General features: G+C 32.1%; 8 protein-coding genes, 2 long non-coding RNA genes and 1 pseudogene across 15 annotated transcripts; 6 read left to right on the top strand and 5 right to left on the bottom strand.

The window, feature by feature from the left end:
• Nucleotides 1-7628: 7628 nt before the first annotated feature.
• On the top strand, nucleotides 7629-20160 carry fne (ELAV like RNA binding protein found in neurons). Of its 2 annotated transcripts, none has more exons than XM_015927571.3 (4): nucleotides 7629-8086; nucleotides 9957-10110; nucleotides 10275-10488; nucleotides 12117-20160. In XM_015927571.3, the coding sequence occupies exons 1-4, from the start codon at nucleotides 7754-7756 to the stop codon at nucleotides 12436-12438; spliced, it is 1023 nt and encodes a 340-aa protein (XP_015783057.1). In that variant the 5' UTR covers nucleotides 7629-7753; the 3' UTR covers nucleotides 12439-20160. The 2 variants fall into 2 exon arrangements, with proteins under 2 accessions (XP_015783057.1, XP_015783056.1); XM_015927570.3 differs by having other exon boundaries at nucleotides 10275-10515.
• Nucleotides 19191-25439, bottom strand: LOC107360528 (uncharacterized). The gene is made up of 4 exons (XM_015927201.3): nucleotides 24937-25439; nucleotides 22354-23061; nucleotides 21760-21849; nucleotides 19191-20930 (listed from the first exon to the last, which is right to left on the bottom strand). Exons 1-4 carry the CDS (start codon nucleotides 25297-25299, stop codon nucleotides 20802-20804), a joined length of 1290 nt encoding a protein of 429 aa, XP_015782687.1. The 5' UTR covers nucleotides 25300-25439; the 3' UTR covers nucleotides 19191-20801.
• LOC149094180 (uncharacterized) lies at nucleotides 24914-26122 on the top strand. 2 transcript variants are annotated; one of them, XR_016199091.1, is made up of 4 exons: nucleotides 24914-25047; nucleotides 25472-25552; nucleotides 25854-25911; nucleotides 25985-26122. It is a non-coding gene; the product is annotated as an uncharacterized LOC149094180 (long non-coding RNA). The 2 variants fall into 2 exon arrangements; XR_016199090.1 differs by lacking the exon at nucleotides 24914-25047 and having other exon boundaries at nucleotides 25418-25552.
• A 278-nt stretch (nucleotides 26123-26400) lies between these two features.
• Nucleotides 26401-31443, top strand: LOC107360529 (uncharacterized). Its single transcript, XR_003081868.2, has 6 exons — nucleotides 26401-26540; nucleotides 26780-26844; nucleotides 26961-27335; nucleotides 27463-27576; nucleotides 29471-29550; nucleotides 29616-31443. It is a non-coding gene; the product is annotated as an uncharacterized LOC107360529 (long non-coding RNA).
• A 1202-nt stretch (nucleotides 31444-32645) lies between these two features.
• On the top strand, nucleotides 32646-33445 carry LOC107360784 (mitochondrial fission 1 protein pseudogene; annotated as a pseudogene). The gene is made up of 2 exons (XR_003081934.2): nucleotides 32646-32789; nucleotides 32864-33445. The product of XR_003081934.2 is annotated as a mitochondrial fission 1 protein pseudogene (transcript).
• A 225-nt stretch (nucleotides 33446-33670) lies between these two features.
• On the bottom strand, nucleotides 33671-34633 carry Prosalpha7 (proteasome alpha7 subunit). The gene has a single exon (XM_015927503.3). The coding sequence runs from the start codon at nucleotides 34528-34530 to the stop codon at nucleotides 33736-33738; it is 795 nt and encodes a 264-aa protein (XP_015782989.1). The 5' UTR covers nucleotides 34531-34633; the 3' UTR covers nucleotides 33671-33735.
• A 336-nt stretch (nucleotides 34634-34969) lies between these two features.
• Nucleotides 34970-36293, bottom strand: LOC107360730 (23 kDa integral membrane protein). Its single transcript, XM_015927448.3, has one exon. The coding sequence runs from the start codon at nucleotides 36162-36164 to the stop codon at nucleotides 35427-35429; it is 738 nt and encodes a 245-aa protein (XP_015782934.2). The 5' UTR covers nucleotides 36165-36293; the 3' UTR covers nucleotides 34970-35426.
• A 749-nt stretch (nucleotides 36294-37042) lies between these two features.
• Chchd3 (Coiled-coil-helix-coiled-coil-helix domain containing 3) lies at nucleotides 37043-38245 on the bottom strand. Its single transcript, XM_015927449.3, has 3 exons — nucleotides 38107-38245; nucleotides 37677-37802; nucleotides 37043-37582 (listed from the first exon to the last, which is right to left on the bottom strand). Exons 1-3 carry the CDS (start codon nucleotides 38167-38169, stop codon nucleotides 37226-37228), a joined length of 546 nt encoding a protein of 181 aa, XP_015782935.2. The 5' UTR covers nucleotides 38170-38245; the 3' UTR covers nucleotides 37043-37225.
• An 85-nt stretch (nucleotides 38246-38330) lies between these two features.
• On the top strand, nucleotides 38331-39245 carry LOC107360732 (transport and Golgi organization protein 11). 2 transcript variants are annotated; one of them, XM_015927451.3, is made up of 2 exons: nucleotides 38331-38897; nucleotides 38996-39245. In XM_015927451.3, exons 1-2 carry the CDS (start codon nucleotides 38548-38550, stop codon nucleotides 39186-39188), a joined length of 543 nt encoding a protein of 180 aa, XP_015782937.2. In that variant the 5' UTR covers nucleotides 38331-38547; the 3' UTR covers nucleotides 39189-39245. The 2 variants fall into 2 exon arrangements, with proteins under 2 accessions (XP_015782937.2, XP_015782936.2); XM_015927450.3 differs by having other exon boundaries at nucleotides 38993-39245.
• Nucleotides 39246-39601: 356 nt separating this feature from the next.
• On the bottom strand, nucleotides 39602-41706 carry LOC107360860 (uncharacterized). The gene is made up of 3 exons (XM_015927584.3): nucleotides 41419-41706; nucleotides 40665-41333; nucleotides 39602-40140 (listed from the first exon to the last, which is right to left on the bottom strand). The coding sequence occupies exons 1-3, from the start codon at nucleotides 41525-41527 to the stop codon at nucleotides 39941-39943; spliced, it is 978 nt and encodes a 325-aa protein (XP_015783070.1). The 5' UTR covers nucleotides 41528-41706; the 3' UTR covers nucleotides 39602-39940.
• A 1432-nt stretch (nucleotides 41707-43138) lies between these two features.
• Nucleotides 43139-44058, top strand: LOC107360891 (transport and Golgi organization protein 11-like). 2 transcript variants are annotated; one of them, XM_015927614.3, is made up of 2 exons: nucleotides 43139-43549; nucleotides 43634-44058. In XM_015927614.3, the coding sequence occupies exons 1-2, from the start codon at nucleotides 43200-43202 to the stop codon at nucleotides 43824-43826; spliced, it is 543 nt and encodes a 180-aa protein (XP_015783100.2). In that variant the 5' UTR covers nucleotides 43139-43199; the 3' UTR covers nucleotides 43827-44058. The 2 variants fall into 2 exon arrangements, with proteins under 2 accessions (XP_015783100.2, XP_015783098.2); XM_015927612.3 differs by having other exon boundaries at nucleotides 43631-44058.
• The last annotated feature ends 20111 nt before the right edge of the window (nucleotides 44059-64169 follow it).

Below are 64169 nucleotides of genomic sequence, written 5' to 3'. Positions count from 1 at the left end.
ATAGTGTCAAACCTTTGGTAAATATCATTAGAAAGGTCAGAAAAGATTGAATCTGCAAGAGAACCAGAAAACTATGGTCAAACAAAGTTCTGGTTGAAAGAAAATCGTAAAATTGTTTTAAATCAAAGTTGCAATTTGGTCTTAAAATAGCAACGATAAGCCCAAATATTGAACTTTGATTTTCAACTCAATATCAAATGTTTATTGAAAATTCATTAGCACTTGAGATTTAGCTGGTAAAGATTGAAACTTTGTAACATTTGCTATTGAAGTTGCTTATTTATGACTGAATCAATGCATTTTGAATATTGTTAAATTGCAAATTGATGTTTAACCAGAAAAGTTTTTTTCCCTTGAATCTGTTGAAGTGTCGAGTTAATGAAATGATAAATTTAATGATAAATGGTGAATAAATCATCTTTACGTTTAAATTGACAGTTTGAGACAAACTATTTCACTAATTGCTTTACATTAACTACCTTAATGGAGCCAATTGCAAATAAATTAGCTTTGCTAGATTGACACGAATAATTGATTGAATTATCGAGATTAATGATCACCATTAATCAACATTTCAATAATGAGTATTTGTTGGATGAAAAGGCTACAATTAATTATAAAAAAAAGTTACTTAACCAGGTTTGGGGATAATTGAATGAACCAAATGATGAGTTAATTGAATGTGACTTTGGTGCAACAAGGAAGCAAGGAAACGCACACAAGTTTGCAAAAAACGCAACAAAAGACACTTCTAGTGATCATAACTTTCAATCGATAGCAACTCTAAGGAATCAATTTGAATAGACTTTGATATTAATTTAATGGTAAATCAATAATGAACTGATCGAGATGAACAATTGTTGAAAATTGCTTTTCTTATTTAAATTTACATTCAAAGTGTGAAGTGATCTTTGATTTAAATGATCATTTATTGTTAACAATTGCAATTTGTTGACATTTTTTCATTCAATTTGATCAGAAATTCTTGTCTGGAGTAAATTTCTTTCTCTCTTCTTGTTGATCAATTGAAGTCTCGTAATGATTACATGAGTCCAATTGACAACTTTACATTTACTGTTCATTATTATTCTGAAGATGGCGAGTAGTTGAACAAAGAGAAGAACTGGTCAAGAATGAATCAAGTAAAAATTGAATGACTGACCGGAAACTGGTTGACAAGTGGACCAACTTTCATTTCTATTTACATCATCTTGTCAACATGATGGTCATGGTGTAACACTCGACTCAAACTACTTCATCATCGGTATTACATGGGAAGAAGCTTAACAAAGAAGCAGAACAGAAGAAGAAGAAAAGAGACAAAAAAAGGAGAAATCCTCTTATTCGCCTTTCGTTCAACTCTTTTTATGAGATTGATGAAGAGGAAAAATGAGACTGAACCAGGGTAAATCAAAGAATCAATGCCCATGAGGATGAACCAACTAATGATTTTTGTCCAGTAAAAAGAAGAAGATGAATTCGCTTTTTGTTAATCTTCATTGGAAACCATTTTTCTTTTCACCATCAGCATCATGAAAACTCTTTCTTCCCTTTAACATCTTTATGTGTTTAACCCTAACATGACAACAAATGAATCGTCATTTCAATTGACGATAATTCAATGGGCTTCATTGTCTAACTGATTACAGACTCTTTTTTTTTTGTTTAACTTTCATTCAACGCTTTGTTACTCGATCCAATTGTTTTAATCTGTTGAAGCACAAATTGGATCCATTTGGATTGCCCATTAAAATGCATATTTATCATTTGTTATTAGCCAAAAGTTGAAATGATAAATGATATAAACTGTTCAAAATACAGTGTTTCCATTGTGATTTAGTTGAACACCAATTTTGGTAAAACGTTTAACAACCCAAAAAATGTAACGATAATCAAATGTTATACAGAAAAAAAAGAAGCTGATAAATGTTGAGCTTAATGTTAATAACAACAATGATGAAAAATAATAATTCATTGTTGGTTAATTTATTAAACAGTAAAATCTGATGATCATTAAAGTAAATGTAATCCATTTTCAAGTCGAAACACTTTTCATTTGCAAAACAAAACATTCACCAAAAACAATTGGATTGCTTTGAAATTGATTAAACTTTAATCGTGAATGAAGAAGGCAAAAAATGGATAAAAGTTGGACTGGGAATTAATAAGGATAAAGATGATGATGATGATGATGCTGTTGATGAAGGCAATGAATTTGCTCTGTAAATTGCTCTTTTGGGTACCATTTGGTTTCGATATGAAGTGAAAAATGATGATCCAGTCAATTCCGACTTATTTTGGCAGAAAAAATGAGCGCCACCTAGATGACAATCAGTTGGCAACTGTGAGATTTGTTGCCGAATCTTTTATCTTTTTTTATCGATGATAATTGTTTGAGCTTCCACTCAAGAGAGGATCAACTAATCATAATCACAATTAGAAAATTATTTGATAAGTTCGCTGATCATTTCAGCTTGAAATGCGAACTGTAAAACTGCCAGATGGCGCTCATTTTTTTCATGTTCAAATAAGTTGCAATAGACTGAAGCAAATGTTGAGACAAAGTAGCCAAAGTAAACTTAAAAAAGCTAAAGGATAAGTCAAGAGTGAAGATTGAGGTTCACTTGAACTCCTTTACTTTGCCTATTAATTTATTTCTTGATGAGGAGAAGAGATGAAAGTGTTCAACTTTGGATAAAGAATAATCAGTCGACTTTTCACCAAGAATATGAATTGAAACTTGAAACACCTTTCATCATTTGTTTTTTGCTTTTTTTTATCATCGTCTTTACAGCAGCGTCTTGCAACTTTCCGTTTATCATAAGCTTTTTGCAAAGACAAAAGCCAATCAGCTTTGATTCTTGTTTCCATCTGATTAACTCTCAAGTGTGAATGAAAGAAGGCAAAAAATCCCTGAAATTGTTCAAGAAACATCAATCCATATTAAAGTAGATTTTCCTTATTTTCTCAGCCTTTTCTTTTCTCTTCCAATCACTTTGATTCCCTTTTTAATAATAACACTATTAACATTGAGCTTTTATTAACAAGAAACACTTGTTTTTTACGTTCAACGTTTAGTTTACTTTTCAAGCTTATCCACAGTTGAAAGGCTGAACAATTTATAATACAGTTAATGGCAACTCGTTACGATAATTTCATCTAAATCATCATTTTCATCATTCCATTGTTGCCTTTTGTTTTCTTGCCTTTTTATCCGCTTCTTTATCAACAAACCTTTTACCATTCCTTTCATTTGCTTGATTCATTTGGAAACTCATTTATTCCATCAACTTTTTTTTCGTTCCCAACTTGAATCCATTTTTCAAATTTTGCTCACTTTTTCATTCCATTTTCTGTTTCATCTTCAGGTAACGTGATGATTGAAGATGAAATTTGACTTTAAATTTTTCGCATTTTTCCAATTTCATTTTCAGGTTCTGCTCTGATAACTTTCCTATCATGTCTATAAGTTTTCCTGAATTATTCCAAAGTATAGCAAACTCTTTCTTCTTCGTCTTCCTTTGTGATGATCATGATGACGATGAATATGAGCAAGATGATGTTGTTGGTGTTGATGATGGTGTGTTGCATTGTTGTTCAGTGAAATGTACAAAAGTAAGTAAAGGTAAGATCCTAATCTGCAAATAATGGACTCCAATGGCGAGGTTATTTTATGTCAAGGGGAGAAGAAAAAAGAATACAGAAAAGAAGTGAATTTATCTCTTGGTTAAAGTGAAAAATTCATTTTTTATCTTCATATTTCATCAGGAAAGTTGAACAAATAGACAAAATGTAAGGAAGGTTGTAAAGGAAAGAGAAGAGAAGAAGAAAATGAAAGAAAAAGTAATTTTATTTGGAAAGTTTCAAGATTTGATTTTGAAACATTTTTTCTTCAAATTTTGGTTTACTTTGCTTGGTGGTTAGGGTTTACAAAAGATTCAAGTTACAATTCAACTTGAAAATTCAATTGGCATTGCAAATGGTAAATCTATTAATGAATTGAATTTTTGGAGAATAGCAAATCCATTGCAAGACTTTGGTCATTTGGGATAATTTTCAATGGTCAAGTAAAATTTAAATCTTTATTGCTGTCAAGTACATTAGACTTGAAAAGCTTTTCTCATTTTTACTTTAATATTTATGGTTTTTAGGTGAACTTTGTTGCAAATGCTTTCTGACCAAACTTCAAGGTAAAGAGCAAACTGAATCTAGACAATTAATGGTTAAAATTAATCAAGATGCATTAAGATGATTAATGAATTCGAGACGAAAAGAACAACTTTTTCGAGTAAACAACTTGCAACTAAAAGACTCTTGATCAGTAAAAACAAAAAGAATCAGTAATTAAAAATTTCTAGAACAAAATTGTATGCTTTTCTATGAAATTTGTTACGTTTAAAACGCAAATCTTTCGGCAAATTGCAACTTGTTTATTACAGAATCAATTTTAAACTAATTTATAATACAAATGAATTTGCCTTTAAACTAAACAAACTTTTTACTGCTCGATAGTTTACCAGTTGATTTCATTACATTTGATGGTCATCTGTTTAGCTGAATGGAAATGGGTCAATGATAGTGTCTAGTGCGTCTCCTTAGCATCCAGATCACGATTAGTTCACACTGACTGCTCATTGTAAAGTGGCTCAACTATGAAGAGTCTGTTGATAGCAAACGGCCAATGGAAGCACAACGGTTAACCTAACGTTTACACAGACCAATGACTACACCAAGTCACGTCTTGGTCAATGAGCTGACAAAAGACGGACGCTATTCATGTGGATAACTTCTGGTCAAGTTTAAATTGAAAGTTTAAAGGAAATATTTGACATTAGTAGACAATCAAATCAATTGTGGAAGCAAAGGTTTGCAAAAGGAACGAATGGAAAAGATAATCAAAACTTTTCTGCATTTCCTCAAATTCCAAGTCATGTTTTCTGCATCCATTTGAAAACCTTTTCCTGACACCTTTTCAAGTTTTATATTCAAATTTTTGACATGATACAGTCAAGTTGCCAGTCAAGTGAGTGGGAAAAAAGAAACAGAAAATAGTCGAAAACTTTTCACTTTTTTTCTCTCTTCCCTGAAACCAATACATTCTCAAGTTTCAATAAATCAGAACCAGATTTTTTGTCTACATCGAGAGCTGCAAAAAAGGTATAATCAGTTGAAAGCTGAAAAAAGGAAAAGAATGAAAGAAAAGGAGAAAAGTTGAGGTTGAAAAAATTGCTAAAAAAAGTGCAACTTGAGGTTTGATTTGATGAATAATGTACAAGAAAGAGGAAGAAAAAAAGAAGTAAACGATGATGAAGAAAGTAGACCGGCAAGAAGAGTAAAGAAGCTTTGATGACAGAAAATTATGAGTTGGTTGAATAGCGAATAAAGTTGATCCATGAAAAGGCCAGAAGCAGAGAAGAAAAAAGACCTTTTTTAGACCAAAAAAGGCGAAAGTAACAGCAAAAAAGAGTTGAGTTTACTTTTGTAGTTTTTTTTGTAGAGTCAATTGAAAATAACAAAGTCTTCTTTTGCTTTCTCTCTTCCACACAATTTCATATGACAAACGATGAAAACTTGGTGATGATTCCCTTTTCTCATCATTTTATCTACTTTATATCTTACAATTTATCTAATAACGGAGTATGAAAAGAGAGAAAAGAAGAGAAAATGAATGGAACAAATTCAGGGTGAAAATAGAACGGAATTTATCCGGAAACTTTACTACTTAATGAGCATGTTGACTGTTGACAATCGATAAGCAAAAGACGCAAAGTTGCCTGGAAATCGAACGCTTTTTGGAGTTGCAAATGACCCCATGTTTAGTTCATAACGAAACAAAGATTATCCTGAAGAATGGATTGGGTTGATTCATTGTTCGTCTATTGGATGCAAGTGACTTGATTGTTGCTGATCAAAGCTATAATCAACTTTCATCTTCTCAAGAATAATGGTTAACACCATGATAAGTGAGACAGTAATCAAGAAGAACCAGAAATTTTGGACAGAAGAAGAAGAGAAATGTTTCGATGAAAAAAAGTGCAAAATTGTACCAACTCATTTCAAGCTTTATTAACCTTTTCACTTTTTTGGTTCAGTGTTACACTTTTTTCCCTCCCTTCGATTACTATTATCATTATTGTTATTATCAATGAAGTTATCAATGAAGTTATCAATGAGAATGATGGTCATCATGAGATAATAATCATTATGGTCAAGTTTAGAGTGAGACCGATCTTTGCTTTACCAACCTTTTACAACATTGGTTAACCAATTGGTTTGCTTGACTTGAGTTATTCAACATTTAGTCACTTTTTTCATAAAACTTTCAATTCCAACCATTTTCTTCAACTTCTTTTTTCTCAGCTTGTCTTTTTGCTTGGAGTTTATTGTTGCTCTTGAAATTGATAACTTGTTTAGCAATTGGCAGTTTCTAATAACTGGTAATAAAAAAGCGAACCAACAATGAAAATGGTTCAATGGAAAAGGTCAAAGCTTATTAACTGATTAACCTGGCGATGTTTCCCTTTCCCTTTAGTTTTTTAACATTTCCTCCCTCTAAAACGTTGTGATATAATCATCATGACAAATTCAATTAGATTCAGTAAAGTGAATCAATTCATCGTCATTCGTCCCTCACTTTATAATCTCTTTTGGCCTTTTTACTAGCTATCCTCGGTTACTTGGAGAACTTCTCTCTCTCTCCATTTTATTGACTTTATCAACTTTTGATTGTTTTTCAATCCTTTTCTTCACTTCTTCAATATCCACTTCTGTCATTAGTTTATAATCAATATTGAACTGTAAATTATTTTGCTGGGTAAACAGCAAACAATTGGTTTTGTCAAGACTTCACTGACCTGTGATAATCTCAATTACATGAAGAGAGTAAATTCGAAGAGAACGAAAAGCTGAAAATTTATTTTTTAAATAACCTTCTATTCTTGTAATGTAATCGATAAATTATTATACTCTTTACTCCGTGAGAAACAGTCAAATGATAGTGCCAAAGCTTTGGTAAATACAACATAGAAAATAGAGTTTTACCTTGTTTTTGGTATCTTTGCGCATTAAAAGCTGCTTTGATTAAAAAAATACAGTCGTTTATGAAAGATTATGAAAGGTATCACAAAAAATAATGAGTGTTGGATGAAAAAAATCCTTATCCTACTGATGATGCTGGTCAATTTGATTGTGATACCTTTCAACATCTTTAATATAAACGACTGTATTTTTTGAATTAAAGTTACTTCTAATGCGCAAAGATACCAAAAACATAACTTTATTTTGTGTGCTTTATTATTAGAATGGGAAAAAGGCTGTTGAAGACCCAAAAGAAGCAGTTAACTGGGAGTTGAACAGGGAGTTAATGAAGGTAAAGATGATGGGAATGATTGAGGGGTAAAAGTGGCACGCGATTTTGGATGATGCTGGGCAACTATGGAAACGCGAATAAAGAAATGTCGAGTTTGCGTCAAGAGAAGCTCGAGATTTTGTTGGTTTCCTTGGAAATGAACAGTTTAGTGGTTGCGATAATAGTGTACATGTTAATGTTTAACAAAAGGTTCGAGTTTGCGTCGAGTTGAGCTTCGCTGATTTATTGTACACACACACACACACACATACATACACATTTGACTCTCTCTATTTCTCTCTGAGTTTCTTCTTTTTTTTACCTGGTTTCGGTTCTTCTCTTTTTACTCAAGTCCGGTTTATTTAGTTTATTGCCTTTTGAAAGCCACGCGATCAGTTTTTAGTTATGAACGAAATGGATTCCTCTTCAGTTTCATCTTTATCCCAACAAAATGGCAACTCAATGCACAATGATCCAGCCTCATCGCCAGGTTCTCAGGATGGCTCGGAAGATTCAAAGACAAACCTGATTGTCAACTATCTACCTCAAACAATGACCCAAGAAGATATTAGAGGTCTATTTGCTTCCATCGGTGAAGTTGAATCATGTAAATTGATTCGAGATAAAGTTACTGGTCAATCACTAGGCTATGGGTTTGTCAATTATGTTAGATCGGATGACGCGGAAAAGGCCATCAACACTCTTAACGGACTAAGGCTTCAAAATAAGACAATAAAGGTAAGTCAAAAGAAACCAATTAAACTAGAAAATTCAATTTTAAAATCAACTGACAATCCAAAAGCCGAAATCCCTCAAACAGCAAAACCTTCCTTTCAACATTTTTCCCTGTCTTTTCACCATTCTTTCCCAATCCAAATTAACATTAAACATTCATTGACATTTACCAACTCGCTTGACAATATTATCGCAAGAGTAGTTCAGACTTTTCAGAAAATCTTTTTCTTTCATTTCAACAATCATCACAATTAACAACTGACTGATTAACCCACGGCAAAATAGAGTTGACTGTTTAATATCTTGCTTTAGCTTGAAGCCAATCCAAATAAGTGACAATAATTGTAATGTTAATTTGAACCTTTGTTTTGGTTTGTATCCATTTTGATTGATGAAATTGCATTTAAAGTGATAATTAAAATGGGATAAAAATGAATCACAATGAATGCAATGCAACAAAAAAAAACTCAAACTGTAATATTCAAAGAAAAGGTGCAAATAATACATTTTTCATTTCTTTTGTTCGCTTTCTTTGTATACTTTCTCGTTGTCGACCATTTTCATGCTCATGTCATTTCTCGAGAAAACGCGTGTCAAACTGCGCATTACACTCTTTCATCTTCCTTATCTTCCCAATCTTCCCAAAATGTTATCTTCACTTTTGTATTGCACGTAAAATTTACAATAAACTTTCTCTCTCACTCACCCATTTTACATCCCTTGTTCAAGTTAGACATACAAAAAACATAACAAAGTTACGGTCAACACGAGCTGCTTTCATCAACACACTCTTTTTAATACTTGCCAATCGATTTAAACAGTTGAAAAGGCTTCCCCACCAAAGACGTACTTTTGATCGCACTCTTTATCCTCCTTCTCCTCCTCCTCCTCCTAATCATCTTTCACTTTTCTTCAATCAATACAGTCTATGATCCAACAAAACAGATTTACAATTTTATGTATCCTTTCCATCACTTCTTTCATCCTCTTTCTTCCTCTACTTGTTGGTTATCTTTTTTTTGGGTTAAACTGTAAATTCAATTGTTCATCTTGCAAAGCTTTACCAACTTTTACCCCTAAAATGCTTCTTCACTGTTTAATCTTTAAACACTCAAACTTGAATTTCAAAAATTGTAAAGATTGTAAATCGGTTATAAAGGGTAAACATTGTGTATTGAAAAGGAACGAGGTGAAATGGTTATTCAGATTCAATGTCACCCTATCAACAGGGAAAATGCGAGTTTACCATTTTTATAGACAATAATTTTTTGGTTAATCAGGAATACAAAAAAAACATTTGATTTTGCCTTCAAATCAATACAGCTTGAAAGGCAATCTATAAAATTAGTTTTCAACTGTTGGGATGAAAAAATTGATTGTTTCAATTAAAGTGATCAAGTTATGAAAAAGAGTTGCCAAGCAAACGTTTTTTCAATTTCATTTTCATTTTCAATTTTTTGTGGGGAAAAAAACATTTTCTGATTGTAATGTCAATTTTGAATCACAGGTTGATTTTTAGTTGCATGGTTGCCTTTTAATTTCACAATGCAATTGAATTATGTAAATTTCAAAGCACAATTTTAACACACTACACCAGACTCAGGTTTCAAAGTTGATTTTAAAATTGAATATTTGAATCAAATTGTAAATTGTTGCTTGGTTATCAGAGAACAACAATAAATGTTCTTGATGAGATTATTTTCATTTGTTGCCTGCTTTTCAAAAATAAAAAACGCATTTTGTTGCTTTATTGCGAATATGTACAAAGAGCATTCGCATTGTACTGCATTTGTTAACATGTTTTCCTTGCCGTTCTCTCATGATAATGGATAAAATTTCAATTTTTGTTTCCATTTTTTCCCAATTTTATCAGGTTTCCTTTGCCAGACCAAGCAGTGAAGCCATAAAAGGAGCCAATCTCTATGTTAGCGGTTTACCTAAAGCCATGACACAACAGGAATTAGAACAACTATTTGCACCGCATGGACGAATAATAACATCACGAATACTCTGTGACAATATTACAGGTAACATGGCGAATAAATGATAACTTGGCGACCGACTGGCAACAGTGAAAATTGGTGGACTAACTTTGATTTCTCTTTTGTTTTTTTTTCTTTAATATTATCCGTTGACCATTGGAATAACCATCACCATGTTGACGTTGCAAACAAATTGAAATGTACCAAAGGAGTTGGTTTCGTGCGATTTGACCAAAGAATAGAAGCTGAGAGAGCCATTAAGCATCTCCATAATACCATTCCAGAAGGAAGCAGCGAACCGATAACTGTTAAATTTGCCAATAATCCAAGCAATAATGCCAAGGCCCTTGCTCCTCTGGCTGCATATCTTTCACCTCAACGGCGCTTTGGTGGCCCCATTCACCATCCAGCAAACCGGTTCAGGTACATTCCTCTGTCACCAATCTCCAGGTATGCGGTAAAAATCCAAATTTCATTCAACAAAACAAACAAAGTGATACGCAAACATTATGACATTCATGGATAAGAATCTCGACCCCAATGGGCCTCGCTTCTTAACCATGAATATCTCCAATAAAGTGTCTCTATTATCATTATATTATCATTGTTATATCAATATTTTAGTATCAATATTGTTTCTTTCATTTTTCCATTGTAATAGATTGAACTTAAGGTGGATCCGGTTAAAAACAAAATAAGATAATCTTGAGTTCTTAGTTGAAACTTGATTTAATCTTACGCATTTTCAACATCATCTAAAACAATATCTAATGTTAATCGTATAAAACCGTAATCTCAGGTAATCATGTAAAATTGGGCTTTTCATCATCAGGGCTTTTCTTTTCCAAGAAACGAATAATCTTGATTTGAAATGACTTGCTGCAAAATGAAAAGGCCAGATGATGATCAATATTTCATAAGTTTAAATTTCAACTTATTAACCGGATTCACCTTTGATCAAAAATATTATTAATGAATTTTGGTTTTTTACTCATTATGACCAGCATCAAAAACATTTGTGTTTCACACACAACCCTTTTCTTTTCATCAACATGACATTCTGGTGATGGGTGACATCTTTTTTTTCTTCTTCTTCCTTTTAATTTAATTTTCCATGTCCCTGATTTATTTTAACCTGCTGCTTAAAATTAACTTGCTAATCAAATTTAGCAGCAAAAAATGACCCAAAATTAACAAGATAAACCAAGACCATTTGTATTATTTATAGTGTATATATTTGGTTTTGTTTGTTACAATTTAGTTTTGTTTCAGTTGCCTTTGTCTTCCCTTTTGTTTGGTTATCATTGTTTTTGGTTAATTTAGTTAGTTGAGTTAATTAAACAACAAACCTAAACATCTCTCAACCACCCAAATGTTCAAAATACAGCTGCGAAAATGGAGTTAGACCTGGATATCATATCTTTGATAACGCATCGTTTGTTATCCAAGCACATCGAAAGTCATTTTTTTGGGATAAATTACGCACGATTCATGCCTCATAACCAATGAGTCTTGATATGTTGATTAGGAAAAAACAATTATCTAAAAAATTGACCATCGATATGCTTGGGTACCAAACGGTACGTCAAAGATAGGGTATCGAGGTGTAACTCCATTTTTGCAGCTGTATGGCCCATTATATCAATTATGTTTAAACGCATATGAAAACTATGTTTTTACATGAAAGTCAGTGTTGAAAAGACAATGTTAAAATAGCAAACAAAAAGGCAAAGATTTGAAGTAATTAGATCGATGGAAGACTCCAGGCAATCTGGTTCTATTATTGATTATTTCAAGAAATTAAGATTTATTAGCTCTTAGAGTAGATTTAACAAGTTAACAGTAACAAGAGATGCTAATAAATCAGCCTGAAAAACCAAATATATCATATAACTCTGCAGCTTACACTCTCACTATCCCATCTTAATTGCAATGAACCACTCAAATTGATCTTTAGTAACCAATAATTAACTCTGTCCATTTCTTGTTGACCTCTCTTCCTCTCTCTCTCTCTCTCTCTCTTTTTACTTGAATTTGATTATATTTAATAGATATTCCCCGTTAGCTGGAGATCTTCTTGCAAACCCACTTTTAGCCACAAACGCCGTTAATGGAACTGGTTGGTGTTTATTTGTATACAATCTTGCTCCCGATACCGAGGAGAACCTCTTATGGCAATTATTTGGTCCTTTCGGTGCTGTCCAAAGTGTTAAAGTAATTCGTGATCTTCAAACAAACAAATGTAAAGGTTTTGGCTTTGTCACCATGACAAATTACGATGAAGCCTTGGTTGCCATTCAAAGCCTCAACGGTTATACTTTGGGCAATAGAGTACTCCAAGTCTCGTTTAAGACAAGCAAAAGTAAATGTTAAGTTTACGGATTTAATAGGAGATATCATGGAAGGAGGAAAGAATGAAGAAGAAGAAGAAGAAGAAGAAGAGAAAAGGAAAAACAAATGAAAGAAAGAAGCTAAATAATAGAATGGAGAAGAAAATGAAAATTATTGCAACCAAATAACAAAACAAAATAGAGATATAAAAAAGAGAATTTTTTTATGATAAAAGAAAGAAAAAAAAAGATAAAACTAATCGGAAATTGATAATATTGAGACAAAGCATGAGAAGATTAAAGATGGAAACAGGAGAGAGAAATGAGAACAGATTGGAAAGCCCATCCGAATGATAAGGATGCTTCACGTTAAATAGTCTTTCATGGAAGCAGAATTATATTTCGTCTAGTCTTGAATTTGGTATTTCCTTAATTATGTAAAGACTCATTGCCTCCACCAAACCTAATCCAATCAACCTTCACTTTTCTCCCCAAAACTTCAACCCATCATGTTTCATAAGCAAACTCTTAAGGAAAAACAGAGGAAAAACAATCGGAAACAGGAAATTGGACAAACACACACAAAAAAAAACAAAAACGATTCATGTTATCATTCTGTGTATTCAAAGTGAACTTCGTGTTTCATCTTACGATACATCTGCATCAGTAACTCAACTGAATGGTGCCAACTCTGTTAATGGGAAGACAATGTTTTTTTTACCTTACATCTCTAATAGTTAACTCTTCATTTATCATTCCTGACAAATCATCAATTCCCTCTCATCGACATCAACTTTCATCAGTTTCTGTTTTTTAATCCTCCAAATGTCACTCGTTTTGGTCAAAATCTTAGCCGCTTGTAGAGAAACAAAATTTAGAGACAATTTCATCTATCGTTTGCGCCAAGTTTACCTCTCAAACTATCAACATTTTGCTTGGCTAAATGTGTCTTCAAAAGGTTAACAAGATAAAGAGTGAAATTACAAGCCAACAAAAGAGTTAAAAACTCATCTCAGTCTGGATTGTTGTTAAAATGTTGTGAACTTGAACCAGCATTTGCAATGGAAAGAGAAAGCTAATTGATATTCATTCCAGGATTTCATGTTAAACCTGATTCTCGGATTTACAGTGACAACTCATCAAAAGTTGGAGTAAAACAAGAGACGGAACCAAGAAGGAATTAAGATGCAGATAATGTTGAAGCAAGAAATGTTTGCATTTTTCAATCTATTCAACCTAAAATTCCAGATATTTACATCACTTATTGTTATTACAAATTGCCATCTTCCTTTGTTGAATCTTCAATCTTCTTGTTCTATCATCGAGCCTTCATGGTGCTTGCCTTTTCCTCCAACAAACCCGAGGAGAAAAGAGAGAAACAAAAAAAAAGATAAAAAGCAAAAGCAAGGAAAAACAACAAAAGAGGCGAAAAAAAACTAACATCTGCCAGAGGAACAGTTGACTATCAAATAAATTTGATTATAAGCCACTTTTACTTTCATCTTCACGATGATGATGTTACTCAGGTTTTACAGTCTCTACTCGCTACCAGTGTGTTATATGTGTTAACAGGAAAGGATCCAGAAGATCAAGAAGCCTACTCTTGAGAGGAATCATGAAAGCAAAAACATTATATTGAACCATCTCACAAACATGAAAAAAAGTAACATCATCTACAGGAGAAAGAAACTGAGGATGAAAAGGCAAGACTGACCAAGGGAAATAAGAGAAAATTGGTAACCATAGAGATATCATTTTCCATTATAACTTTCATCATCATCATCATCATCTTTATCCCCATTTTTACCTTTGCTTACGCATCCTCTTTCACCCGTATCCCTCTTCATCTTCCCTTTCACCTTCCCTTCCTCTTCCCTACTTTTATGAAGTTACCCTTATTTGCCTGTGAATCACGTCCATGAACAAAAAAAAAGATAATTCATGGACGTGAATACCTTTTTACTCTTTTTTTTTGTCTGTCATTCTTTGTCCTCTTTCCTCCTTCCATCTCTTATCTTTCCTTCAATGATGATGCCAGTTATCCTTACCTTTCTCTAGTTCATAAAGAAGATGGTGAAGGATGATGAGCATGAAAATATCATGAACACACTGAGCAAATCACTTGATCATCAACCTTTTCCAGATGATAAAAGAGGTAGAAATATTTTCCCTGTAAAAATGAGACAAATCTAGGAAGATGGCTAAAGATTTGGTGAGAAACAGTAAAACCATCCAAGAGAAAGAATGAAAATGATGATGATATGATGATGATAGGAGGAGGTGAAGGAAGATGAAAGGCAATATCAAATATTATATCAAATATTATATCAAGTATTATAGTAATATATAAATAGAGTGGATGATCAATGTTACTAATTGAGCCTTTAAGGCATCTTTATGAAAAATACATTGAAACTGTATCCATCATTGTGATTGTAAAATGATTGTGTTGGCAAAGGAAAACAAAAGCAAAATGGAAACACAACAAAAACTTGTTGAATCAGTATTGATATAATTTTATCCTTTGCCTTTAATGATATTCATTCAATTGATACTGTCAACCATTCTCCCAATCATTTTACTATTTACATTTACTGTTTACTGGGTAAAATGCAAGCAAATCCATTCACAAAGGATATCATTTTACGACTTGATTTCATCCCTTTCTTTTCCAACCTCATCATCATGCAACCAGAAATCTGTTTCACTAAATCTGATGGGAATCATTGTCATCACCCCTCTTCCTGGTGATAAAAGCTCAAACTTGTTCAACTATTATCAATAGTTAAACATATTTCATTTGCACTTGCAAAGACAGCTTGATCCTTAGCAATTTCAATTCAAGACACATTTTTGTCTGAATTGCGTGTTAAAGGATCAACTTGATAGTTACATTTTTCACAAAATTCATTTCTAATCAACATTCTATTAACCATTTCAATCCTTCCCAATGTATCAGCTTGATCACAATTTGGTTGATTAAGAAGCCAAGTATACTGTTAACAGTATATTGAAACAACACTAACCTCAACCCATTAATATGAATCTAGATCTAGTCAGCAACTCTACGATTGTATGTAAATACAGGTTAGTTTTAATCAAGATACAAGCTAACTCAATTTATCCAATTTACATCTAATGAGTGTTTGCATAAAAAGGTGGAAATCACAGTCAATAACACTTTAGTCCATTTGGGTTGGCATTTCCTAGTTGAACCTAATTTTTAGGTAAAGTTATCTGTTTTAAGAAGACTGTTTCAAGCCAATTATGCTTGTATTAATAAGCATAATAGACTTGGAGTTATTTTGCATTAAATTGTTGAGACTTGACTCGCAATTTCACTTACAGTTGATCAAATTATGATAAATTTTTGTTCCATTTTTACTGCAACATTTGAAAGGACATTTATAGCCATTCAAACTGATGAAGACTTGAAAATTTAACGACGACGTCCAACAAAAAGGTCAATGTTCAGTTTTCAAGTTGCCATGAAATTTTCAACTCATTTTCAGCATCATTGAAAGTTGCTAGTTTCAAATTGCAATTAACAACTTAATCTTTTTACCTTTGCTAAAATTGTACCAATTTTTTCCTTCCTACTAAAGCTCATTGTCTTCCTGTTCAATTCAAGAGTAATCATTGTTAATTTACCTGTTTGTAATACAATTTGAATTGAAATACAATCAGGAACACAAATTGAACCGAGTAATCTTTACATTGAGAAAGGTTGAACAAGCAAACAACAATGTAATTAACATTAAAAAATCAGTATATTTTGTTAATTTGTGTGCTTGTGAGATGCTATTCTCATAACATGTAATTAAACATAATTAGCATCAATTTTGTTGCAAGAAAAAAATTGATTAACATCTTTGATCAATTGAAAGGCAAGAAACCCAAGAAAAGAGGAGGATAAAAATCAGCAAATCTAGTAATTAAGTTGAAAGGTTATTTAATAATCTTGCCTTTTACTCTGAATTTTGCTTTAATTACAGCATAATCCAGATTAAATCAATTAAACAAAATAGCATGATTGATTGAACACATAACAAAAACATTGGTTTGCAGTGAAACTTGAATGTAATTTGATTTACAAAATCAACTTCAAGTGAAACTTCAAATTCAAAGGCCATTCACAAAGGTGCTAATCTCATTGATTAAGGTTAATTTTTTTCTTCAATCGACATTTATCAGCATCATTTTCATTCTGAAAATTACTTTTGATTAACTCATTACTAGATTATTGTCTCTATTATTACATGTATCATCATCATTCTCATCATCAACATCATTCAGTTTTTACACCACGATTCAGTTTCTCAGTTTATCTCTTGGATTTTCTTGTTTCTCTCAAATGTCAACTCAACATTTAACATTATAAATGTCAATAGGAATGATTTGTCATCTTCATCATCTTCTTCTTCCTCTTCCTTTCAACCCAAAAATTTAAACTCTAAATCAATTTTTAGTTTAATTTTCCCTCTCTTCCCATTTGATTGGCAGCCATTGGTTGCTAAGCCAACAAGCAGTTACAATGAAAGTGAATCAATCCTTCGATTAACCATTATTTATAATAATATCTTCAATCAATTGCTGGTGAATCCTTATTTTTTATTTAACAGTTCTGTTCAGCAACATCAATAACAACCAACATCATCGTCTACAACATCATCATCATTACCATCAACAACAACATCAATTTAATCATAGATGATACAAAAATTGCCAGCAAAATGAAACACAAGAAAGTGAAAATTGAAGACACACCAAAAGAATGGCAACTCAGAATTGAACCGTTTCGATGTTTTTCCTTTGTTTTTCCTTTACCATTCCAACTCTTCTCATCATTTCCATTCTTCGTACATCATCATCATCTTCATCATCCTCACTTCCCTTTCCTCAACCCTCTTTCCCTTCTTAAATAAGCTTTCCATTTTATCGATTAATCGATTTCGATTGGTTTTGAGTGGATTTTTGTCTTTTTATCTTCTACACAAACTCACACAACTCAACAACATCAGCAAACCTTGAGCATCCTTTTCACTGCTTATCCTTTTTCATCCTCATTTCTTCCTTCTTACATCGTCAGAAAACAAAAAAATATCAATTGTGTTTCTTCAATTTTACTCCTTTTGTTTCTCCTTTTACCAAAAAACAACAACCAAGCCAAACAAACGTCTTAAGAAGATATTTATCTCTTAATTTAATTCATTCTAGTCCTTTTTTCCCCCCTCTCTTCACATAATATTATTACTTATATCTTATTATGATTATGATTATATTTCGTCTTATTATTATTAGTATATCATTCTTTGATCACTTTTTATCCCAATCCTTTTCATCCAATAACCAAATGTTTGCTTTTTACTCAACTCATCATTTCAACTTTTTTTCCCAAATGTTATTGATATTTGAGTGCGTAACAACAACCAACAACACAATGTAATACCCATTTTTTCCGTATTTCAGTTAATCAACAATTATCAATTCCTCTTGTTTATCAATAATTTTAATTTAACATTTTATTTGTCTTGCTATTATGATTATTATTCATTCCTAATTATATTATGATTATTATATGTTTCATTTGAAAGTGGAAAACAAATTTAACCCAAAAAAAACACAAATACATATGTTCGTATTTAAAAACAATTGGTATTATGAGTATTATTATTATTATTATTATGATTATTATTATTGAGTATTGATCAGTTTGACGATTATCTTGATTGGGGCCAAGACGAAGATGCACATTCTTATGTTATCCTTTCCTCTCTTCCTCCATCTTCTGAACATTTTCTCTCTATCATGATGAACTTCAATACAGGGTGTTAAGGAAACTCATGTGAGGGAAAAAATCATTTCCCTTGCGCATTAAACCCATTTTCTGATGTTATGGTAAGCCGCTATTCCTAAGCGCATTTTGATACTCTGCCTCACACGAACTTGACACCCTGTACAGTGAAGTACCAGTAATTGCGACTAAATTTATATAAGACCATAGGTTGTTCAATATTTGAATAAATGTGATCATGTCTCGGCGTTTTTTTAACATAAAATTCAAAAAATTAGAAACTCTTTCAATTGTTGACCACAAAATCTGGTCAAAAGAAGATTTTGAACAAAACTATTTAGATTTGTTGAAATTAATTTTACTAATTAGAAAACATTTGCACGTAAAATAGCTTCTCTGCTATTTAAAGAGAGTCACAATTACTGTACCTGACTGTAATGAAATAACACACAAAATACTGGCTCAAAAGGCGTACTGTTAACCAAAAGTCAACCCAACAGTTAACAGTGAAACCAGAAAATTTGAAAATGTAAAAGAAACGCCAAAGCAAACCCAAAAAAAGATCAAACGGTTTACCAGAAAAGGCAAAATCTGGTAAACATCTTTTCGGCTTTTAACCCAATACATCTTGACAGATGACAACCAATGTTATAAAGACGATAATTATGGTGATGATGATTTGATTGAAATTATTATTAATCTAGAGAATCTAACACACATGAATTGGTAAATGGATGAAGATGAAGAGGAATAATGAAGGAGATAAAAAAAAGTGAATTTTATTCTTCTTTTTACCAGAAAACTTTTGTTTCCTTTCAAAAGGCAAAATTAACATTTCAACCCTTTCTTTTCGTCTTCAGTCTTCAGTTTTTTTTTCTTCTTCTACTTCAACATTTCATCTACATTGTCATTTTAATGGTTAATACAATTAGGTTGGCTTCTTCCTAATTCTTATTAGACACACACACACAAAAAAACGAGAAAACATTTTTCAACCCAAAAAAATTAACATTATACTTAAAAAACGTAATTTAATTATATTATGATTATTATTATTCACTTTTCTTTTGCTAAGCCAATTTGCTTGATTACTTTATATATAAAAGCACACAAAACCTGCAAAGCAAGCAAAAAGGATGCCAACAGCTTGACTAACTTGTTAACAGCGTTTACAATTTACTTGGGATTTTACTTGCTACTTCGTCTTATTATTATCATTACGTATTATTATCATTCCTGATCATTATTCTGATTATCATTCTTATGGTTCTATTATTCCTTAAGCGAAACTCAATATTTTAAAATATTTACTAAATTTTTTGCTTGTGTGTGACGTTTTGACTTGATTTTTTCGTAAACAAGAAACTTATAATTTGCTTCAACCACCCGCAAACAACCCACCAAAAAGACCATCGATTAAGAAAACAAAATCTTTCTAACGATTGCCATTGTAATGGTCATCCTTGTCGTCATTCATCATCATCAACATAATCATCGTTAATGTTAACGGCAATGTGTAATGTATGGATCTCGCAACTTGGATGTAAAAAATTTTCCAGAAAAAAAACGATTCCATTCGGATTCCCTTTCCATCTTGATATGCCACTTTGATTACCCTTAGTAAAATTTGAACCATCTTTTTTGTATCCGTAATTGTATATCGAGGTAATCAGAATATTTCTGGAATCAGACAAAAAAAAGAATGAAAATTATTATAAAAATTGATACAAAAAATAGAGATTTAAAAAACGAGAAAAGAACATCAAAAGTAAAAATATAAATAAAGCAAAATTTGACTAATAAATTGTAATAATGAATACTTGTGTTGTCAATGTGAAATTGAAACATTGAACTCCTTTTCACAGCAAATTTGAAACAATTTGAAAAGGCCTAATGAAAAAATATACACAAATTATTGTAAATAACCTGGGGGGTTGGTAACAAGTAAAGGCCAATGTTTTAAATGATAAACTAAATTGTGTCCAATCATTTAACTTTCGCGTCCAATCCTTGAACAATTGATTAAGGCAAACAGCGAGAATATATTATTGATTGAAACCTTTCTTTTTTTATATACCATAAGATTTGATAAATCTTCAATTTGAACAACAATTAGTACAGAATTGGAAATCGATTAAAGGGATTTATCGAGTGAGAGAGCACAATTAATGATTGTGGCTCAGGGATTGGCAAAGGAAAATTGTACCTATCCGATCAATATAATAGATTGCATGTGAGTTTCAATTGATTTGAGGTGATATAAATAGTGAAAAGTTAAATGGATATTGTTTAGATACATCAACAATAAAGTATTGTAACAATAACAGTTTAAAGGCATATTAAGACGGTAGTTAGTTGTTCAAATTTTGCTTTCTGCTTTTGTGGACCTTTGTGGGTTGATTTGTAGTCATTTTGGGTTAGTTGGGTGAATTATTTACAAAAATTGGACTGTCAGCTTAATTTAGGTATTGGGTTTGAACAGCAGATAATTAAAATAACATAGCAACTTAATAAGTTGGTGGTGAGTTTTGTTTTCAACTGCTATCCTTTGAGTCAATATTTTTTTGTGGTGTTCATGGTTGTGTTCAGGAATTGTGGTTATTCTGGTACAATTAGCCAGCCATGTTACCCAGTGCTGCTGCTCGTGCAGCTCGTTCAATGGCAATTTGTTCCCGAGCTTGCTTCTGTGAGACCACAAAATCAATAATAAGGAAAAAGTTCTGTCCCATATGAACCAATGCCTGTGAAAAAGGGAAAAAAGCAAAATTGTTAATTAGAGGTAACACAATAAAAGGTAAAGGGTAGGTATGGGGGAAAGAGGGTTATTCAAGGGAATAAGGTGTTCTAATGATTGCCAGTTATTATTTAAGTTGTAAATGTTTGATCGACCAGTAGTTAAATCGTTTGAAGAGATGTGCTATTTTTAATTAATAAATGTGTTCGTTAATAATGGAGCAACAATATATTGGAAAGGGAGGCAAGACTGTTGACCGAAATGCATGGATGAAATGCTGGATAAATTAACTGAACCTTGAATTAATTAGATTAGTAATGATATTTTGTTCTTCCATAGAATAAAATATTATTTTTAGACAATAAGAGCAATAAAAAGGAGAGACTGATCAATGTTTCACTTGGCTTATTCAACTTGCTGTTTTGATACAAAAGCTTTGAGAGCATCTTTTGTTGTTGTCTCTCCTCTCTTTTCATAGGAAAAAAGCAAACGAACGCAAAAAATATTTCCACCAATAATAATAATAAAAATATATTACTATCAATTTTGTCAACCAAGAATCTCTTCTTGATAGCCTGAAACTAAAAATAAAAAGAGTAATCAGCAAGAAGATAGAGAGGGTTAGAGGTTAACCTTTCCCTGACTTTATAATTAAACAGAGAGTATAAAAGTCCTTTTATGGGTAAAGGATTGGTGAAAACAAATAACCCAAAACTGACAAACACAGAAATTATTAATCTAAATGTACAATAAAAATGGGTTGAAATGGGACCAGTTTATCTCAAGTCAAATCGTGATCCTGAGTTGGTGGAAGGTTAAAGGTTTTCTTTACTTACATGGTAAAAGGAATGTCGACTTAGACCAAACAAATCATAACAATAAAAACCTATGGTGGCTCCGGATATCCTTTGGATAAATATGCGAATCTGATTAGGAAAAGAGAATATTTGAGAAAATGATTTCAAAATGGAGTAACTGGATAATATTGTTGCATGAGATTCAGTGTTAAGGAAAGGGGATGGCCATTGGAATAGTCTGGTACATGAGGGTATTTTCATTCAAGATTATCTACAATGGATAAAATATAAACTTGTAAGTCTAGTCAAAATAAGTTGCAGCTAAAATCGATACACATATTATAAATGTTGTACCAGAAAAAAATATTTTACATCATTTTTATAAGTAAGTAGACAGATTAAAGAGTTTAAAAGATCTAAATTTGACCATTCAATATCAGATAAATGATGCAAAGAGCAAATTTAAAATGGACTAGACTTTTTAGGATAAAAAAGTCTAGTCCATGGTGATTCCAACTTGCAAAGATGAATGAAAATTTTTAGCATCAGATTTAGTTTTGTCCATTTTCACTCAAAAAAATGAGAATGTATTACAAGATTAAAGGGATTGGAATTAGAAAAAAGGTTTTTTACCTGAAGTCTAAGATCGAGAGGATATTTAGCAAAAGATGCTCTCACAGCCCGAAGATATATGTGGTGAACTTCATCTGAAAGTGCGACTCCAATGAGAAACATTCGGGTAAATAGATAGGCAGATTCGAGGTTGAGGGCCCACAGAAGGCCAAGAGCACCCCAGGTTTGCCACATGAAGCAAATTTCGTACATTGTGTAGACGAATATTGTGGGTTGGACAAAAAATGTTATCATCACAATAAGACACCAGTAGCGATTGTAGTGATCTAGTTTCCAGCACAGCGAATCGTGTTCAATCAATATTTGTCTCATCAGTTCAACTACTTTGACATTAGATGTGGGCGACTCACGAGCAGTGATGATGCTCTCTATGTCTTGATTAACTTTATGGAAACGAAGCTGAAAATAGTATCCAAGAATGTCAAACAGATTGATGGTCACATAGATTACACCAGAACAGATGAAAACAAATAGAGTCAATAAAACTCCCCATGCAACAGAGTAATAATCAACTTCTTCGATTCCTCCAGATTTTAACAATGGTGTGTTGTCAAGGTAGATTGAGGCGAATACGATTGATCCGATAACCGTTCGGACGCCAATTATGTATCGACAGCTTGCCATCTTTGAGTGGGCATAACGAGAAAGTGATTCAACAATTTTAATATTGGTTCCAATTTCTTGGGGTAATTTAGTTCCATTAAGCACCTAATTGGAGAGTAACAGTTTTTTGAAAAAAGTAACATTAGTAGATAATACAACAAATGAAACTAAAGAAATTAAAAGACTTGGAGAAACAAATAAATCTGGATTAACAGGAGAAGACAAAAAATTAAACCTGATTTAATGAACAACATAAAGATTTAGATAAACACTAAATAATGACATCAACGGTTGTTTTACTAAAGGGTTTACAAAGGAACCAGTGAAAGTGGTTAAAATGCTTTCACTGTTTTAAGGCACTGTTTTCACTGACAATAAGAAGCAATCAGATTTTAACGCTATTGTCAATCAAAGTTTCAACTTGACTATGACTTATTTTTTCCCAACATAAAGGGTGTCAAGAAAGTAGGGTCTCAGTTTTTAAAGAGCTTCATTTGTTTTCTCGGATTGAAATTTAAGAGGTTTTTTGCACTAATCTGTTTAACTAGATTCTGAGCTTTAGTTTGATACAAATTTTTCCCATTTTGACCTGAAAAATGGCTGAAAAACGTAAAAAAAACGAACTTTTCTATTCTCGTGTTTGCCATTTTTATGTGAAAAGTGGGAAAAATCGCTCAACAACCGCCGCGCATTTTGTATCTGAGGGAATTTCTAGACGATCGATTAACCGAATGATAGTGCGATATGAAAGGACGGGAAGTGACGAATATTGTAAGCTGCCAGGAAGGCCGAGAAGTGCTCTAGAACCTAAGATATTGGAAAAAATCGAAAAATTATTGGATTCAAACCCCAAAATTTCAACTCGAACTGGAGGTAAGAAGCTCAGAATTTCTCATGAATCGTTTTCGAAAGGTAAAAAACAGCTAGGTTTTAAATCATTTGTTAGGCAAAAGGCTCCTAATTATAAAAAAGATCAGAGTAAAAGGTGTAAAAGTGGAGCAAGAAAATTATATAATGAAATGCTTTCAAACAAGATCATTGTGATGGATGATGAGACATATGTTTTTGTAGATCCTGAGCAAATTCCTGGTAAAAAGTTTTATTCGGCTAGAAACAGAGTTTCAGTAACTGATGAAGTAAGATTTAATCCGAAAGAAAAATTTTCTAGTAAATATTTAGTTTGGCAAGCCATAGATAGCTTAGGTAATGTTTCTGACCCTTACATAACTACAGGAACTATTAGGGGAGAAAATTATCTAACAATCCTGAAAGATTATCTTATACCATTTATTAAAAAACACCATAGAATTGAAGATGTAATTTTCTGGCCTGATTTAGCTAGCGCTCATTATCAAAAAGATGTGGTTAAATATTTAGAAAATGAGAAAATAAATTTCGTAGACAAGAAAAGCAATACTCCAAATTTACCTCAAGCGCGACCAATCGAGAAATTCTGGGCTATCTGTAAATCTGAATATGCCAAACGTTCATCAACACCAAAAAGACAATGTGATTTTACCAAAATTTGGAAAAATATAGCAATTAAGGTTGCTCAAAACTCAGGCAAAAACCTAATGGAGAACCTCAAGAAAAAATTACGTAAGGTCTCTCGTGATGGTCCACTTTCTGTATTGAAATGAAAATCTGAATATTTAATAAATAAACTATGTATGTTGAAAAATTGGTCATGATATCTTTTCTTGGAATCAAGTTATGAACAATTTAAATTTGGGACTCTACTTTCTTGACACCCTTTATTTTTGAACAGTGATCCATTAGTCAACAGTTGAATGGTGCCTATCAGTCTAGCCTAACTGTCCGCAACATAAAAAACATTAGGAGACATACTTTACTATCCTTTTAACCAGTTTAATCATTTGAGCTTCTTTATATTGAGTTTCGCTCTTTTAACCCTTCTCCGTGTGTCAATGTAAATCGTTAAAAGTGTCAAAAATGTACAAATAATTGAACTTAATTTACCTTGAAAATTTCAACAAATTCCATATTGTAGGTGTTATTTTTACAAGATCGAGCTCCAACATATAAGATGGCATAAGTGTAAGTCAAATAAAATATAACAACCCAATCAAGGTAAGGATAAGCTTTGTAGCTGTAACCAAGTAGCTTGCGAAAATAATCGTCTTCATACCAGAGGACAAACAAACTGCGAATCAACATGTGTAAAATGAATGCTTTAATTAACATGTGATATATTTTAGCAAATCCGCTTGACTGTTTGCGCTTTTCAACATTGTAGTCATCAAAGTTGAGCGGGAACAAAGCAAAGGGTTTTATAGTTGTCTCAACGTTTATCTTTTCATCAGAAGAAAGTGATTCCGCCATCTTGTTGTTTTTTACTTAAACTTGTTAAATCTGATTATTTTGTCTCTTCTCACAATTTACTTTTTTTTAACCGTCACCAAAAGACAAAACAGACTTACAACAGCTATTGAAGATGATTCAAGAGTTTAAAATCAATTAATCCAACTTTGCAAGTGTCAATGTTTCTTCACAGTGTTGTTACTCCAGACAGTCTTGTCTCTTCCTTGTGCCTTTTTCACCACTTTATTCAACTTTTAGTAATCAACGGTTAAAGGTAAGACGCAAAAGATTAACCTTATTTTCTATTGAAAAATGTAAATTCACTTTTTTCACATTTACTTTGTTTAATCAGTGGAAATTATTGATCAAATGGGTTCTATGCTCATCTATCTTTCTCTTTTTTCACCATTATCTTCATGATTGTCGTCATCGTTTTTTTGTCTCTATCGTATGCAAACTCACGCGATCAAACTATTGTTTCAATGATTGAGAGGGTTGGTTACCTTTCTTATGCCAATATGCTAATTCTAATTTTTTGTTTCTACTTTTTTCTTTTCATTTCAATTTCTTTATAGTTTATTGATTTCATCGAACTTGGTACTTGAGCAATTATTAAAATCTGGATGATGAAAGGTAAGGGCTGAATTGTTTTTAAAAGTCAAAGGAATAAAACCATTGAAATGTTTCCCTGTTTGCTTTCTTATAGGAAATGGTGTAAGAAAAAGGACCTTGGTTTCCATGCTTGTCAATCAATAGTTTCAATCAACATTCAACCTTCTTCCATGGGCAAATTTGTATCAATAAGATGACATGCAGAGACAAATTTTAGACTCAACCACTAACCTCGAAGGCATCATTAAGACTAACTTTCAACTGGATCATGTAATATACGGATCTTTTGTTGCTATTGATGACATTATCGTTTGATTGAGTTGTTCTGAGTGAATTCCTTTCCTTCATCTTTATCAGTTCAAACTGATTTCCTGGACTTTGAGTAGAAGGAAAGAAAAAACGTTACATTTTTTCTCCTTCATGTAAAACTAAGTCTCAAATAAGTGATTCTGTTTATCGAGAATTAAATGAAAAAGGATTGTGAAGGCATAATGCAAGTAATGCTACATCAATGAACCAGTAAAGTATCATTTATGAAATTATGAACCAGATAAAAATGAAGGAAGGATAAAAATGGCCATAATCTTATAAATGAGGGGAGGTATCCATCATGAAAGAGATGAACGTTTTACAAAAAGAGTTAATGATTGGTAAGTTTGAATCAGTGAATAATAACTAGTAATACCACTTTATTTACCAGTTACACGCATCAACCATGATTTGATAATGATAGCTTGACAAATCATGATTGAAATGTGAAATAATTTGATCATCTGATCAGTGAATAAAATGGTTATATCCATTGATTATAAATTGTAAGAAAAAAATGTTACAACTTGACTGGTGTAAAACGTTGATGTAATATTTTTGAAATATCTGTGTAAATTAGAGGGGGAAAATATCATCAAAACTCCCTTGGTTGGATGAAAGAGTCTCCATGAAGATGATTCTAAGGTAACAATTTTTTTTTGTAAACCTTGTGTTCACAATAATATATTTACCTTTAGAGTCAAAATAAGTCTTCTTTCTTTGTTTAATCTAAATTTTTATTGATCAATTTTATCGACCAGGTTTCACTATCCAATGTAAGATATAATTGAAGCTTTTGATGGCGTTGGCTTTGGAGTAATGTTTCATCCAACCGAATAAAACAAATATCAAACAAGCAAGAAATAAAGGAGAGACTGGGAAGGAGAGGAAGAAAACTAAACAGTCTAATTGACTTGAATCCAAAATAGTATGCAGTAAAAGGATGCTCAATGATGTCTCGCCTTACCATCAAAAAATCCAGTTGAGAATGATGTTGACTGGAAATAACAATGGTAAATACTGGAAATCATCATTATTTAATCATTCCATTGATTTGTAGAGAAACCTGAACAGCCGAGAGAGAAGCTTATTGTTTTTAATGGGAAAACAATTTTCACAGTTTGGACCCCAAAATTGTATGTAATTAGTTAGCCATCTACTTGAGCGGAAAATGTATATAAATAATTTTTTCTCTCCCTTGTTATTTATGGAATCGCTAATGAACCGTTAAACAATGGATGCCGATAAATCTAAATTAATCAGATAATAGATTATTTATATCTTTATTTTTGATATGGAAGGAGACGAAAATTGGAAAAATCTGAAACAAAGTTGAAAACTTGGAGAAAAGGATTCAAAATTAATACCAGTGATCAGGTAATACCAATGATATTGTCATTTATCAGAAATTTCAGGGTTCCAATAAGAAGACTCAAAAAAAGAAAGGCTTGAAGAAAGTTTCATTTACGTCAAAGAATTGTTGATTGAGCATTCAAGCTCATTAGATACTTTCAGTATTTCAGATTAAATCATCATCAACATCACCATCAATCCCAAAATCGTGCAATTTGTTTTACGGTCTATTGCGTTCTTGATCATTGTCATTTTTACTTTCATATTAACAGCTTGTACCACTATTAATTATTTGCTATGTTACATTCCCAAATTGTTGTTGTTATCCCTCTATTCGTAGGCCTTTCCTTCAATCAATTAATGACTTAGTTGACTATCTTTCATGATCTATTCATTCTTTCCATAATAATAACCAGATAACATGGTTTTGTTTCACTTTTTCCGTTCCATTGTTTCCATCTCTCTCTCTCTCTCTAATCTGACAAACCCAATTCTGGTTCCTCTTTTTTACCCTTCATCATCTTTCTTTTCCTTGATATTTCCAGCTTCCTTACTTGAATCGCCAGAAAAAAAGACTCGCTTTGTTTTCACTTTGATTACAATGCATTTTAACATTTAGAAATGATATAACTACTTCCTTGAGCTAAAATAATCAATGGTAAGGAATGAAAAACACCTTGAAATATATTGTTCTCACTGAAACAAAAAACTAGAAATACAGGGTTGTCAATATTTATTTGAACAGTTTAAAAATTAAATATCTTAACGAATATTTTGTTAAGTTGCTTAATTTTTTACCCACTTATGAATTGAAATATGGAGATTAAGATAAGCATGAATTTGAGTCTAAAATTCCATTTTTTCGCTGATTAATCATTGATTAAGTAAGGTTAGATTTTTGCATAATTTCGCTACCAGTCAAATTGAGTTAATTAATAATTCAAATTTTTTTTTGAACCTGGTGAAAATTATGGTTGTGTTTACAAATTATGTACCGTCGAAAAGCAAAAATTCCGTCGACAGTGTCAGGATATCTGAACTCAACACTTTCATTGAACCATATTTTAGAACTATCAGTTCATCTGAGTCGAGAAGAGTTATGGACAGAATGAACAAACGCGCTGAATCTTGCTTAGCGCAAGGTGATTCGCATTTTGACTGAGCACCTAATTAATCTCCTGATCACAGGCTTCATTTTGATATAATACTGATGTCTGTATGTGAATTAATTATTGATTTATAACTAATTTGAACTGTTCAAATAAATATTGACAACCCTGTAGGAAACATTATTGTGTGAATAAACAGATTAGCTTTCTTTATAAAGATGTGTATTGCTAAAGTTATGATGATGTTGGTGAAAAACAATAATAATATGCTGAACATAGCGTGATTCTCACAGAATACTTTCTCATACCATTCTGACTCTTTTCATCATCAACATCTTTCTTTCTCATCTTTTGCCTGTTACCTTCAAATTAAGTTACCAGGGAAGCAAAATTTATATTTAATCTGTTCTCATTAAGGTGACAGAAGGAAGAAGATGAATAAATAAATTATATGAAAAAAAAGGAACCAGAATAAGCAAGAAAAACCAAAGCACAAATAGGTTTGGGTGTGTTTTGTTGTCTATGCCATCTTAATGAAAAGTAATTTCATGATAATACCCCCAAAAAAGACGGCGAAAATGAAAAATAAAAACAAAAATTTATTCAAAACAATAAACTTTTGTACTTGTTAGTGTTTAATTTACAGTTTGGGTTTATCAAAAAATCAATACAATCATTTCTCGGCTCAATTCATTGTTATTTCAATTTGCTTTTCAGCCTTTCTTTGTCAAATTGTCTCTACGTCATTAATTTATTTTTATAAAGCATGTCAAACTGAGAAATTAATTTCTTTCTTCTAAATCTTATAGCCTCACAATATATTATTAATGTTCAGTCTTGGTGACTCTGGAATCGTTCATTTGACTCATCGATTTTTAATACTTGAATGGTAATCACATGTGCATTTTAACCTAAAATCTTGCTAATAATTGTTTCTTCTTCTTCTTTTCGCAGGTAAATTTGTAGCTTTGTGTAACTGCAACTTGAACAATTGAATTGGAGTTATTGGTCTGACCACATATTTTCACTGGAATAAAATTTTCTGGATCAATCTAACATGAGAAAGTTTGGTTTGAAGGCAACATAAAACAAGTTATGATCAAATCTTTGGGAATGGTTGAAGGTTGTCTGATAAATCACTTGGAAATCAATCCATGGAATAGTTTTCTGAGTAATTTAATTATTCCACAAAATGTTATCAATATTTAAAATGTTGATCGTTTGAAGGGAAATGTCTTAAATTAATCAAGATTCTAAGAATTCACAAATCAAATAATTGATGGCTGGAAAATGGAAGAATGGATAAAATAGTTTGCAGGCAAAGAATCAGAAGTAAATTGTTTGGAATGTATAGAAACATTTACATCAATTTACTATACTTTTCCCCTTCTCTTCTCTCTTTACTCACCAAACTAAAGTCATCAGGAATCATCAGGAATTACAAGAAAAAAAAGATAGAGAGAAAAGGAAATGTGTATAGATATAAATGAACATTATTATGATTATTACCATTATCATTTTATACAGTTTAGTTAAAGGTAATGATTAGATGAGGAGAAAAGTCAGTGAAATGATTAAATTGTAGAGTAACAACATAAACGTTGCTCATTCAATGGATTAATGTAAACACATCTAACCATCTATGTTTGTATTTGGCATTATAAATGTAAATTGAAGGAGTTTTAGGGAAGATTTAAACGGAAAGAAAGAGGTGAAAAGAGAAAATTTGATACACGAAGAAGAAGAGAGGAGAAGGAAGCAGTTGATGACTGTTCATCTAATGCACATTAACGTTCATTTATCCAGATTAATAATATTCAAAATTCAGAGAAATACAAGAACGTAGAAAGATTTGTTTTGTAGATTTTTTTCTCTCTTCTCTCCTCATTCAGCCTCGCTCTATCTCTCTTTAACCGTCGTCATTATCATCGATCCAATGTTCATCAAACTCACCCCATTCCCTTCTATCGTTGTACAATGATCATTCCATCCTACATGATTTTACTTACAAAGAGTTTCTTTTTGCCTCTTCTCTTTACCTGACTTTTTCTTCTTCTTCTTCTCCTTCTCATGTTCATCTTCCCTGATGCTTCCAACTACTTTGCTCAGGATAAATCATCAGAGATTTTATAGAAATGGTCTTCTCTCTTAGTCTCTCATATTCATCAAAATCATCACCATCACCAGTGTATTCATCATTTACATTAACAATTCCTCCAGCTTTTCTCTTCTTCTTCTTGTATTTTCCCTTTTACTTTTCAAATCATTAACTGAACATGATCATTCCTCTATCGAGTTGCTGATAGATTTGTCATCATGTTAGTTATGAAGATAACAAGGTAAATGAATTGGCAGGGTAAATTAGTTTACATGAGCGTATCATCTTCGTAACAATTTATTAGCAATGGAAACCAATGACCAGCTTCTTGCCTCTGCATTGTGACCAGAAGGAAAGCCATTTAATCAACGTTACAATGTAACTAAATTGTTTATTGGCCCATATCATTGCATATATCAATTAACCTTGATTATTGACCCTCGTTTTCAATAATATCATATTTGAGGAGAAACTTTCTTCATAATATTAATTATTAACAAGTTTCAAGTTTGCTGCTCAAACTCAACTCACCAGAAAAGGCAAATCAAATTATCATTCCAAGTTTTAGATACAATACAATAAATATTTGTATCTGAGCATGAATCGAGTTATATTTTGATAGGAAAGAAATCAATTAAATTTTATAAGCAATAAAATTTATCGGTTAATATTAAACTTTAATATCGTATCCACTAAATGATTCACTTATATTTTTTTCAATTCAATTTATGTCAAGTGCACAAATATAATAATTTTATCTTCATGATTGGAAGTGTATGAAAGAATCGATTAAAGCAATTCAAATGATAGAATCGGAATGTAAATAATCCTAATCAATATATTAATCAAAGACATATCGACAGAAAACTGGAATAATTTGAAGCAATCTAAATTATGTTTCTGGGATAAAAAGTTCTTAGATTTTGCCATGAAATCTGAGTCTTTAATTCAGGAGATGTTCTTCAGAGCTATTCTCGAGACCAAGTCAATGATATGAAATAATAAATGATCAGTATTTTTCTGGCTTCTATCTGAATTGACTTGAACATAAAAACGATGAAAATTTAAAGATTGAATGAAATCGATGAATGTGCAAGATATTTAAATGATAACAAAATACGATTGATTTAATGAAAATTAAACTTGAAAATAGCTGCAAATAGTTAAACTTGCAAAAATAGTAACACGGAAAAGCTAGTTCCATCTTACTGTGGAAAACTAAACTACAGGTTACAACAATATGTTCATCCTTTGGGAGTTTGACCAGAAATCATCTTAAGAAACGTATATTCTTAATGGTCATTTCGGACCTTATCAAAATTTGCGAAGGACCAAGTTTGATTGTATGCGCCAAGTTGAATTATTTTCTTTGACTGTATTTTGGTTAGTGAATTGCGTTTATTGGTCCATTTTTATCTTGGATGGTATGCTGTAGTGACTGGACGGGATTTGCCGTTCCATGCTTAGGAATGCTTGATTCAGGAGGACGAGGAAAATTAGATTATCAACACGCTAGTTATTTGTTAATTCAATATTTTTCTGTTTTTCTAATATGATAACTTCGTTATTTTCATTGTCCGTTAACTTTGTATGACTGTATGGCAACCGCTCTCACCAGTCTCTATGACTAATTTCAAATGGTTTATGGTAGCTTTATGTTCATAATTGCACCAATGTAGCTAAAAACGCATTTAATCCTTTCTTATCTGGAACTTGAATTATCAAACTTGCCAGACTGTCCAAACAGCTTTCTTCAATCTTTTTATCCTTTATAATCTTCAAGACTTGAAGTTCAAGTTTCACTTGTGGGCATGTGTAAGGTTTAGATTTTTTTTATTAGGATTTCATTTGAAATAAACAAAGACATTTCTTGTTTACTACAATTTTGTTCATCATACGCATCAAAACAATCAATCATCTCGACTCTTTTTCAAGTTTATTAATTATCTACCAGATCTTTGTTTAAACTAATTGGTTCTACTTTATTTCTGTTGAAAGTTTATTCCTCTATATTAAATCAAAACTGAAAGGTAAGTTATTTTATTTACTTGTATACTTGTACATTCGTTTGTCTTATTGTCAATGTTTTGTTATTTATGCTTAGAATGGCCTCCATACTGAAAGATTATTCCGACTCTAATGAATTGAGAATGTTCAGAGGAAATTTTTACGAGTGCCAAAAAAATGGAACCTTGACGCCTCAGGTCCAATTTGAATATGCTGTGTGCCTAATCAGAAGTAGGAATCGACCTGAGATCAAAGAAGGAATCACTTTGATGGAAGAATTGTATAAAAACAAACTTGGTGGTGAACTACATTGTTACCTTTTGTACCTTGCCGCAGGTTATGCAAAGGTTGGTGAATATCGGTCAGCCTTGGTTCATATTAAAAAGTTTCTTTCATCACAACCTAATAATATACAAGGCAAGGAGTTGAAGAAAAAAATTATGAGCCAGCTTAAGGATGATGGCATGAAAGCAGCCGCGGTTGGCGGAACAGCAGCTTTAGTCATTGGAGGTCTTGTTGGACTTGGTATGGCTTTGATGAAAAAATAACTTCATCTTGTCACATGAACCAATCTCTGAACTTTGTACTTTTTATAATCTCATTTTTCACCGAAGGTTCACTGTAAACTTTCATTAATTCATTCTTATAATAACAGATTGACTGAACACCTTTGACCAAATATCCTCTCAAATCTATTTAACCATATTGATATAACGACTGGCAATGACAAAGTTCAATCACATCGATTCAACTTCGTTAGTTTTATTTTTCTTCCCGTGAGACTTTTTCTAGTAAACTTCTCGTTCTGTTTCTAAAATTTGAGTCCATGCCATGTTAATAGTACGAAGTTTCGCGTAACCAGATTATTTTCGACAAATTAGATGAATTGAAACAAAAAATGAACTTAATGATCTTATCAGTATTAATGGTATATTTGATAATCATGAATACAAAAACTCTTTAATACGATTAACTCTTCACGCTTCCCTTGTCCGCTTCTTTATCCTCGTCCTCGGAGTCGGAATCGTGTCTAAGTGCAGCTTTTGCGTATTCTTCGGCTTCGCTAAACAAATTTTTAGGAACAGCTTCATGGCGACCTTGGGTTCCCTCAGTTATCCAAGATAGCTCTAATTCAAAGGCTTTGTCCTTTATCTCATCATGAACAATATATATTATTTTAGCGGCTTCCTTAATCAAATCTTTGCAAGACATGTCTTTAAATTTGATCTTTTCAATTTCGGTTTTAGCAGCTTGCTTTGCTTTACCAATGGAACACCCGAAATAACCATAGTTTGAGCCCGATGGATCAAGGCAGTACAATTGAGCACCATCAATGGGGTCCCAGGCACCCATCAGTATAGATGTTCCAAAAGGTCGAAGAGCTGAATAAAGAGTGTAGGCATGCATGTACATTGCCACTCGATCCTTTAAATACTTTAATGGAATACGCTGACCCTTCTCTTTCCGGTATTTTGATGCCTCATCTCTTCCTATGTTCACAATTGCTCGAGCATCAGCTATCAAACCGGCAGTAGCACAGCCAATATGTCTATCAATATTAAAGATTCTTCGGTTGGCTCCTTCTTCGTGTAGCTTAGATGGAACCAGCTTTTCTACAGCAAAAACAACACCGTCTTTACCCCGAAGAGCAACAACGGTACCAGAATTGTCAACAGCTTTTTGAGCATATTCAATTTGAAATATTCTACCATCAGGAGAGAATTGAGATGCAGACAGATCGTAACCAGTACCAATAGAACTCATTTTGATAGCTTCACCAATTAAGATAAGACGTTAATCACAAAAAGAAAACTAAATAACAAAACTAATTGAACAGTTGATTGTTTAACAAAATTTCAACAAAACCGAGTTGAGTTTTGCTAAATCATGGATTTAAAATGATCGATAGATGGAGCTGAAATTTATCCTAGGGACTAAGAAAAAATTACATTTTGTTTTATGATAAAAAGTTTGCTTAAAATCTCATGAATTTTGTTTGATTGATTGTAAAATTCCTTAGAAGTGAGATTTAGGAAATCAAATAAAATTTACCCAAAGTTTGATCTAATTCCGGTTTGTTGTTCAGGGGAAAGAATTAAAATAAATTACTTTTAATGACGAAAGTTTGAACATTTACTTGTAACAGATAATTAAGTTATCTTGCAATACTCATTTTCACCATTAATTAGTCAGTAAAATTTGCTTTTTTTAAAGGTCGTCAAAGATATTTTTAATTGAAAATAATATAAATAGAAGTCAGATTGAGATTGTAAATAAAAAATGAATGAGAAGACATGATTTAAGTTGAAAATGCATAAGATGAAAATTAAGACTAGAACATTATGAACATTATTAAAAGAAAAAGAGTATTAGCATGAAACATGGAGTTAATTGAGATGAGTAATTGAAGAATTGAGATTAATTTTGAAGCACAAAGGGTGGTTTCAATTTGGCAATCTTAGATTGGCAAACTAAAGTCAGAATAAATAAGATAGCAGGAAAGGCTTGGTAAGAGGAACATAGAAAAAGAGAGAATTGTGTTGAATAAACATGATCGAAAAACAAACACAAATATCTATGACGAGGACTTTCGAATCGTTCATCGTTCAAAGTTTCAATACTGGCAGTCGAAAAGGAAGTTTAGTACGAGATGAAATAATTTAGTCAATGCCACTTGATCCACGAATAGCACAAGACAGACAGTAAGCGATTGAAATGGATATTAGTTCAATGAGCGCAAGTAAAAGAGCTGTTCCACCAACAATGAACACATTATCTTTGAGTGTGGTTACCGCTTGATTCATACAGCCTACAGCAGAAACATATTTTCCTCCTTTGCATAAATCACTAACTCTCAATCCATCTTGTATTTCTTCTTGACAGCAAGATTCGGGTAAAAATTTGGTTCCATTTTTTTCCCAGTCATCTGGACCATAAACACCACAGCATTTCAAGTATTTTTGAATTTCATCCATGGGTACATTGAGCGGGTCTTTTGGGTCTTCATTATTATATTCTTTAACAAATTTTTCCATTTGTATTCGAATAGCATCATTAACATGAGTTTCATAATGTCCATATGTAACAAACAATGCAGCAATAACAAATTCAATGATCAAGAATAGGAAGATAATCACTGCAAATGTCAGTAACATACACTGATTTTCAGCAAAAGCTCCATAAGATCCAAGAAAAGAGACGACAAATAAGATACAGCCAATAATAATTAATGCAGTTGCCGCTCTTTCAGTGATACCCAGACTTTCAAAATGGTTTATAGGAATGAATTCAGCTCTCCAATTGGCTGCCAGTCCAATTAAACCGATGGCAAAACACACAAGAACTAGATTAACAAATCCAAATAGGAATTTGATCACCTTCATTACACCGTGAACCATGATTAAATTGAAGTTAGAAACAGCTATATTAAACTAAAATAACACAAATTAAAGTGAAGCAATAGCTATTTATTAAAAAGGGCAGAATAGATTGAGCATCAATATTTTTGTGGAGGATGCAAAAGGGACCATTTACAGTCAATATTCCCAAAATAAGACTATCTCGAAATGAGACGTTGTCAAGGTTACTAATTAAATAAAGTTGATTTTTTCAAAAAATTTACAAAATTTAACCGAATTATAATCAAAATTCAGTGTTAATCGGACTCAATGACGATAAATTAACAAAAATTATAAAATTTGTAGCAATTTGATCATTAATTACTTAAAATCATTCAGTGATATAGGACAAAGTGCTAAGCCAATTTAGTCTCATTTTGGGAATATTGACTGTATACAGTAAAGTACCAGATAATGTCACTAAATTAATCAATGGCCCCTCAATCCCTTTGTTTACATTTCTTATCAAGAAAGTTTTTGTTGAAATGATTAAGATTTTATCAAGAAAATTGAATATCTTTGCGAATTTCAACTTAATTAATGCTTTGGAGCTTGGTGATGTTAATTTCAAGCTTTTCTGACAATTAATTTAAATCCTGTAGTTGTTTTGATTAATTTAACATGATTTGCTCATTGAATAGCCCTTGCTGTGTAAATAAGCTATTTCACAGGAGTGACACTATCTGGTACTTTACTGTATTATGGTATTATAGATGAGCATTTTTTCCTAAAATTTTAAAATTTGTTAGATTTTAAGGGTGAATTTAAGTGCAATCATAATTTGTTCAATTAAGTTAAAGATTTTGAAAATACCTCGGGTTAATAAATTTGGGTTGATGCTCGAAAAGACAAAATGAATGTTTCTTGTTACTGATGAATTGCTTTTTAAATTGAAGACTTTATTATCAGTTGGCTGATGGAATTAATACCAGGTCTATTCTATACAAGATATTTATTAATTGAGACCTTATGAGTCTCTTTAACCAAAGCGTCAAACAATTGTTTGCCGCTGATTAACATCAAATAAAAGCACCCTCTCTAAGATTTGAAAGTCGCCATCCTTAAGAAGCTTGGTTAATTATTTGTCTCCTTACTGAATCAACACAATTAATAAACTCTTTAGCTACTTTGGAACATTTTAAAGACATGCCTTGATTTTCATTATAACAAAATTCTACATTTCTTTGGGCTTCAACACAAACAGGCTCATGTTTATGAGATGAAATGTATTTCTCATCAACTTGATTCAATTTATTCTCAAGCTTTGATCTAGATGCATCGAACAATTGACGATTTTGTCTTTCCAAATATTCGGTCTTGTTTCGGTAATGTTTTTGAATCAAATCAAGTTCTTGTTGATGTTGTTGTCTAAGTCTTAATGTATCCATTGTTACAAATTTACCACCCTGTTGAGGAGCCTAAATTGAATTTGAGATATAAGAACAAAATTAGAATCAATTTATAATTGACTGCATGTCACTTTAATAAGCAGTTATCAGAAAATAGACAAACCTGGGGCATTAACTGTGGTTCCTCTTCGACCGAAGCACTCCAATTTTGTTGTTTATTTTCTTGTGGGGATGCAGGACGTTCCTTTTCGACGTTATCCTTCAATCTTTCAACCACCGATTCGGAAAGCTAAATAATAAAACAAAAAGATTAAGATGAATATTATGACAAACAGTTGTTGTGTACCCAGTTAGTTTGTATTTTTACCGGACTGACATCTTTGGGACCTTAGAATATGATTAAAAGCACAGATTTACATCTTAAATCTACTTGCCTAATGGACAGGCACAACCAAAAATTTTACAAAACAACTGGGTACAGTATCGTATATGAAATAAGAATTTTTCATACAAAATTGTATTGAAAAATAAATAATCAAAAATATTTTGATAGAGGAAAACCGGTTCAAGGATAAAAGGCTTAAAATACAAACCTTAAGAACGTTATCACTTTCATTGGTAATAGTGATCCTTCGTGTACTATTTCCAGATCCCATAATAATAAATAGAGATTAATTGAAATTAAATTAGTTTAACCAAATTAACTAATGAAGAAACAGACAAAAATCGAGAAGGGCATTTGATTGTAACCAATGGTGAAAGCCACAAACAGTCTTTTAATTCAGGGATCGTTTATTCATTACTGAGCAAAAAACAGATGACTCTTAATAATTTTGTTTTGAATTAAACTCGTGGTGAAGTTGCCAAGAAATTTACAAATTAGTGAATTAATCAATTTGATCAAAGACAATGGAAGATTGACTTAATGGTGCTTGCCAAATTTATGGTCATCTGCATGTGGAGAGCCCTTTACTCTGCCTTTTCTAACTAAATTTACCTGCAGTTGTTTTTGTTTAATTGTTTGATCAATCATCATGAACAACATTAATGGAAGACAGGATGATCTTGCTTCGGATATGGTTGTGCCTGAAAGGATAATTGTTATTGGAGGAGATAAAATGGCCTCAACTCGTGAGCTTTTACCTGAAGCTGGATTTGAAAATCATCTTTTAGGTGATAACAGAAATAATCCAATTGACTTACCTTCACCCCCTTCTGTATTAACCTATGAGGCCTATTCACAGCCAAATGATGATTTTAGATGGAGAAATGAAGTTACTCCGAGACCAAATCGAGTGAAAATTGCTCCTATGGCAATGAATGGTGATGATTATACTCCTGTCAAAGATGATTACACTCCTGCAAGAGACTCCAGAATGATGAGGTTTGATTCTTATTTTGTTTTTAAACTATTTTGTTATTTTGCAAATCTACTTTTTCAACTAATTTAATGTCTAATCTCGATTTCTTTACATGTAGCAGTTTTGAGAGCAATTCAACTCCAGCTGATGCAGTTTCAGCATTGAGACAACAAATAAGATCACTTAATCGACGTATATCTGCCATAGAAAGAGAGAATCGCCAAAAAGACCAAAGAGATATGATAATCTATTCCGTTGGCCTGGTATACATTGCAATCAAGACATTGATGTACATTAAGAGAAATATACTTTAGATAATGATATCGATTTTATTTCATTTACATAAATCATGTTTCAATGTTAAAAGATTACCTGTTTGTTGTTTATATATTCTCAACTTTTAAACCCTCAATCTTCAATTTTGGCTTTCCGGCGCTGTTTCACCTTTAAACAGTAGGTGTTATTGTTTAGTACTTGTCATATTTACCAAATATATAATAATAGCGATTGATAAACGTCTAACTAGTCTAATAACTCATGTTATCGTTAACATGTAAGAAATTTGCAAATACGTAAGTAAATCAATCCATTTAGTTGAAGACAATGAAGATTGACTGAATGATCATTGTCAAAGTTATGGACCATAGCTTATGGTCATCTGCATGTGAATCATCAATAGTTGAATTTAGATTTTCAAACTAGATTAATAATGGACTACAATAACTGATTAATGTTAGACATTCGTAACAAGTAGCTGATAGTTCATCAAACTAACTTGCGAGTTTTATTTGATACAATAGTTATTGAATATGACCATTGCAGTTTGGTTCTGACAAGCACATGTGATAAAAAAAGTTTTACAAATTGATAATCTCTTAAACAGTAGCTGTTATTGTTAGTACCTGTGCTATGAACCAATATTTAATAATAACCATTGATAAAAGTCTATTAGGCTCGAATGTTGAGCCAGCAGTCTATTCAGCCGAGAAAAAATGTTCAATTAAGTTAATTTCATAGAGATTTAACATTACATTTAAATTTGATGGGTATTTTAAAACCCATGCTATTAGTCGTTCACCGTCGATGTGTCGTTTGCACATCTTTTTGCTCGATTATTGGTGCATCCTATTGAATCAGATGAACTCCATGCTAAAATGACCGATTGTTTATTTGGCATTATACAACTGGTTGAATCAAGTAACATTGGGCGAGGGGCTGAAACATCGGTAAAAATCCAACAAAATTGATCACAATTTAAGGCGTTATCTAATGAATGATTACAAAAAGACATTTCATTAGTGAGAGTACAAATTTTACTATTTATGAAATGTTTTGCTGTATTTACATTTTACATTGTGTTTACACATTGAATTAATTTGATACAATACTCTAAGTTTCCAATTGAATTACTGAGATTCAATAGATTAGCTTGAAAATAAATTTTTGTATCGATACATATATGTAAATATGTTCAGAAATCCAGAATCATATCAATTGCACAGATGAATAATATGATGAGATAAAAATTGATCTATCGATTGCTATTTATCCCTTTTGGTGCAATAATTTTAGTTAAACTTTTTTCTCTACTCCACAATTTGAAGAGCTTGTAAAATATTATAAGATTTGAACTTATCTCAAATCGACTCTCACTTCACCATCTAATTATGGAATAATTATCTGATCATTTGTCTTGAATGGAAAATTAAAGTCAGAAGCAATAAGATACAAAAAATACAATGTAAAATGTAACCAAGGAAGAAACAGAAATAAGCCAAATGATTACATACCTTCTAGATCAATCATTGACAATGAAAGCATGGGATTGAAAAAGTTTGTTGGAAGAACCAACAGTTGATTGTTGCGTAAATTTAATTCTTTTAATGATGGTAAATTGTGAGTAAAGTAATCGGCCAGGCTTTCCAATTTATTGTTGCTCAGATCGATGGACCAAAGGTTTGGCGCTTCTGAGGGTAATGCAAGTCGAGAGAAGGTTGTTAAATGGTTGTGAGTAATGGTCAGTGTTTGAATTGAATTAAGGAAACCAAGAGCGCCTTGTCCTATACTAAAGATGCGACAGTTGATCATTGATAGAGATTTTAAAGTGTTGGGTAAAAATTGGTTTGTAACCACTTTGAATGAGCTTTTATCATCAATCGAGTTCAACAGGCAATCCTCAAAATAAATGTGTTTAAAATTGAACTCTGCCCAGGACCAAAGAGCAATGCTTGAAGATCGAACGATAGTCAACGATTCATGGCCAATTACTGTTTCAGGGGTTGACAACTTTTCTGTTGGGCCAATAAAATTGGCATTTTGTATAATAAGATGGTTAAAATTGACGTCTGCCAAGGTTTGTTGATGGTCAGAAGGTGTTCCATTGATGGCTAAAGCATGTATTTTCAGATCCTTGTACGGTTGAAGGAGAGAACCACTGTTACAATTTAAACTTATTTTATCTAGACAAGGTGGTAAATAAAGAGAAGAAAAGGTAAATTGAAGGTAACGAGGAGATTAAATAGATGAGTTTTAATAAAATCTTACCACCAAGATAAGTATACTCTTCACATTGAGTGGCGTTAGTTGGCTTGATCCGCTGTTTACCAAAACAAAGAAGGGAGAATAGGCATAAGGTTGATATTTCACTGATCATTGTGGTTGTCAGTATTGCTCGGTAAATAGAGCCAATTGTTGATCAATTATTAAGACATTTTACACATTGAAAGGCTGTTAATGAGATCTTGTTAGGTGACAAATTTATTTAAGGATTAAGACTGTTTACCAGATTCGGATTTATGGTGTTGATTAAAAGACTGATCAAAAATCATCACAACTAAATGATCAACGCTATTTCATACACACATTTGATGAGAGTTGTAAAAATGATCTCTATCAATTAACACTTTTTTTTATCTGGGTGTAACTATAATTGATAAATATTCACATGAGAACTTTATTCAAATTAATTTCCGTACAACATTTTCAGGTAAATCAAACGAAAAGCTGTTTGTTGTTTTTATTTACTTGTGTGAAAGGTTTTCAATTTTATGCTTCTATTGATTAGTATTTTCCTGATTTCCCATATAATCTACTTTTTTTGCTCAACTACAGCTCAATAATATTTCTGATAAACTGACAATGAATAACTTAATAGTCACAATAAAATAATACAACTCTTTCCTTGACTTTATATCACTAACTGCAGGCAAAAGTTGGTTGAGATTAGCTTTTTTAGGATATAATATCCTAATTAGGTATAAGATATGATTTGGTGAAGCAACTGAATAAAATTGAAATTTATCTCTTCTCTGTAACTGATGAAATTTCTGGTTGTGGTTACAATGGCATTTAAAGAGTCTAAACTTTGTCACCTTTCAATTGATCAAATGTAAAATACAAATGAATTCAAATATTTAATTGTGATTTAGTCTTTTTATGGACTTATCCGTTTGTTGACTTTCAATTCTTTGGATTTTTTTGTACATTACAGTCCATTTAAAAAGATTGGTTAATTCATTACCGTACTAATTATAGTTAATTGTAGTTTCACACAATGAATTGATGTGACTATGCGGTTATTTATTTTGTAATTAACAGAATCTGATTCTAGCTGGAATTTTGACTGATTGGTTGCTAAGTTGGTGATTAATCAGCTAATGATAATCATCTGTTGATTAACATATTATCGTTCTGGTTGTTTATAAATCTGTCACTCATTTTGAGGATTTGTTGAAATGAAAATATTTAAAAACTGGTTACCCAAAGAAGCTTTTCTGGTAAAAGAAATTTGTAATTGGCGCTTGTTTTTATGGGAGGGATTTCAGGATAAGTCGGTTGAATATTATTTAAAACAATTTGTTTTAACTTGACTTTTGGAGGCAAAGCTGACTTTATGCTGGACGTTTAATTGTTTGTATTGGTTTTGACAATTTAGTCAATTGGTCACTTAAGTAGATAATGCACGATTTCTTGGTGATCCAGAAATCATTGTTATTACAAATAATATTTGCAACTAATATTTATGTTCAAATGATTTGTCTTTGGTTATTATTCGAGATACTTTACAGTATTATTTGCTCAAAGCATTCTGAACTTGATATCTTTTACAGGATAATTAAATGCCAATTATTTTTTTAAAATCACTAAATTGATTGAAAGTAAAGTTTCAATCGTTTCAAAGAATCATAAACAAAATTTTAATCGATCCAACAAACAATGACCGATGTTCGATATATCGGTCATCGTTTGTTTTTATAAACCTTTCTCTGTCCTTTCTCATTAAGTTTACCTGCAGTTGTTTTTGTTTAATTGTTTAATCAATCATCATGAACAACATTAATGGAAGACAGGATGATCTTGCTTCGGATATGGTTGTGCCTGAAAGGATAATTGTTATTGGAGGAGATAAAATGGCTTCAACCCGAGAGATTTTACCTGAAGCTGGATTTGAAAATCATCTTTTAGGTGATAACAGAAACAATCCTATTGACTTACCTTCGCCCCCTTCTGTATTAACCTATGAGGCCTATTCACAGCCAAATGATGATTTTAGATGGAGAAATGAAGTTACTCCGAGACCAAATCGAGTGAAAATTGCTCCTATGGCAATGAATGGTGATGATTATACTCCTGTCAAAGATGATTACACTCCTGCAAGAGACTCCAGAATGATGAGGTTTGATTCTTATTTTGTTTTTAAACTATTTTGTTATTTTTCAACTAATTTAATGTCTAATTTCGTTTTCTTTACATGTAGCAGTTTTGAAAGTAATTCAACTCCAGCTGATGCAGTTTCAGCATTGAGACAACAAATAAGATCACTTAATCGACGTATATCTGCCATAGAAAGAGAGAATCGCCAAAAAGACCAAAGAGATATGATAATCTATTCCGTTGGCCTGGTATACATTGCAATCAAAACATTGATGTACATTAAGAGAAATATACTTTAGATAATGATAACAATTTTATTTCATTTACATAAATCATGTTCCAATGTTAAAAGATTACTTGTTTGTTGTTTATCTATTATCAACTTTTAAACCCTCAATCTTCAATCCATTAGTCTCTTCAATTTTGGTTATACATCCCTGTTTCACCCTTTTGCCTTGTAATCTCATTCTTGATACTAGCATTGGTTATGTTTCTATCAACAAAGTTCCATTAATAATGGCTTAATATTAATATGATCGAGTATCAAATTAATTTGATCTTCTCAACAACTTTTACTCTGATCTTTTCTGATAATTCAAGAGTATTTACATGTAAGATGGATTTATTCTTAAACAGTATCTTTTATTGTTTAGTGCCTATGCCATTCACCAAATATTTGATAATAATCATTGATAAATGTCTATGCTAAATGTAAATGCTCGAATGTTGAGTCAGCAGTCTATTTAGTTGAGATAAAATGTCCAATGAAGTTAATTTCATAGATATTTAACCCTCTCATATTGTCACGTCGTGGGATTAGCATTTTGGCAAGATGTATACAAGATGCATTAAATTAGTACATGGCTTTGGATTTTGATGGGCAGGAATATTTTGGTTTTAATAGCGATTATGTGATCGTTTTGACCGTCCTTTAACTTTCAAATGATCAGCAAGTTGAAAACTCTAAACATTAAAAAAGAGCTTTCCTGACTCACCAGCTCTCAAGTCAAATTGAACCTCATGTAGAGTCTGTGGAAGAATCTGAAAGCAGATTAGGTCTTCAAGTTCCAATAAAAGTGTTAAGATGCCTTAAATTTGTCTTAATTGTCCTCCCTAGCATCATCATCATCTCTTTTTAAAAGACTTGTTAGACTATCCTGAAAAATTGATAAGAAAATGTTGATGATAATGAAAAAAACAAAAAATATTAAGCCTTTGAGCGTTTTGTAATTCATTTTTAAGATTTAAAGTACACTTGATTGTTTTAGTGATTATAAAGACTAAATAATTTATTTACAATTTGAGTGAACAACTATTAAAATAGTATTAGGTATTAATAGTGTTTATTAAAGCTTAATTCTTAATCCATATCCCAATCTTATTATTCATTTAAGCATATAATTGATGTTTACATCCTTACACCAATCCTTACAACACTATTTGCATTGAAATACAGGGTCAATGAATTGTTACAAGAAACTGGTTTGCTCGTAATTTTCAAATCTTTTTTTGACTAATATCTGTCAAACAACTTTACTAGCAAACAATAACATCGGAAGGTGATTTTTTAATTAAGACCTCACTCAAAGCACATTTTTCTCACCAATCATCTACTGATAATTAACTTTCGGGACAAAGTCTACAGTCAAAAATCACTGACTGGTTTAAAATAAAACTCAATAGATACAGACTACTAACTGAGAACATGAAAAAATGGCTTCAACTGAACCCTTTAGTGAATTTCAATCCATCTATTTACCTATTCAGTGTTACCTAAAATTTGCATGCAGAGCAATCATCATCGTTTTCTTCACCTTCATATCCATATTCATTAAGAGTCAACGCTCGATAGTCGAAACCCAGCTCACTATAAAAGACGAATCAGAGTATTCGAAAGTTCATGTTATCTGATTTGATTGAAGGAATCGAGATTTTGACGAATACTTCTAGTCGTATCAATTGATGAACTTGAAGAAGCACATCGAGATGACTGTGACATTGAGCGAAGTATTGGATTTGAGAAGTGATGTGAATTGCGAATTGTAAATATCTTGATTGGCCTTTTACTTTCTTGACTTTTTTTATCTTTCCAGTAACCTTGCTTCCTAAACATTATTTCTAATTCAATCAATTTACATTATTAATATCTTGTTTCGATAATGATAGAAATCGTAAAATTAACCAACAAATCAATAAATTATCACTACGAATAATTAATTGAAATGAAGTTTTCTCAGCATGTTGAGTGTAAAGTTTTATTGATACATTGATACTTTGTTTTATTGATTTTCAGTGCAAAAGATTTGTATTTGATTAAAACATTCGAGATTCTTGTCAACAAGTGAAATAAGTACAGCAAAATGCGAGTCGAAATTTCTACAATAATTGGCCTTTTTAGTCTAATAGGATGCGTCTATCAAAATGGTATAACAAAGTCTTATTTTCAGTTCAAATACTTTTTTCCCGTGGAATTTAAAAAACTCAAAAACAGTTCAATAGAAAACTGAACACGTTACATTTGATATGTTTATCGATAAAAATAATATAAAACAATGTACTGGAAATTTATTATTAATAATTCATTTATTTTTACTTTTATGTTCGTCATAGAGGTGGGTTTGACTAGTTATAAACTTTCGTCGAATCGATAATTATTCTACTTGACTCAATCGGTTACAATCGATGAAATCGATGTCAACTGTCCACCTCTAGTTTGTTATATTATAATTTAATCAAGAAGAGACAACAACTGTAACTCAATAATTATCTAACTTATTTATTCTTTTATAAACATGAAGGGGCGGACTGTACCGTATTGGTGTGCTTTTTTTGTAAACACCAGATGCAATTGTGAGTAATTGCTTATTATGTTTTTGACCCTTTCCCAAACTGACTAAATGTCGAACAAAACTGTACTAAATGCATACATACTGTGTGTTTGCCTTTCTTTGGTAAACAGTCTCAGTTCTACTCTACAGCCTTAAATTATTCGCTTTGAAAATTGGTCAGTTTTCAATGAAAATGTTCAGATAACTGATAATGGACCGAATTAAGTACATTTTCTGATGTTAAGATGATTATTTCGAATAATCTTGCATAATAATCTGAATCAAATTCCTTCAACTTACATCTTATTCTTCGGATTAATTGAGCTTGAAAACCATTCTGATAAACTTAAGCTTTCAGATGTACCCAAAATCTTTCAATGGGGCGTAGCTGCGAACCGTTCGGTGTGTTCGATTCTTTATCGACGAAATCAATCTTTCCTTCTGAAAGGAAGGGAAAAGTTTTCTTTGCATAATGCGAAGGTGAGAGATCAGGCTAGAATAAAAAATCGCTAGTTGGGTGTTTTTTCATGAATGGAATGAGTTTTTTCACGCATTTCTTGATATAAAGTTCTGAAACCATTGCGCCTCGAGATTTCGTTTACATTTAAAAATTAAATAATCATTATGAAAATGTTATCAAAGTCGACTACACCAGCATTATCACGTTTGTCGTATTTCAGTTTCTTCAACGATTGTTTTGGGCATTAAAGATGGAGATCACTGAAGTAAAACTATCATCGATGGTTCATCTTTTTTATTTCATTGGCTGTTATATTCAAATCTATCATATAACTTTGTAAGAGATAACAGTCGTACGACTGTTTGCTTCCCCCATTTAGCTTCCAATTAAGCTTATTTTCTACTTTTGTAATATCTCTTATCTTACTTCTCATTCATTTGTCAATTTCAAATTACGCACATTTTCAACTGTTTCTTAGTGACTATAAATGTCTCTCCCCTTCTTCCTTTTCCTTAGACTTAGACTAGACTATTAACAACTCTGTTACATGTTAAACCTAAGTTCTCCTCTTTACACATTATTGTAGTGTGAACCCAATTAGTATTCCTGTTTCTTCCATAAATATTATATTTAATTAGTGAAATCTTGAGTTACAATTCGTTATCCTTTAAAGATTGAGACCTTTATCTCTTTGGTGCTAATAATGAGTCGATCGACTTCTAGGTAGGAAACATTTAAAAATATAAAGATCTTTGTTGTACCCCAACAACTTGTATCTATTTAAAATCCAAAGTTTGGCATGAAGTGACTTATGATTAAACCGTCAAACGGAACCTTTTCTAAAAACAAATTAACAACAATCTAAATGTATTCTTCACAATTTTTAGTGCGGTTTGCAATGCTGCACAATAATTTTCAAGCAACAAGCAACATGCAATTAGACAAAAAAGACAAATTATCGATGAAATTTTGACACGCATTTTGTTGGAATTTTTCCCGGTAAGAAGCTCGATGAAACATTATATGTAAATTTCAAATTAATACGGCTTCTTTTCATCTAATACAGTCAATAAAGAAGTGGTCAGGGTTAAATTTTTAATTTTAACAAAAAATGCCAGCTTGACGCTTGCTTTTAGAATTTATCGTTTACTATTGCTTAGAGCTTTTTAACTGCATTGCAACTGCATTGAGATTCCAAAGTACCATGAATTGTAATCGTCGAAATCTTATCATTACTAGCTTTTCTTGCTATTTTTATCGTCTCGATCAGTTCTAACTTTAGGTCGAGTAATAATCTTACTTTTATAAGTTTCTGGACTTTTTAGGAACCTAGCAATAGTTTGTGGACTACTTCCGATCACATCAGCAATTTGCTTTTTAGTCCAATCTGGATTACCTTGAGCCAAAACTGCCATCTTAGCCTTTTCATCTTCATTCAGCATTTTTTCTGACCCATTTTTTATTACGACCTAAGAAATTGCATAAATCATTATCAAGAGCTAAACTGAACTACGAAAAATTTACGTGTCGTAACACAAGTAATACCGATAATATGACCTCGATTCCTAAACTTTTGGCACAAAAGAATAAAGTTATAGCGGCAAATTCAATTTACATTGTTTAACAAAATTTATTTTATATTTTGATCTAAACATATGATTTAATATGCTCAGGAGAATTAATTACTATGGTTTAGTCCCAATCGAACAAATAATTTGGCGCAAATTAGAAATAATCAAAAATGCCTAAATTTTTGGCGTGTACTGTATATTAATGTTATTAATTGTGATTTTAAAATACATAGAAAAGGTTTTAAAGTAGACTGAGAAAAGGAAATTTTGACATCCTCCTTCCATGTTTACTAATTTACATGGGTGCTTATTTACACATGAGTTTTAACTTTATAATAAAGTGCTATATTAAACGCTGTCCAGTATTCGATTCAAATACGCATTTGTTTTGCATTAATTTTCATTAACATTTAATCTTAATCTGGCTCTGCTGCCTATAAATATCTTTAATATAAGATCGTACATTGATACACCAAACCAGAAGCCAACGATGCGTCCAATGTAAATAACATATTCATCCCAAGGTAGAACTGGGTGAACACTATGATACGTGTTTAAATTCAAAGAAGGTACAATAATTATTATGCTATTGCTACCAACCACTTCATCCGAAAATTTTCCTTCGACTAAATAAATTGTTTTCTTGCATTCAGTAGCAGCTGCTTGCTGGTTACATTTATTGAATGCATCCAACTCATCTTGACAGACTTTTTCGCCTTCATTATGTGGATTACTGAAACCCAAATGATTAATGTGTTCATCCCATTCATGTACCGAATATTTATCGAGGTAAGGCGGTGATTGACTGAGTGTATATTTATCCATACATTGTGATATGGATTTATCTTTATTGTAATGACGACAGTTGGTCTCATACGGATACTCAAGAGAACTCATAACTGTCTTTGCAAAATTAATCGTAGAATATGGAAATGAACCAGGTTTACTAGTAATCATGAAGTATTTACTCTGATCGTAACTTGGGAAATCAGCTGAGTCACTAAAGCGTATACCAAATTGAACCGGCAAACAGTAATAAAAATAAGCTACAATACCTTCATTCAATGAAACAGTATTGGTATCGACAGAGGATGGTTTGGTTCCATTGAGACAAAAGATGCGCATAAAAATTGCTAATCCATTGTAATAACGTGTGACTTTACAACCAATGTCCTTGTATTCATACGATGCGACAATCAGTTTCGTTATGCACGTTCTAATGTCAACAGTATCCTCTTTAATTTTCTTTACATCAACCCTATATGGTAAATCGTCAAACGTAACAAATGGAAACTTTTCGAGAAACATCAAATAGATGTATTCTTTGCATTTTACATTACGATTATCAATGGTAAAGTTTGATTGTTCATACTTTACTTTCAATTTTTCACAATAATCATGCATTTCGGGGTGATGAGCAAGTACTTTAGTCCAATTTATGGCCACAAACATAGGAACCATAATGTCAATGGCTGGTAGTTCAATAGAAGTTGAATAATCATAAGCAACATCGTGACGAACTTTGAACTTCAAATAAGACTTTGTTATACCATAAATTTGATAGACGCATCCTATTATACAGAAAAGACCAATTATTGATGAAACTTTGACTTGCATTTTGTTGTACTTTTTTCCCGTGGAATTTAAGAAACTCAAAAACAGTTCAATAGAAAACTGAACACGTTACATTTGATATGTTTATCGATAAAAATAATATAAAACAATGTACTGGAAATTTATTATTAATAATTCATTTATTTTTACTTTTATGTTCGTCATAGAAGTGGGTTTGACTAGTTATAAACTTTCGTCGAATCGATAATTATTCTACTTGACTCAATCGGTTACAATCGATGAAATCGATGTCAACTGTCCACCTCTAGTTTGTTATATTATAATTTAATCAAGAAGAGACAACAACTGTAACTCAATAATTATCTAACTTATTTATTCTTTTATAAACATGAAGGGGCGGACTGTACCGTATTGGTGTGCTTTTTTTGTAAACACCAGATGCAATTGTGAGTAATTGCTTATTATGTTTTTGACCCTTTCCCAAACTGACTAAATGTCGAACAAAACTGTACTAAATGCATACATACTGTGTGTTTGCCTTTCTTTGATAAACAGTCTCAGTTCTACTCTACAGCCTTAAATTATTCGCTTTCAAAAATAATCGAGTATTCGAATATCACTATTAGCTATACTTCAGTTAATGCATTTTCCAGATTGTAATTTGCCATCCACTCTGTATCTGGCGTTTGTCTTTTCTAAACATTTATTAATCATTGTGAAAATGTCAAATCAATAGTCGGCTCAAGCAATATTATCGCACTTTTTCGTGTTTCAGTCTCTGCGAAAATTGATTTTGAGTATTAAAGATGAAGATAAATCTATCATGGATGGTTAGTTTTCTTTGTTTCATTGGCTGTTCTATTCAAATCTATGATTTAACTCGTCTCTATTTGAAATACAAGGTTCGACATGAAATGACTTATGATTATACTGATCAAGTTGAACTGCCTACCATTGACATAATTATACCAATGGTTATGGCTATTAACTTGACTGAATTGTTCATCCGTTATCCCGAGAAAATGATCAATTTTTGTAAAATTTACAGGAAGACAGCGAATCATACTATTGACAATTTTAAAAGTATATGTTTCCATGAAATTAAGAAAGTTGCCACTTTATCATCTATTAACTTTGCCAAATTCGTCAAAGTAAAGGACATAAATGAGCTTACAGTTGATCCTCGACAACAGATAGACTATATTCAAATTGGAGATGTAAATGTCCCAATTGACAAGTGCAAGTTGGAACGGTATTATTCTGGAATTGCTATTTTCCTTCGCATCTCTTGCACAGAACAAGCAGCACTAATTACTGACAGAATAAACAACGTAGATTCATATGAAGGAAACATAGCAACAATTGGTCACTCATTTGGCCCATATTTTGGAATCAGATTCACCAGTCTAGTTGATATGCCTATATTTGCGCATAGTGCATATTTCATGATTATCCAAAAGGCTGATAAACTGACTACATCCTGGGTTCGATACGAGAAGATCGTTTCACGTTCGCTTCCTTACCCATATGAAACTAACTGTCGCAATTACAATAAATTAAAAGCTCTGTCAGATTGCGTTGTCAAACAAACGATTCGTAAGGGATTTCTGTGGAGAGGAGTTGTAAATGAATGGGGTTCACAACCAGAACATTTTGGTTTTGATGTTGAGCTTACAACTTATAGAGAAGCTAGAAAGTCTTGCGCTAAATTGCCCCTTCTTGAGTGTGAAAGAACTACTTACATAATTGGTGGTGGCATTAATTCAGAAAAGGTAAACCATACATCTGGATTAATATACATTGAGAAACCAGTGACTCCAATCATGTACTTTAAAGCACACCCAGAATTGCTATTGAGTGAATATCTCATTTTTCTTGGAGGTATCATTGGAACTTGGTTTGCGTTTTCAATATTAGATAATTTAATAAGCATTTTGATATGGATGAAGAATAAAGTTATTGCAAAGATCAGAAAAAGTCGAGAAAGTAAAAGCCCAATCAAATTATTCACGATTCGTAATTCATATAATTTCTCGGATCCATCACTCAACTCAATATCAGACCAATCTCGATGTGCTTTTTCACATTTATCAATTGCTACAGTCAAAAGTACTCATGAACTTACTCTTAATAACTAAATCGTACTTTGAATTTCCAGTTTTTCATCACATTTATTTTAAATGTGAATTTTGATCCAATCAAGATCAAGCAAGATCCGATTTTTTCTCACTTTACCCCAAAATCACAGAGTACGAGACATTATTTAGGGAAGTATTGATCTTGAAAATCAACCACTGGACATTCTTGTCCCAACGTTTGGTTTATTGAGCTACAAAGACTGTTCTTTCACAATACTACAGTGGATTGGCCATTTTTTTGCGCATCTCTTGCCTCAATGGAACTAAGCCATTCTCTGTCAACGCCAATTACGTTCCAGGGAATCTAGGTTATGTATATGTTTTTAGATACACTTTTGGAATTTATTTCGGCATAAGATTTAGTGACCGAGCTGAACAAAGTAAATACTTCATTATTACTCATAAGCCTGGTTCATTTCCACTTGTTACGATGAGTTTGGTAAAGACAGTTATGAGTTCCCTTGAGTACCCATATGAGACCAACTGTCGTCATTTCAATAGGCTGAAAGCATATCCAAATGTATGATTAAATATACACTTGGTCAAGCAACGCCTTACCTGTTTAAATCTTCGATATATAAATGGGGCGAACACCTAAGTCACCTGAGTTCTAGCGGAGACAATAAAGTTGATCCACGTAATGAAGGCCAGAAAGTCAATCAGTGCGAGTTGGATGCATTCTGCAATTGCAAACAACAAGCAGCAGCTACTGAATGCGAGAAAACAGAATATTTATTAGAAAGCAAAATGTCGGAAATGGAACAGGAAATGGAATATGATTTGATATTATTCAAACTTTTTGTATTTACCTAATGTACCACCGCTCTAACTTTTTCAGGTAAACCAGAAAACGCTGAAATCGGCCTTAAACATGACATCTCAAACCCTAGATTAAAACATTACCGAAATGCTCTAATATTCGAGATAGCGTCACCCAAAAACAAACTCTATTCTGACCCCTTTTTTTGTTAAATTTAATAATTTAACCCTGACCACTTCTGTATTGATTTTTTATTGATTGTATTAGATAATATTAGATGAAAATAGCTCGTATTTCATTTGACATTTACAATGTAACGTTTCATTGAGTTTCTTTCGTTTCAAAAAAATACCAACAAAATGCGAGTCAAAGTTTCATCGATTATTGGCTCATCTGTCTAACTGGTTGCTTCTATCAAATATACGATATAACAAAGTCTTATTTACAGTTTAAAGTTCGTCATGATGTTGCTTATGATTATTCAACTTCTATTGAGCTGCTAGCCATTGACATCATGGTACCTATGTTTATGCCCATAAATTGGACAAAAGCGGTTGCCTATCGTTCTGAAGGGATGCAAGATTATTGTGAAAAATTCAAAGTAAAGCATGAAGGATCAAATCTTTCCATTGCAGACCTCAATAAAAACTGTGAAGAATACATTCATCTAATGTTCTCAGAAAACGTTCCGTTTGACGATTTACCATATAAGATCAATGTAGCAAAAGTTAAGGAACATACTGTTGATCTTAGAGAACAAATGCTAAAAATTCATTTCTCATCGCTTGAAAGCTTCAGATTTTGTGGGGTCATTGCAAATCAACACGCTATTACAATGGATTGGCAATTTTTATGCGCATATTTTGTCTCAATGGAACCAAACCATTCTCTGTCAGTAACAATTTTGTTTCATTGAATGAAGGTGTTTTAGCCCACTTTGAGTACTCTTTTCCAAATCAGTTTGGTTTACAATTTAGTGACCCAGCTGATTTACCCGAATATGATCAAAGTAAATACTTCATGATTACTCGTGAACCCGGTTCATTCCCAGTTGTTACGATAAGTTTCGTAAAGACGGTTATGAGTTCTCTTGAGTATCCATACGAGACCAACTGTCGTCATTACAATAAAGATAAAAGCATATCCAAATGTATGACTGAGTATACACTTAGTCAATCATCACCTTACTTGGATAAATATTCAGTACATGAATGGGATGAACTCATCGAAATTTTTTCAGGTTTTAATGAAAACAATAAAGGTGATCGACATAATGATGGCAAAAAAGTCAATCACGGTGAGCTGGATGCATTTATCAATTTTAACCAACAAGCAGGAGCTACTCAATGCGATAAAACAATTTATTTAGTCGAAGGAAAACTTTCAGAGGAATCGAATGAAAATGCAAACCTGATCATTATTGAATCGTCTCGGAAGGTAAACATGTATCGTAGTGTTCATCCAGTTCTACCTTGTAATAAATATGTGATTTACATTGGAAGCATTGTTGGTTTCTGGTTTGGTATATCAATATACGATCTTATACTCAAGATATTTATTTACATAAAAACCAGATTAAGCTTTAAATGCAAATAAAAGTATCGTAAAACAAATGCACATTTGAATCGAATGCTGAACGTCATTTAATGTATTAACATAATTGAAGTTGAAATACATGTCTAAATAAATACCAAACTTTGACGAATCTCAGTAATGCCAGATGATCAGTAAACATGGCAGAGGATGTCAAAATAACCTTTTCTCAGATCACTCTAAAAACTTTTCTATGTATTTTAAAATCACAATTATAACATCATTATCCATTAAATAGCTATTAGCAAATTAACGATTAACAGTAAACGATAAAATTAACGATTATTTATATATTAAAGTCTTGAAAAATGGAATAAAGAACATTATGTATTGGAATAGAAACAAGTTGAAAACTTGAATAATTGATTTGACAAACTTTTATATTCATTTACATTTACATTAAAATTATATCACGATAATACTCGAAACCATGACGTATGATTAGTGTCAATATGATGGAGCAAAAAATTTTAATTTTGATGCCCATCGAATATTTTTCAGAACAAAAACAAAGTTTTATTTGACTCTGCAGTTCACTCCAAGCTCCAGGTTTAGGAAAATTGAAGCTAATCCGTTGTGCTGAAACTTTTGTTGATTTGGGTTATTTTGAGCAAATCTCTTTATGGCAAACACCTAAAGGGGCAAATCAATTTTAAGCTACTTTTCCCTTAACTTTTAAGAACTAAATTTTCAGCAAATGATACTTTCTAGGCATTTTCACACTCTTCACTCTCACAATTTTGTATGTTTGATACATTTTTTTACACTTTTTCAACAATTGAGTTTACTGAACCTAACTTCTAGTTCAACCTAATTTCTCGAGATGAATCAACAATTATATTATATTAAATCTACTCGTGGTGCAAATTTACTCGTTTTTGATAATTATGTTCATAGAAAGAGATGTAGTAAAAATAATATTGAATATTGGACTTGCATTGATTCCAATTGCAAGGGTAAAATTAATTTATTAAGTGGAAACATCATTGGTCAAACTTAACATGGACATGAACCTGATGCTACTGAAATCATCTCGTATAAACAACGAAATTTAGTTAAAGAAGCGGCCAAAGAAAGAAATTTACAAAGTTGCCAAGAAGTTTACAACACTGTAACCAATCAAATAATTCGTGATGCTGAATTCAATTGCATTCATTGATATAATTGCATCTTCATTGAATACTTTCAGCCAACTTAAGAAATCAATTGCAGCAGCTCGATCTTCAAATTATCCACCCCAGCCTAAGTCAAGATATAAAATTATCGTTCCGGATAACCTAACTAAAACAAATTCTGATGAAACTTTCTTACAATTCTCTGATGTTGATTCAGACAAATTAATAGTGTTTTTTACTCGGAGTTTTCTTAAGTTTCTTTGTGAATCTGATTATGTTTACTCGGATGGAACATTTAAAAGTGTTCCTTGGATATTTCATTCATTATATTCTATGATGAAAAATCAGAATCAGAATTCACATCATGAAAAATAGATTGATGATACCTATCATTTATGCTCTTTTACCTGATGCAACTACGAACACCTATCTTCGTTTACTTCTACTTATCCAAGATGCTTGTGCATCTATTGGCCTGAATTGGAACCCAGAAAAGTTATCGACTGATTTCGAAATCGCTTTTCATCGTGCATTGGCCATTATTTTTCCATCGTGTGTGATAAAATCGTGTTTATTTCCTTTTTCGCAAGCAATTTGGCGGAATGTGGCTAAACATAACCTGACTACTAGATATAAAGATAACAACGGGGATAACGCAGTTCAATCAGCAATGTAAAAAGTTTCAGCACTCCCCTTTCTTCAAGCATCAGATATATGTGATATTTTTTATGCGATAAAGGCCGAGTCACCTCAGGACGATGACATGAAACTTTTTTCAATTGTGTAGAATCGACTTATCTCAACGAGAACGCTAGATTCCCTATTTCAACCTGGAATCATTTCAATGACCCGGACCCGAGGACTAATAATCATGTAGAAGGATGGCATCATACCCTGAACCGCTCAGTTGGCCGTAATCATGCGAATATCTGGTTCTACATAGAAAAACTTTTACAACAGCAAAACAATTATGAATCGAAATTACTCATGGTGGTTTATGGAGCTTCGATTGGCGAAAGGAAAGTGAAATACGTTAAGATTGACCGGAAAATTAATTTATTAACAGAGGAATATATCAATCATAGACTTAGTGCTTTCGATTTCATTAACTTTGTCAAATATACACGCGACTGCATAATTGACCTTTTTATGCGCACTAGTTTTCAATGCATTTTTCTTATGCGCAGTTCGCTCATGTAATGCTAAAGTTGTGTTCAAAATCATGATTCAATAAAAATCAAGACTGAATTTTCATTATTTAAAAAGTTTCAATAGGATTTTTCACTACTTAAAATTTAACAGCGCCATTTAGTGAGCAAACTTTGCTCAATCAGGCTTTGCGCAAACGCAAGTTGCTCAAATTTGTTTGTCCAATTTACCCGAACTCTTTTTGTTTAGCGAAGCGTGTCCATTCTCTGATTCTTCTTTACATCGATAAGCTAAATTTTATGAAAAACTGAGCAGTCAAAGTGCGAATTAGTTATTACCTGTAAGTTCACGTATGCTTTTGGTTGTATCAATTGATGAATGTGAAGAAGCACATCGAGATGAATCTGTTGTTGAGCGAAGTAATGGCGCTGAGACATTGTGTGACTTACGAATTTTGAATATCTTGATTGGGCTTTTACTTTCTCGACTTTTCTGATCCTTTCGATAACTTTACTATTTATCCATATCAAAAGGCTGCTTAAATTATCGGATATTGAAAACCCGAACTAAGTTCCAACGATACCTCCGCCAAAAATGAGATATTCGCTCAATAGCAATTCTGGATAAACATTAAAGTACATGATTGGAGTCACTGGCTTCTCAATGAATATTAATCCAGATGTATGATTTGCCTTTTCTGAATTAATGTCACCATCAATTATGTGGTCAAAATTAAGTATTCTCGAGCAAGATTCGATCGCATTTTCTCTCACTTTATTCCAAAATCTCCGAGTACGAGACATTATTTTGGGAAGTATTGATCTTGAAAATCCACTCCTAGACATTCTTGTCGCATCGTTTGGTTTATTGAGCTATAAAGAATGTTTTTTAACACGCTACTACAGTGGATTGGCAATTTTCATGCAAATCTCTTGCCTCAATGGAACTAAGCCATTCTCTGTCAACGCCAATTACGTTCCAGGGAATCTGGGTTATGTTTGTATTTTTAGATAAACTTTTGGAATTTCGGCATACAATTTAGTGACCGAGCTGATGCACCAGTCTTTGAACAAAGTAAATACCTCATGATTACTCGTAAACCTGGTTCATTTCCACTTGTTACGATGAGTTTGGTAAAGACAGTTACGAGTTCCCTTGAGTACCCATATGAGACCAACTGTCGTCATTTCAATAGGCTGAAAGCATATCCAAATGTATGATTAAATATACACTTGGTCAAGCAACGCCTTACCTGTTTAAATCTTCGATATATAAATGGGGCGAACACCTAAGTCACCTGAGTTCTAGCGGAGACAATAAAGTTGATCCACGTAATGAAGGCCAGAAAGTCAACCAGGGCGAGTTGGATGCATTCATCAATTGTAACCAACAAGCAGAGCTACTCAATGCGAGAAGACAGATTATTTATTATAAGGAAAAATGTCGGAAATGGAACAGGAAATTGAATATGGTTCGATATTATTCAAACCTTTTTGGAAGGCAAATCTAAGTGTCCATCCAGCTCTACCTTGGGATGAATATGTTATTTTCATTGGAAGCACCGTTGGCTTCTGATTCGGTATATTAATGTATAATATTATATTTAAGATATTTTTCAGGCCAAAACCCAGATGTGTCATCTTAAAACCCAAACGAAATAACAACGAAGCTATTAGGGTCATCAATAATTCCGCGTGAAAATTATGTTGTTCAGGTCACTGCTGGCCATAAATATGATTTTGCGATAGCTGAAGGGTGATAGTACGAAGTTTTATAAAAATTCCTACTAGGGTTACTGAGATATTCCATAAAAAGGTCAAAAAAGCACACGAAAAATACAGTAATTATCCGCTTTGAATCAAGGGTTGAAATTTGAAAAAATGGCCTGTTTGGCCAAGATGAGTTGGAAATTTGTCAGAAAACTTTTTCAGCTCGTTTTGATAGGCTTGCAGGGACTTCTTTTTGCATTCAAACCTAGAAAAATTCTTTCGAAGCGAAAGTTATGGCCAATAAATACGATTTTGTCGCCCAAAGACGGAAACTTAAAAAATGGCCTGATTTTCCATATAAAATTGGTCCTGACGCCATGTCCTACCGATAGTTAGCCCTTAATGGTCTGATGACCAATTTAATGTAAACTCAAAAGAATGGTCCCTAAGCAACATAATTTTCACGCGGAATTATTGATGGCCCTAATAATGAAATGGTTGAAGATGATGACAACGCAGTAAAATGTGAAAGGTTAAAACAGAGAAGATGATTATAGCACAATTATAAATTAAACCTAAGCTTAAAGTTTTGTATTGATATTTCATTGAATTCATTGAATAAAAAACTGACTGACCATTCAACTCGTTTTCAAAATTTTATCATTTTTCGATATCACCACAACATTAAAATGATCACATTCATAACGTTCAAATACGTATGTTACAGGGTGTATATTTTAAAACACTTTGAGAGTAAAATTAATACTAAATCTTATTGGGTTTTCACTGAGATTATCAGTAACAAATGAAGTCAAAATTAGATAATGATTAACATCAACACCATCTCTTATAAATTAAATTAAACAAAAATAACGCCAAATTTAATATTATAATAAATCTGAAAAATGTCGGCCGTTTTGCTCAATACAAATTTCCAAGCGGCGATCAAAGCTATTTATAACCCTTGTTAAGGTACAATTTTCGATTTTGGATATTTCAATGGTTATAGCATTTTTTAGTTCAGTTTTGTTTTTCGGGTGGCTCTTTTTAACTAAATTATCTAAATAACCCCACAAGTAAAAATCGAGAGGATTAAGGTCAGGTGAACTCGCAGGCCATTCGAAACTCTCCCTTCGACTAATTATTCTATTATTAAAATAAACTTGTAACAGTTCGTGTTATTAGTATTGAAAACGGAAACATATAAAAGGGTGCTCTCTCTCTGATGCTAAATTGTCATTGTTTTGCATTCATTTGTTCATCAACATCAACATCAACATCAACATAAACATCAACAACATCAACATCAACAACACCATCAACACAGACAAAGTTTTTTATTCAGTTTTTACTTAGTTTTTATTTAGTTTTATTTGTTTTATACGGTATCTTTTCGCCTTTTTTTGTTTAAAACAACAAAGGTAAGTGTTTGTTTTTCATTCAATTTTTTTATTAACATCCATGTTTTTTTTCTTCACAGGATCAACAGGAGCAACAGCATTAACGCCAACAGCATCAACATCATAAACACCAGCAAAAAGGTAAGTTTTTTATATTGTATTTATTTCATATTGTATATATTTCAATAATATGAATTTTTTTCTATTCTTTTCCAGAAGCACAAACACCAACACCTAAACCAACACCACCAACACCAACAGCAACAGCTAATGTAAACGTACATGAACATGTAAAGGTAAAGTAAAGGTACCTTTACCTCTACATGTAAACGTACATTCACATGTGTAGGCAAAGGTAAGAAAGGTAAAGGTAGGAAAGGTAAAGGTAGTGGGCAAAAGGGTTAGGGAAAAAACAACTTACTTTAGATTTTGTTTTGTTCCTGATGTTGATGGTGTTGTTGATGTTGATGTTGATGAACAAGTGAATGCAAAACAATGACAATTTAGCATCAGAGGGAGCACCCCTTTTATCTGTTTCCGTTTTCAATCAAAATTAATCATTTCATACATACGAAAAAAGTTGAAACATTTGTTCAACAATGTGTAACAAAGATAATCATTTAAAATTGAACTAACAAGGGAAGTAACCTCGTTGGTACGAGCAGATCAAAATGAAAGTGGGTTTAATGGCAAGCCCGTGTCAGAAAACCCTTAAAAACATTAATCTCCCATGGAGGAAATCGATCTGAAAAAATTTACAGGGTCGCAAATTCGAAAAATAGCCATTAACCATTTACATTAAGAGAAATATACTTTAGATAATGATAACAATTTTATTTCATTTACATAAATCATGTTCCAATGTTAAAAGATTACTTGTTTGTTGTTTATCTATTCTCAACTTTTAAACCCTCAATCTTCAATCCATTAGTCTCTTCAATTTTGGTTTCACATCCCTGTTTCACCCTTTTGCCTTGTAATCTCATTCTTGATACTAGCATTGGTTATGTTTTTATCAACAAAGTTCCATTAATAATGGCTTAATATTAATATGATCGAGTATCAAATTAATTTGATCTTCTCAACAACTTTTACTCTGATCTTTTCTGATAATTCAAGAGTATTTACATGTAAGATGGATTTATTCTTAAACAGTATCTTTTATTGTTTAGTGCCTATGCCATTCACCAAATATTTGATAATAATCATTGATAAATGTCTATGCTAAATGTAAATGCTCGAATGTTGAGTCAGCAGTCTATTTAGTTGAGATAAAATGTCCAATGAAGTTAATTTCATAGATATTTAACCCTCTCATATTGTCACGTCGTGGGATTAGCATTTTGGCAAGATGTATACAAGATGCATTAAATTAGTACATGGCTTTGGATTTTGATGGGCAGGAATATTTTGGTTTAATAGCGATTATGTGATCGTTTTGACCGTCCTTTAACTTTCAAATGATCAGCAAGTTGAAAACTCTAAACATTAAAAAAGAGCTTTCCTGACTCACCAGCTCTCAAGTCAAATTGAACCTCATGTAGAGTCTGTGGAAGAATCTGAAAGCAGATTAGGTCTTCAAGTGCCAATAAAAGTGTTAAGATGCCTTCAATTTGTCTTAATTGTCCTCCCTAGTATCATCATCATCTCTTGTTAGACTATCCTGAAAAATTGATAAGAAAATGTTGATGATAATGAAAAAAACAAAAAATATTAAGCCTTTGAGCGTTTTGTAATTCATTTTTAAGATTTAAAGTACACTTGATTGTTTTAGTGATTATAAAGACTAAATAATTTATTTACAATTTGAGTGAACAACTATTAAAATAGTATTAGGTATTAATAGTGTTTATTAAAGCTTAATTTGTAATCCATATCCCAATCTTATTATTCATTTAAGCATATAATTAATGTTTACATCCTTACACCAATCCTTACAACACTATTTGCATTGAAATACAGGGTCAATGAATTGTTACAAGAAACTGGTTTGCTCGTAATTTTCAAATCTTTTTTTTGACTAATATCTGTCAAACAACTTTACTAGCAAACAATAACATCGGAAGGTGATTTTAATTACACTAAAGGGTTCACTCAAAGCAATTTTTTCTCATTCGTCGTGGCTAAGGTGTTAGAAGTTGCAGGTAAGCTAAGCTTGGAACGATTTTTGCAACATTTCTGGCCGTTATTTCAGACAAATAGAAAAATTGTTCATTTTCATTATCTGCGTAAACAAGCAAATTCTGACATTCTCCGAAGCGTCTTTTGGTGAACTATTGAATGGTGGACTGTTGCATATTTAAATCTTTAAATAGTCGAACTATGAGGATTTTACAAGAAATTGCTAGTCAGCTAATCATTAAAAACTGTAAGGTATTCAATCTATGCTTTATTTTCAGTCACTTAAGTCTTCAATTTTTATCTGGCTGCTGAATAAGGTGTTGAGTGGAGTAATGGATTCGAGAAATTATCTGAATTACGAATTGTGAATATCTTGACTGAACTTTCCCTTTCTCGACCTTTTCTGATCTTTGCATTAACTTTACTCTTTATCCACGTCAACATGCTGATTAGACGATCAAATATTGAATAACCAAACCAAGTTCCAACGATACTTCCAACAAAAATAAGATATTCGCTCAGTAACAAGTCTGGGTGAACATTATAGTACATGATTGGAGTCACTGGCTGTGGAATAAAAATCAATCCAGATAAATTAGTATCAACCAGTTCTGAACGAATTTCACCATTAATGAAGTAAGTAGTTTTATCACATTCAGGAAAGGGTATTCTTTGAGCACATTCATATATCAACGGGTCTGCATTTATAAGTCCATGTTTATCAAAAACCATATAATCTGGTAGTGAATCCCATTCGTTTATTACACTCCTAATCAAAATTCCCTTATGTAATGCGTAGTTGAGCACGCAATTGTGCAGAACCTTCATCTTGTTGTAATAACGACAGTTGGTTTCATATGGATTCGGAAGCGAATGGGAAACTTTCTTTTCGTATCGAACCCAAGTGGAAGTCAATTCATTTGGTCGTGAAGTAACCATGAAATATTTACTCAACTCATATACAGGCATATCAACTTGACTGGTGAATCTGATTCCAAAATATGAGCCCAATGAGTGGCCAATAGTTGCAATGTTTCCTTCATAAGAACCAATGATGTTCATGTTTTCAGTAATTAATGCAGCCTTTTCTGTGCAATGGATGCGAAGGAAAACGGCCAATGCACTGAAATAGCGTGTCATCTTGCACTTATCAGTTGTGAAATCTGAATTTCCGATTTGAATGTAGTCGATCTGTTCTCGAGGATCGATTGTAAGCTCTTTCACGTCCTTTAAATTGATGAAACCTGCAAGTATATAAGATGCCAAAACGGTAACTTTCTTAACTCCATGGGAACATTGACTGAAATTTTCAATTGTATAATTAACATTATTTAAGTTTACTTCTTTACATAAACTTTTCATTTGTTCAGGATAACGGATAAACAATTCAGTCAAGTTAATGCTCATAACCATCGGTATAATTATGTCAACGGTAGGCAATTCAACTTGATCAGCAAAATCATAAGTCACTTCATGGCGAACCTTATATTCTAAATATACACAAGTTATCTGATAGATTTGAATAGAACAGCCAATGAAACAGAAAAAATAAACTATCGATGATAGTTTTACTTGAATTATCTTCATCTTTGATAACCCAAACTCAAAAGTTGATTAAACAGAGAAAAGCAATAATACATTTTGAATTCTCACTGATTTCACTGATTCGATTGATTCTGCTTCATTGTCATAATGCTAATCAAATGCTTAGGAAATAAAAACAAGTAAAATACAGCGTTAATTAACCTGAAAAAGATGAAATTTTACGACCATTTCTTCTCATGATTTATCAACAATCACCTTATATTATAGGTATATTATAGCGCAAAGTTGATAACTCGAAAACTGTTGTTCAAAGCTTTACATTGTTTATTTAAAGTTTACTCGATCTACATTATTAATATTTTTTGTCAATGATGATCGAAACTATGAAATGGACAAAAACTCATTAGGATCAATAAATGTGAAGTATCGTTGAAATCAATTTCTTTAATTTCATTGATTGTCGGTGAAATAAGTTTGAGTTTGAAATTGTAAATGACGTTTCATCGTTTTTCTTGAATTTCAAAAGAAACGATTACAGAAAAATGACCAAACTTTCAATGATAATAGGCCTTTTCTGTCTAATTGGTTGCCTCTACCAAATTTACGATATAACAGAACTCTATTTACAGTTTAAAGTTCGTCGTGATGTTGCTTATGAGTATGCAACTTATATTGAAA

This window comes from Tetranychus urticae, chromosome 2 (assembly GCF_039701765.1).
Source record: "Tetranychus urticae isolate SD_2017Ah chromosome 2, NJAU_TeUrti_SD_1.0, whole genome shotgun sequence".
NCBI classification, from domain to species: domain Eukaryota; kingdom Metazoa; phylum Arthropoda; class Arachnida; order Trombidiformes; family Tetranychidae; genus Tetranychus; species Tetranychus urticae.
The sequence above is the reverse complement of the archived record's forward strand: the minus strand, read 5'-3'. Positions and strand labels throughout refer to the sequence as shown.

Coding starts and splice junctions, on each gene's coding strand:
- LOC107360891 (XM_015927612.3), top strand. CDS start 43,200: ATGAACAACATTAATGGAAGACAGGATGATCTTGCTTCGGATATGGTT. Junction 43,550..43,630: donor AGAGACTCCAGAATGATGAG/GTTTGATTCTTA, acceptor CTTTACATGTAG/CAGTTTTGAAAGTAATTCAA.
- Prosalpha7 (XM_015927503.3), bottom strand. CDS start 34,530: ATGAGTTCTATTGGTACTGGTTACGATCTGTCTGCATCTCAATTCTCT.
- fne (XM_015927570.3), top strand. CDS start 7,754: ATGAACGAAATGGATTCCTCTTCAGTTTCATCTTTATCCCAACAAAAT. Junction 10,111..10,274: donor ACTCTGTGACAATATTACAG/GTAACATGGCGA, acceptor AATGTACCAAAG/GAGTTGGTTTCGTGCGATTT. Junction 10,516..12,116: donor CCTCTGTCACCAATCTCCAG/GTATGCGGTAAA, acceptor TATATTTAATAG/ATATTCCCCGTTAGCTGGAG.
- Chchd3 (XM_015927449.3), bottom strand. CDS start 38,169: ATGGGATCTGGAAATAGTACACGAAGGATCACTATTACCAATGAAAGT. Junction 37,803..38,106: donor AAAGTGATAACGTTCTTAAG/GTTTGTATTTTA, acceptor TTTATTATTTAG/CTTTCCGAATCGGTGGTTGA. Junction 37,583..37,676: donor AACCACAGTTAATGCCCCAG/GTTTGTCTATTT, acceptor AATTCAATTTAG/GCTCCTCAACAGGGTGGTAA.
- LOC107360730 (XM_015927448.3), bottom strand. CDS start 36,164: ATGGTTCACGGTGTAATGAAGGTGATCAAATTCCTATTTGGATTTGTT.
- LOC107360732 (XM_015927450.3), top strand. CDS start 38,548: ATGAACAACATTAATGGAAGACAGGATGATCTTGCTTCGGATATGGTT. Junction 38,898..38,992: donor AGAGACTCCAGAATGATGAG/GTTTGATTCTTA, acceptor CTTTACATGTAG/CAGTTTTGAGAGCAATTCAA.
- LOC107360860 (XM_015927584.3), bottom strand. CDS start 41,527: ATGATCAGTGAAATATCAACCTTATGCCTATTCTCCCTTCTTTGTTTT. Junction 41,334..41,418: donor AGAGTATACTTATCTTGGTG/GTAAGATTTTAT, acceptor CACCTTGTCTAG/ATAAAATAAGTTTAAATTGT. Junction 40,141..40,664: donor GTCAATGATTGATCTAGAAG/GTATGTAATCAT, acceptor ATCATTCATTAG/ATAACGCCTTAAATTGTGAT.
- LOC107360528 (XM_015927201.3), bottom strand. CDS start 25,299: ATGGCGGAATCACTTTCTTCTGATGAAAAGATAAACGTTGAGACAACT. Junction 21,850..22,353: donor CTCTCGATCTTAGACTTCAG/GTAAAAAACCTT, acceptor TTTCCTAATCAG/ATTCGCATATTTATCCAAAG. Junction 20,931..21,759: donor GTCGACATTCCTTTTACCAT/GTAAGTAAAGAA, acceptor CCTTTTTCACAG/GCATTGGTTCATATGGGACA.